The 72089-nt window shown below is 38.3% G+C and overlaps 1 protein-coding gene across 1 annotated transcript; it reads left to right on the top strand.

Annotated features, from left to right (window-relative positions):
* The first annotated feature begins 37170 nt into the window (after positions 1-37170).
* Positions 37171-38526, top strand: LOC127130197 (uncharacterized). Its single transcript, XM_051059254.1, has one exon. The coding sequence runs from the start codon at positions 37171-37173 to the stop codon at positions 38524-38526; it is 1356 nt and encodes a 451-aa protein (XP_050915211.1).
* Positions 38527-72089: the final 33563 nt, after the last annotated feature.

Genomic DNA, 72089 nt, shown 5'->3' with positions numbered 1-72089 from the left:
GCATTGTGGGGCACAGATGAATTAAGGTTTCTTTGGGGGACAAACCTCAAACCCTTTGACTTGCTTTGATCAAAATGATGAATTGAGATGCTAGGGAGGCATATTTGATGGATGAGATCTTTTGGAACCATTACCATGCTTGCTATCATCTTTTCTTAGTCATATCATTGTGTAGCACCTCAAATTTGCACCTATCATTGTACATACATTCTTATATTAGGTCATAACATTAACATGGTCCACTGCATAGCATTGCATTGTCCATTTGCCCCAAGTGCAAGATCATCAGAAGAATTAGGTCAAACTGGTCAGGAGATCAGTCAATCAAGCAAGTCAGTGCATTTTCTAAGGAGGCAAGGCCCTAGGGTTGGTCCAACATGTTCACATGACCTAGGGGTCCTTTTGAAGTGTTTTGGTCAAGGTTTGGATGCTCAGAAGTCATCAGTCAATGCACAGTACACCAGAAACCCTAAAAAGTCAACTGTGGTCAACTGTGCCTGATTTTATGGTTTTGATGGTGGGATTTGGTTTGAGAGGGCTCATTCATGTCCATATTTCCAAAAATAGAAAGTTGACCTGTAATTAGAATTTGCCAAAAATGGAAAGTCTTGATCCTCAAACTTACATCATGATACATGAATTCTTGCCCAACATGAAAGTTGAAGATCTTGTTCTCCCATTTCCAAAAAGTCCAAGAACACTCAATTCCCATGTATGGTTGGCAAGTTATGATCAAATCATTTTCAGAAATTTTTGAACTTCAAAAGGCCATATCTCTCAAACCATTTGGCCAAATTGGGTGGGGTTTTTTGCTACAAGTCACATTTGATGCCATCTTTCCAAATATGTCATCACCATTTACCAAAAACTCACCAATCAAAATGGCACTTTTTGAAGTAATTTGAATTATTTCAAGTGAAGTGAAAAATTGAGATTTCAAAATAAACATTTCTAAAGATTGGTACCACTTGGAATAGTTCAGATATGATGTTCAGAAGTTGTCCAAGGCCCAATTCGAGCATATTCATACACCCTTTGTAAATTGGCATGGTTTTAGCAAAATGGTCCAAACACACTCATTAACCAAATTCCAATTACCACATCACTTAATCATGTTTAGTTTCCTTAAACAGCACATATATACATCTTTTCCTCTCTGAAAAGCCCTAGCACACAATTGAAAACAGACCAAAAATCATTCTTCTCAAAAAAACTCTCTCACTTTTCCATTGAATTTTTTTCTGAAAAATTGCAAAGAGCACGAGCTAGCCTTGGTTTGTCCATCATTTACCAACCCTTTTGAAGCATTTTCAAGGATCAAATCTCAACTGTAAAGCCTTTCAACCACTGTTACATCAAAGAGCTCTCCAATGGCAGATCTCGATTTGAGCAAAACCAAAGGTTGCTGAGCCAAAAGCACTCCTCCATTCATCTTTTGGAAGTTGGTAGAACATCTGTTTCGAGCAAACATGGCCAAACAACATCAGAATCTCAACTGTACTTCAAATTAGGTGATTTTTCGACTTTAACCTGTTCCAAAACTATGATATGCATTAGCTAGGTCTCACTTTGCTGGTTTCAATGAGCTTTGAGTTGATGAAAATGGTTGAGTATTTACAAAGTTATGTTGACATGAAGATTGGTGTTCAAATATGTTTTGGTTTGTTTCTTTCTTATTAGCTTGAATTGATGTTAATGGTTGTTGAAATGTTGATGTGCATTGTATGTTGGTTCGAATGCCATGTCTGTTTTCCATTTCTGGGCGAAAATGTTCATCATGATTTGTTGAAGATGATGGTATACTGTAGCTAAACCCTAGATGCCCAAAAATCGTGTTTCTGTATTTTGGAAATGTTACTTTGCATGGATGTCCTGTTACATTGCCCATAACCAATGCCTGGCAGCGTTTCATTAAAGTTCCCACATATTTACTGAAATGCCACTCCGTGCCCAATTAAACCATTAATTCATGTTATTATTTCAATTATTATTTCATTTCGTTACCCAACTTACAAAATTCATAAGTCATCCAATTTTAATCCAAAATTAATGAGATTTTTTGCTAATTGTTCATCATGATATCTAGTTATTTATCATATTTTTTCCAGAATTTTTGGATGAATGGTTTTTTAATTATGCTAGGGTTTGTGACATGTGCTCATTTTTTCTACACTTTGCCAATTCATTTGTGAAATGATGATGCTTTGTCCATTTCCTTTGAAATTTTTTGTGCTCAAACTAGACACATTCATGGTGATTTTGGTGTAGAGTTTGTGAATTTATCATTTCTGGTTTGTGAGTTATGATTTTTTGAATTAGGGTGTGACAATTTGTGTCACACCATTGATGTCCAACTTCATGATTTTCATTACCATGCTTCTTGAACTCAAATTGGTTTGATTTTTTGCATGAACATACTTATGGATTCCTAGTTTGCATGTGAATTTTCTTGGAATTATTGATGGCATTTCTTAATTGTTAGGGATTTTCTCCCCTGTTTGACCAAAATGTTGACTTTTGTGACACTTGTTCCCATTTGTTTTGTGAAATTCTCATACATTATTGGATGGACATGAAATTTTACATGTGATTAGTAGACATCTTAAGGTTTGTCGTGGTGTTAGTCCCATTCATTTATCATTTGCTATCACTGATTTATGATTTATTCAAGTTGGTGCATGTTTGGTTGACTTCTTTGAGCATGCTTGAACTTGCCTTGCCTTTCTGATTTTCTTTGACCAACTTCCCTTGATTAAAATGAGCTGAAATTTGATATGCTTACCATGCTATGGGTTATGTTTGATCATGATTTATTTGATGATTTTTTGGAATGTTTATGATTGGTTTTGAATTGAGTCTTGCTGTTGACTTCTATGAGCTTCCATATGCCATGCTTTGACCTAATTTGTTCATGAAATGATGATGATGATTGATACGATTGTGGAACCAATTGAGTTTGTTTCTTGATTGTTTGAACTTGATTTTGGACACTTGCCATTTGCTGTTTTGACTTTCTCATCTCCTTTTGACCCTAGGCTTGTCCTAGTGGTCCTGTTACTCATGTTTGAGTTCATTTCTCAGGTCAAGAAGCAATTGCCTTAGAGAGATCAATACAAATTGATTAATGCTTGATTGATTATCATGACTAACTTGTTTGTTTTGTAGGGTGCTTGGCTCACATGCCTTGAGCCTTGTGCATTGGACATTTATCTGCTTGTGTTGACTGTTGACTTCTGTTTCATTTTGATTTAACTTTGACTTGTATACTGATGTTGTCTGACTGGTTTCAGGTACTTTAGTTGCTTTGAGTTCCTTGTGAACTTTGCTTTGCTTTGCTTGATAAGCAATTTGCATTGAGGTATACCTTCTTATCTTCATGTAGTCTGGAAGACCTGGCCTGTTACTTGGCCAGGCACCTGTCTGAAGTCCTCCTTAAGAGGCAATGTTTGTGAGTGTTTAAAATTGTCCTTGTACATATGCAAAGACCTCCTAAGTGAAGAGGAAATTGGTAGAATCCAAGAGATAAGCAACCTATCTCCTACTATTCTGTGTGTCATTCACCTTGCTCACACTACCTGTGTTGATGCATAGTGAGTAAAAACCCAAGATCTATAGAGTCTAACTTGTGGATAGAGTTCCTACTTTCTGAACTCCCACACCTTCCGATATTCAAATGCTCTCCCTGACCAGGGATAAGAGCAATGAGGCACACCCCTCATCTCTTTTCATCTGCTTCACCTTGGCTCTCAATGTCAAGGTTAAGAGCACCATTAACCCTATCCCAGTTGGCTTCAATGCCTAACCTTTGTGTGAGCCCATTGCTTGTGTATAGTGTGTGCTACTTGTGCTTGTGTGTTTGCTTTAGCTTGCTTCCTGTGCAAGTTAGGTTTAGTTTAGCTTGCTTCCTGTGCAAGTCATGTTTAGGATAGGCTGGTTCCCTGTGCCAGTTAGCTAGAAACCTTAACTTAGGGACGATTTTTGCATGACAACATCTAGGCTCGAGTCGTAGTCTCCCTAGTGTTGTGTCTCCCTCTGTTATCTGGTTAGGCTAGTCCTGTATCCCTGCGTAGGGGAACTACGTCGCCCTGATCCTCATACCAGATGAGGTACGTAGGCAGGAGATGAGCTGATCTCTCCGGGCGCCCTTTTTGTTTTCTTTTTCAACCCTTTTGTGTCTTCAACCCCTCTGTGTGTGTTGTTGTGTGCTTGGAAGCTGATGTAAGTCCATCGAGTGGCATTCGGGTTCCAGTGTGGGTGTGTTTTGGTTCGGATGCTGATGTAAGTCCAGTGATTGGCATTCGGGCTCCACGTTTGCCTCTTTGTGTGTGTTTTGGTTCGGATGCTGATGTAAGTCCAATGATTGGCAGTCGGGCTCCACGTTTGCCAGTGTGTGTCTTGTTTTGTTTGTGTGCGTGTCAGCCGAGCTACGAATGCTCTGATTCTTCTTCGTCCAAGAAGATACGTATGCATAGGATGCGATATCCTAGCGATCATGTGTCGTTTCCCCAGTCCGAACTATTTTGACTCTGATGTCTATGGCTGATAGACTAAGTAGGCCCAGGATGCAGTGTCCTGCCGAGTCAGTCTCGTCTGTTTCCTTGTGTCTCTTTCAGCCAGTGTGTGTGTGTGAGCAGTTTTTTTTAGCAACCATTTTCCTTTCTATTGTGCATGGATCCCGTCGAGTACGACGGATGCGTAGGGGTGCTAATACCTTCCCTTCGCATAACCGACTCCCGATCCCATTCTCTTTGTTCGCGAGACCATGTCTTTCCCAGGTTTACTTCGAGCGTTTCCTTTCCCTCTTTTGGGATAAATAACGCACAGTGGCGGCTCTGTTGTTCTTGTTTCCCCGCCGATTTTTCGCGTAATGCGACACATTGCACAAAATATCTCCTTGAAGCTCTTGACCTTGTGATTGCTCAAGCTACAAAGAAAAGATGTTAGTGACATATTTTTGTGCTTTTGGTTAGCAAACAAAAAAAGAAAACCAATAATATACTATTCAAGCATGCTTGGTGATCTCAAACCACTCACAAGAAGTCCTACCCAAAGGTAAAGGAAACCAAGATGCTAATGATCCTTGAGGCAATGCAAGTGCAATGTTATGATGCCATGAGGTATCTTAGGGACAAAATTAGGGTCTTACAGATGCCCCTATTTAAGGTCATTCTAGCCGGAGAAGTGAAGGTTAAAGTCTTCATCTCGACGGGGTAGAATGGGCTTAAATAACAACAATGAGACGAATTTTGGTCCTTAAGAGACCTCCTGATGCGAATGTATGCATGCAAAATGGTAAAACTCTGCGGGGATATGTGTCCACAAAGAAGAAAAGAAAACCGGAGAAACTAAAAATCCAAAGGAGTAATACACTCACTTGGGAGACAGAGACTCTAGGGGAGTAAAGGGGTAAAAATGTGTGAGCAGGTCACGACTTAAAACTTTCTGAGAGACACAGAGAGAATCCATGAAATAAATCAATGGAAGGACTCAAGTTGACTCGAAGATGCATGTATTGGGGAATATGCCAATACAACAGAAATTATCCGCAACGAATACTTCGGATAAAAATCCGGACTCAGGTGGGGAACGTCCACCAAGGACTCAGCTGAGGAAGATCCCAACAGAACTCTCCTGGGGAAGCAAGGGGATGAGGTATTACTGGTTACTGGGTAATAAGCTCAAAGAGATGTGTGATCTGAACACCGGTATAAGGGTGAGAGATACAACATGCTCGGGTAGAATGAATATCTAAGACCGGTATAAGGGTGAGAGATATCAATCAACCAAATCATCTGAGGAAGACCTAGAAAGGTATATCTCAACTCAGGAAAATCTGACTCCACAGGGGACAAAAGGTCATAATAGGGAGCAGAAGGAAGGAACACCAGGGATACCGGTTACTGGGCATATAATAGGTGACCGACCAAAGCGTGAATTGGGGAATTTTCCCAAGACACTCATCATCCAAAAAGAGGGCCAAAAAGCAAACTCGATTATGGGATGGACATTCGATTCCAAAACAGGGATACGAATCTTACTCAACTGGGGAAGAACAAAAGGCTTCGACCAAAGAGCGCATGAGATGTATTATCTATTACCGTCAGAACATAGATAATACACTCGCATGGAAGATTATCCACAACCGGTTACTGGGTTAATAAAGGATAAATCGACAGAGAAAGAAAGGCATCAGGATACCGAAACTAGGTACATAATGATGACCAATCAAGGGAAGCAACAAATGTAACACCCCGATTTAAATAAGAGGATTATTTAATTAAGTTAATAATAATATTAAATAAATTGAATTATTGGGTTATTATTATTTGGAATAATAATTAGTGGAAAATATATAAGTTGGAATATGGAAAAAGGGTTTCATTGTTGGTAAAGAGTTTTCACGTGAAAACAGAGAAGCGGCTCAGAAAGAGGGAAAGAGCAAAGAGACAGAGCAAGGGCTGAAGGTTGAAGAACGGAAAAGCTTGAAGCTTAGAGATTGCCGGATTATCTCAGGTAAGGGGGGTTTATCGTCGTTTAACGGGTATTATAGATTAACATGTCATGGGTAGTGATAAACCGTTGAATTGACCCTAATTGGGATTGTTGAATCTGAAGAATTATGTTGAATAAATTGTGTTTAGACTGTAATTGAATCTGTGTTTGGGTTAGTTGTAAATGTCTGAACGTATAGCTTTTTACGGATTTGGAATCGGAGGTACGGAAGTCCTCCAACGGAGGAAAATGCGGAGAACTCTGCATTCTGCCTTGTGTTAGCGCAGGAACTGCTGTTTTGTCTGCGTTAACCGGTTAACCCAGGGCGTTAACCGATTAACACTGTTATATTTTGTGAAAATGTGCTGTTTTGCCTGCGTTAACCGGTTAACCCAGGGTGTTAACCGGTTAACACTGTTGTGTTTTGCCAGAAAGTGTATTTTTGTCCTGCGTTAACCGGTTAACCCAGGGCGTTAACCGGTTAACACTGTTGGAAAGTGGAAAAAGTTGATATTTTAATGTTGCAAACATAATTGATGATTGGTCTATTTTAGTTAATTGTGAGGAATAATTTTGTTGGGTTTATGTTATGAAGTGTTGATACAAGTATGTTGCTGAGTTGTTCCGTTTACGGAAAGTTGTTGAAAATACTGAGTTGTAGGCTTGGCGAGCCAAAGTTGATTATAAGTTGATTTTTGTTGAAAACATTGTTGTGTTGCTATTATTATTATGTTGTTGAAAGTTTAAAGTCGTGTATGCCATGTACATTCATATGCATTAAGTCGGAGCGTTGCTCACACCACGTTGGCCTGGATTGGCAAAAAAAATTTGAAGTTGAAAGTTGAAGGCTTATGCCTTGATGCCCAATAAAATGGCAATGATTTTAAGTTGGGAGTTTTACTCCGAATGGTACCACATGCATGACGAGTCGAGTCTCATTGGAGTTGCATTTTGTTGGCTTGTTGTATGGATATTTAATTTAATTGAGGGGTGGAATTGTGTTGATATTAAGTATGATGTTTGAGTTGATGTGCCGTTACTGAATGTATGTTACGATTAGGGTGATGAAATGTGTAAATTTACTTACTTAGCATTACATGATGATTTATAATGCTTGTTATATCGACTGAGGAACTCACCCTTACAACTATTTTTCAGGTAACGAGCAATGAGTTGAGTAGAAGCTAATGCTTGGAGTCTAGTGTAGTCTCTGTAGTGGGTCATGCTCTGATAGATGTAACATCGGGACGGGATGTTTTAATTGTTTTGTTGTTGGTTGTGGACTATTTTCCATGTAAAACGTTATATGTTTTTGAACGGTTGGTTTGATTTCTATCCGCTGCGAATTATGCAAAAATGTTGTTTTGAGTTAATAAAAGAGCATGACAGTTATTATGGTGTGAAATGTTGTGTGACACCCTTGATTGTATAATTACTCTGATTTATATTTGTTGTTGTTATTAAATATTTGGGGTATTTTAGAAGGGTGTTACATTAGTGGTATCAGAGCCTGGTTGGTCTGTCCGGCCAGTTGTCGTGTCGTTACTGTCTAACAATTGTGTATTGTTGCCAATCTAACTTTAAGTTGTGTTGTATTGATAAGTTGAAATGGATGGAAGGAATGACGCTGGAATGGCTGCCGCAATGCAAGCGATGGCACAAGTTGTGCAGAACTTGCCAAATGCTGGTGGAGATGCTGGATCACGTAGCTTGGCGACTTTTCAAAGAGAGAATCCGTCGGTGTTTAAAGGGAAGCATGATCCAGATGCAGCTTTGGGATGGTTGAAAGAGATTGAGAGAATCTTTCGTGTTATGGATTGTACTCCAGCTCAGAAGGTTCGGTATGGTACTCACATGCTAGCAGTCGAAGCTGATACTGGTGGCTAGAGACTCACGAGAGGTTGACCGTGGCAGGTGAAGTCATTACTTGGGATGTATTCCGTAGGGAATTCCTGAGAAAGTATTATCCAGAAGATGTCCGTGGTAAGAAGGAAATTGAGTTCCTTGAGCTGAAGCAAGGAAACATGTCTGTCACTGATTATGCTGCGAAATTTGTGGAGCTGTCCAAATTTTATCCGCATTACACTAGTGCTGGTGCTGAATTTTCAAAGTGCATCAAGTTTGAAAACGGACTGCGCTCTGAAATTAAGAAGGCTGTTGGGTATCAGAAGATACGCATTTTTACTGAATTGGTTGATAGCTGCAGGATATTTGAAGAGGACAATAATGCTCATTACAAGATTGTCAGTGACCGCAGGGGCAAGCAACATCCAAACCGTGGCAAGCCGTATGATGCTCCAGTGGGAAAAGGGAAACAAGGAGCTGCTCCGGCTCAAAGGACTAGTAGGGGAGGTGCTCCTGCTGGTATAGTTTGCTTCAAATGTGGTCAAGTTGGTCATAAGAGTAATGTATGCACTGCTGAAGTAAAGAGGTGTTTTCGCTGTGGTAAGACTGGCCATGCAATAGCTGATTGCAAGCACAAGGAAATGATTTGTTTTAATTGTGGCGAAGAAGGGCATATTGGAAGTCAGTGTCAAAAGCCAAAGAAATCTCAGACTGGGAAGGTGTTCGCATTGACCGGAACTCAAACCTCCAGTGAGGACAGACTTATCCGAGGTACGTGTTATATTAATGGCTTTCCTCTTGTGGCTATTATTGACACAGGTGCGACTCATTCCTTTATATCTTTGGATTGTGCTGTGAAACTTAAGTTAGAGATATCTGATATGTTTGGTAGTATGGTGATTGATACTCCTGCGAAGGGTTCAGTGACTACTACTTTAGTTTGTTTAAAGTGTCCTTTGAGTATTTTTGGTAGAGACTTTGGGATGGACCTAGTGTGTCTTCCACTAGTGCAGATTGATGTTATTCTGGGTATGAACTGGTTGGTGTTTAACCGAGTTTCTATCAATTGTTTTGATAAGACTGTGGTCTTTCCTGAGACTGAGGAAGGAGAGAGTTTGTTGCTATCAGCAAGGCAAGTGGGTGAGGCAGTAGCTGATGGGGCAGAGTTGTTTATGCTGTTAGCGACTTTAGAGGCTAAAGATAAACCGGTGATTGGCGATCTAGCCGTGGTGTGTGATTTTCCGGATGTGTTTCCGGAAGAAGTGAATGAATTACCGCCAGAGCGCGAAGTGGAGTTCTCGATTGATTTGGTACCTGGTACTAGGCCGATATCGATGGCTCCGTATCGGATGTCTGCTGTTGAGTTAACTGAATTGAAGAGTCAGTTGGAAGATCTGTTGGATAAGAAATTTATTCGTCCGAGTGTGTCACCGTGGGGTGCACCAGTGCTATTGGTTAAGAAGAAAGAAGGTACTATGAGGTTGTGTGTGGACTACAGGCAACTGAATAAAGTGACGATCAAGAATCGGTATCCTTTGCCGAGGATTGATGATTTGATGGATCAGTTGGTTGGTGCAAGTGTGTTCCGCAAAATAGATTTGAGGTCGGGATATCATCAGATCCGTGTGAAAACCGAGGATATTCAGAAGACTGCTTTCAGAACAAGGTATGGACATTATGAGTATTCTGTAATGCCTTTTGGTGTGACTAATGCGCCTGGAGTATTTATGGAGTATATGAATAGAATTTTCCATCCGTACCTAGACAAGTTTGTATTGGTGTTTATTGATGATATTTTGGTGTATTCGAAATCTGAAGAAGAGCATGCTGAACATTTGAGAGTGGTTTTGGGAGTTTTACGAGAAAAGAAGTTATTTGCTAAATTGTCCAAGTGTGAATTTTGGTTAGGAGAGGTAAGTTTTCTTGGTCATGTGATTTCAAGAGGTGGTGTTGCTGTTGATCCTTCTAAGATAGAAGCGGTATCTAAGTGGGAAGCTCCTAAGTCTGTTGCTGAGATCCGAAGTTTCCTTGGTTTGGCTGGTTATTATAGGAAGTTCATTGAGGGATTTTCTAAGTTGGCGTTACCATTGACGATGTTGACTAGGAAGGGGCAAGCGTTTGTTTGGGACTCAAAGTGTGAAGAAGGTTTCCAAGAGTTAAAGAGAAGGCTGACTACTGCTCCTATTCTGATATTACCGAGTTCGTCAGAATCGTTTGAGGTTTATTGCGATGCTTCATTGTTGGGTTTGGGTGGTGTGTTGATGCAGAATAAGCAGGTTATAGCTTATGCTTCGAGACAGCTAAGGGTTCACGAGAGGAACTATCCGACGCACGATTTAGAGTTGGCGGCTGTGGTGTTTGTTCTGAAGTTATGGAGACATTACTTGTATGGGTCAAGATTTGAGGTTTTCAGTGACCATAAAAGTTTAAAGTATTTGTTTGATCAGAAAGAGCTGAATATGAGACAGAGAAGATGGTTAGAGTTTCTGAAGGATTATGACTTTGGTTTGAATTACCATCCGGGTAAAGCAAACGTAGTGGCTGATGCATTGAGTCGGAAATCATTACATATGTCTATGCTAGTAATTGGATAAAAGGCCCAAATTTATTTGATGGAATGGTAGTCTGCGAATGGCAAGACTCCATAGATCTTTACAAGTTTGAAATTGGTGATATATATTGGAAAAGGGCTACATTGAACATAATGACCATTTCTCCACCAATTCTGAATTCGATGTATTCGAAGCTTCGGTTGATGACGAATGGTCGAGAATCTCTGACGGATGACAGTTGTATAACAAAGTCTTGTCAGGATGCAGTTACTTGCCGAATCCCTAATTTTTGCCTAGATTGCCCCAGGGTGAGGTACTCAATCTAGCGGGATACATATATTCATTTTTTTATATGTCTCTAACTTTTGCCTGGACCGCCCTTTCGGGTTTTCAATCCATCGAGATGCTCATTTTTGCCTAAGCCGCCCTTTCGGGTTTTCAACTTAGCGAGCTATTCTGTTTTTATTTTAGGCGAAGTATTTCTTGACTGCATCTGAATTCACAGGACGAGTGAAATCCTCCCCATCCATAGTTGTTAGTATCAAAGCACCCCCTGAAAAGGCTCTCTTAACAACATATGGACCTTCGTAGTTTGGAGTCCACTTGCCCCTGGAATCGGGCGCGAAAGACAAGACTTTCTTGAGCACAAGGTCGCCTTCTCGGAACACACGAGGCTTGACCTTCTTATCAAAAGCTTTCTTCATTCTTTGTTGATATAAATGACCATGGCACATGGTAGTCAATCTCTTCTCTTCTATCAAATTCAGCTGGTCATAACGACTCTGAACCCATTCAGCATCAGTCAACTTGGCTTCCATCAAGACTCTCATTGATGGGATCTCCACCTCTACTGGGAGTACAGCCTCCATGCCATAAATGAGAGAAAAGAGGGTTGCCCCTGTTGAAGTGCGGACAGACGTACGATATCCGTGTAAAACAAATGGCAACATCTCATGCCAATCCTTATACGTGATAACCATCTTCTGGATGATCTTCTTGATATTCTTATTAGCAGCTTCAACAACCCCATTCATCTTGGGTCTATAAGGAGAAGAGTTATGATGCGCAATCTTGAACTCATTACACAGCTCTTTCATCATCTTGTTATTCAGGTTAGATCTATTATCAATAATGATCTTATCTGGCACACCATAACGGCATATGAGTTGATTCTTGATAAACTTTACGACCACCTGCCTGGTCACATTTGCATACGATGTCGCTTCAACTTACTTGGTGAAGTAACCAATTGCTACGAGAATAAATCTGTGTCCGTTAGACGCTTTTGGCTCTATCATGCAAATCATGTCAATTCCCCACATATAGAAAGGCCAAGGTGACGAAATCACATTCAGAAGTGTCGGAGGAATATGAATCTTATCCGCATAAATCTGAGACTTATGGCATTTCTTCACGTACTTACAGCAATCAGACTCCATTGTCAGCCAATAGTAGCCTGCTCTCAACATCTTTCTAGCCATGGCGTGTCCATTGGAATGAGTATCAAATGAACCGTCATGGACCTCGGTCATCAACAGGTCTGCTTCGTGTCTATCCACGCATCCAAGCAGAACCATGTCAAAATTTCTCTTATAAAGCACATCACTATTGAGGTAGAAACTTCCTGATAATCCCCTCAAAGTCTTCCTATCTTTCACAGATGCCCCAGGCGGGTAAACCTGGTTCTAAAGGAAACACTTGATATCATAATACCACGGCTTATCATCCTTCACTTCTTCTATTGCAAATACACGAGCTGGTCTATCCAAGCGCATTACAGTGATATTGGGAACTTCATTCCAAAGTTTAACCACAATCATCGAAGCAAGTGTAGCAAGAGCGTCTGCCATCCGATTCTCGTCTCGAGGAATATGATGGAAGTCAACCTCAATAAAGAACGGTGAAATCCTCCTCGCATAATCCCTATATGGAATGAGACCAGGCTGATTCGTCTCCCATTCACCCTTAATCTAATTGACAATGAGGGTCGAATCTCCATATACATCAAGATGCTTGATCCTTAGATCAATGGATTCCTCCAATCCCATAATACAGGCCTCATACTCAGCCATATTATTCGTGCATTTGAAAGTTAGTCTTGTTGTAAAAGGAATATGTGTGCCCTGAGGAGTAATAATCACTGCCCCAATACCATTTCCATACTGATTTACAGCGCCATCAAACACCATACTCCATCTGGAACCAGGCTCTAGCCCTTCGTCGAGTGTAGGCTCATCACAATATTTCATTTTCAAATACAGAATCTCCTTATCCGAGAAGTCATACTGAACTGACTGATAATCGTCAATCGGCTGATGTGCCAAGTGGTCAGCCAAAATACTACCTTTAATAGCCTTCTGAGCTCGATACTCGATATCATACTCAGATAGCAACATCTGCCAACGGGAAATCCTCGCTGTTAAAGCAGGCTTCTCGAAGATGTACTTGATTGGATCCATTCTGGATATCAGCCAAGTCGTATGATTTATCATATACTGGCGTAAGCGCTTAGCAGCCCAAGCCAAAGCACAACATGTCTTCTCAAGCATCGAGTATCGAGACTCACAATCAGTGAACTTCTTGCTCAGGTAGTAAATATCATATTCTTTCTTTCACGATTCATCTTGCTGACCAAGGACACAACCCATTGAGTCTTCAAGAACATTCAGATACATAATTAAAGGTCTTCCTTCCATGGGCGGAGACAGGATCGGAGGTTCAGACAGATACTCTTTAATAATGTCAAAGGCTTTCTGGCAATCCTCGGTCCAATCATGGGATTGATCTTTCCGGAGGAGCTTGAATATCGACGCACATGTGGCGGTCATGTGGGATATGAATCTGGAAATATAATTCAAGCGGCCAAGAAAACCTCGGACTTGCTTCTCAGTTTTGGGCGCAGGCATCTCTTGTATTGCTTCGACCTTTGCAGGATCAACCTCAATACCTCTTTCACTAACAATAAAACCCAATAACTTGCCGGAACGGAATCCAAATGTACACTTCTTGGGATTCAAATGAAGCTTATACTTCCTCAAACGCTGAAAAAGCTTCAACAGGTGCTCTACATGTTCAACTTCCGTTCTTGACTTTGCGATCATATCATCAACATATACCTCAATCTCCTTGTGCATCATATCATGAAACAAGGTGGCCATAGCTCGTTGATATGTGGCTCCGGCGTTCTTCAAACCGAAGGGCATAACTCAATAACAGAATGTTCCCCAAGGTGTGATGAATGTTGTCTTCTCCATATCCTCGGGTGCCATTTTGATCTGATTATATCCGGAAAATCCATCCATAAATGAGAAGACATTGAATTTAGCTGTATTTTCTACCAACATATCAATATGTGGTAGAGGGAAATCATCTTTTGGACTAGCTTTATTCAAGTCTCTATAGTCCACACACATCCGGACTTTTCCATCTTTCTTAGGCACGGACACAATATTGGCCACCCATTGAGGATATGTAGAAGTCACCAGAAACCCTGCATCAATTTTCTTCTGAACCTCCTCTTTGATCTTCACTGCCATATCAGGATGAGTTCTTCTGAGCTTCTGCTTCACAGGCACGCACTCAGGCTTCAAGGGTAAGAAATGTTGCACAATATCAGTATCTAGACCTGGCATGTCTTCATATGACCATGCAAAGACGTCGACGTATTCTCGTAGCAATTCAATCAACTCCTTCTTAATAGATTCTTCCAGGAGTGCCCCAATCTTTACTTCTCGCACACAGTCCTTAGACCCCAAGTTGACTGTTTCCAGATTCTCAAGATACGGCTGAATGATCTTCTCTTCATGCTCAAGTAGATGGGTAATCTCGTCAAGAATCTCTTCAACATCATCTTCTTCCGCCTCAAATACAGGGAATTCAAAATTGGGAGATGGTGTTGGATCATTATGTTCAATGGGTTTGATCAACCTGCATAATGATTTTGGATATGAAAAGCTTTAGAATTCAAACAAGGCAATCATTATGCAAATGAAGAGAATGATTTTATTTTTATTTTAGGTTTTATGTGATCACCAATTTCATGCAAAAAAGCAAAAAGGGAAAATAATTGGGAAAACAAACATTTAACATGAATATATTGAATGAAAATATCATTGTATTTATGTGCCAACAATGTCATCACTCCTCCCTTTGGCATGTGTTAGATGCCCAAAAGTGCTTATTTGAGCTATCATATGTGGGCATCTTTCACTCTATTTCCTTGCTAAATGGTCAAAAATACCTTTGTTTTAAGATGAAATGCATTACATTGATAAACGATCTTGGTGCCTTTGATTTGTGTGTTATTGTGCAGGAAGAAGGCATGAAATAATTGAAAATGAAGACACAAGAAAGTTGGCAAAGGAACCAAAGAAAACAAGCATTCATCAGCCTGTTCGCTAGGCGAAGGCTGTGGCGAAGCACTGGTTCGCTAGGCGAGCGCCAAGCGAAAAGCTCCAGTAAATTGTCAATAAATTCGCCAGGCGAGCTTAAGGCGAAGGTGGTAGCGAATTCGTTCTGTTTTGGTGAAAAGCGCAGCCAACACTCACTCGCTAGGCGAGGCTCTAGCGAGTCCCCAACGAGAATTCCAGTAGCAAAACCTCTCAACCTCGCTGGGGCGAAGGTTGGAGCGTGTCCTTCGCTAGGCGAACATGACAGTTCAGCAGACCCTGTTTTCTCTGGGCACAGGTGCCTCTTGTGCCTATATTAGACCCTCGCTAGGCGAGCCTTTCTGCTCGCCTAGCGAATATGACAGTCCAGCAAAGGTCTATAAGTAGCAGGTGCCACTTTTGAGCACCATACCTCATTTTTACCAACTTTTTCCACTTTTGTACTTTCTTCTAGATATTTTTGCAGCATTGTTCTTGGGATCTTTTATGCCCTAGTTTTCATTTCTCTTCATCTTAGAACCATCTTCTACAAAAAGAAGGTGGATTCCCATCCAACTTCGATTATCCGACTTGGATGTTGATCAACCTTCTTTCCTTACTTGCCGACCAAGCTACCATGAAAATGAGTAGCTAAGTCATCCATTTGTCAAGGTTAGATGTAGGTGATTACTAGCTTTGTGTGTAAATGTAAGGATCCTCATTTTGTAAACTCTTTAATGGTAAATATATGATGAAAACTTTGTTTCTATTTAAAACCCTTTGTGTTGGTTTATGATCGAGAGATGTTTACCGACTCTTGACCTAGGTTTTCATCCAAACTTGTTTGTTAGCTAGAGATAGTAATGAATGATTTTGTTCACCATAAGGTTGAACCAAAAAGTTGTCATTTTGATAGATTGTGTTCGAGAGAAACAATGGATCAAAATGGCAAAACTCACAATGTGTGTTTGAGAGAAACATATTGAGAGGACTTTGTGAAATGATTTATCATCTAAAGGAGTTTATAAGATTGTTGACCGAGCAAATACACGCAAAGTGATCATTGAAACCTAATTTTGGCAATATTTCTCATTTATTCAAACCAAAACTTTTACCGCAATTTATTACTTTGTATGCAGGATAACTTGATTAAAACCAAAACCCTATTGTTACATTGAGCTAAGATTAATACAACCATCGAACGACGGTGATATCTTACAATCCCTGTGGATACGATAACAAAAACCCGACACGAAACATACTTTCAACAACATGGGAGGAGGGTTTTTAAACACAATGAACATTACTTCGATTTATGGATAACTGTCGGAATATCAACAGCGACCCAATTATTGCAGATCCCTCCAGGGATGATGAAATTGCTAGAATCCTCTTCCTCTTCCTCCAGAATGGCAGCGGTCTCTTCATCTTGACCGGTGTGGATGAACCCTCCACTCTTGAACAGCCCTTGGATGTTGAAAACCCCAGATGAATAACATATGCCAGCCCGAGACTTGTTGTCTTCTAACTCAATCATTTTCCCTAAACCAGCAGTTGCACCACACTCAGTGGCCAACTTTGCATCTTTATAGGAAGCAAATGAAGGAGTTCTCTTCTCAATAGGCTCAGCAATGGATAAAGCTTGGAAAGGAGTTCCAACTTCATCCTCAGTATCTATATATGAGAAGGAAGACAAATGGCTAACCAGGAGAGCATTTTCTCCCCCTACCACCACCAGCTTCTTATTTTTCATAAATTTCAGTTTCTGGTGTAGGGTGGATGTCACGGTGCCTGCCTCGTGAATCCATGGTCTGCCTAAGAGACAGCTATACGATGTGTGGATATCCATAACCTGGAAAGTAATCTGGAAATCACTCGGTCCGATTTTGACTGGGAGATCAACTTCCCCAATCACAGTTTTGCGAGACCCATCGAAAGCCTTCACAACTACCCCACTCTGCCTCACCGGAGGCCCTTGATATAATAGTTTCGAGAGAGTGGTTTTCGGAAATACATTTAATGATGACCCAGTGTCCACCAGTACATTAGACATGGCGTCGTCTTTGCAACCCATAGATATGTGTAAGGCCAAGTTGTGGTCTCTTCCCTCCTCAGGGAGATCAGAGTCACAGAAACTCAAGTTGTTACACGCAGTAATGTTTGCAACAATACTATTGAATTGTTCTATCGTGACATCGTGATCCACATATGCCACATCCAAAACATTCTGCAGAGCCTCTCGGTGTGGTTCTGAATTCAAAAGCAAGGATAACACCGATATTTTGGATGGCGTTTGTAGAAGCTGGTCTACAACATTGTACTCGCTTATCTTGATGAGCCTCAACATCTCATCACAGTCTTCTTTTGCATTTCCTCTTGGGCCAACAGAAGCAGGAGTTATCAATGTAGATGAGGGCTTAACAACAGGTGCCAGATTCGGAGTGCTCACAGCATTCCCAATCGGGCGTCCAACAGAATCAGCAGTAGTCTGGGGCTTTGGTGGTGCTGAAAACACACGACCGCTGCGGGTTAGACCACTAACATCCACAATATTAACAACAGAGGAAGATGGCAAGGACACCTCTTTCCCATTTTCTACAGCGACAGCGTTGTAGCGAAAGGGAATTGCCTTTTTGGAAGAGTATGGTACTGGTCCGGCCGGCTTGATGATTAATGAAGGAGAAACCTTTTGCTTGCTTCCATCATATTTGATAATAACGAGATCGGGAATCCGAAACATGGGAGAAATCACATTGACCTCGGGCTCGTCTTCATCAACATTTCTGTTTTGAAGGATCTCAATAACTCCTTCATCTAGCATTTCTTGAACATCCTTGCGCACCTGGAGACAACCTCTCTGGTTGACAGAACAGACTCGACATCTATCGTGATCATGCTCGTAATGACTATAATCACATAGCAAACGATGCATCTCGACCAGAGATTATCGAATATGACTGACATATTTGACTTTGTATTTGCCAGGGCAGCCCTGGACCATGTTGACAGATTTCCCATGCTCGGGCAATGGGTTCTTCTTCACATTAGGACCTACGTCCTCGAATCACAGAATTCCACACCTCACAAGGTCTTGAACCTTGGTCTTCAAAGGGTAACAATTCTCCACGTCATGGCCCGGGAGCACCAGAATGGTAAACACAATGTAATTCGGGCTTATACCACCACTGGGGGTTAGCAGGTATAGACGGTAGGTCTCGTGGAGTAATCAACTTCCTCTCTATCAAAGAGGGATATAATTATGCATATGTCATCGGAATAGGATCGAAGGTGACCCTTTTCCTCTCGTAACTCGTGCTGGTTTGATTACTGTTTCGAGGCTGGTAGGCCTGTTGTTGCGGACGGTGCTGCTGATGTTGATATTGCGGATGTGGTTGCTGATTGTTGTTATGTTGTTGATACTGTTGATTGTCTCTGAAGACAGGTGCTATGTGAGCCACCTGATGCTGGTTACTGGCGGGACGCACAGTCTTCCTCCTCATAGAGGGTCTTCTTGGTTTTACATGGGAGGTCACAGCATGTGCCTCTCCATCTTTCTTCTTCGCAAACGCCCCATAACGTTTGGTAGAAGAGCCTTCTTCTCTGTTTAGACGTCCTTCTCTAACCCCTTCTTCTAGCCGCATCCCCATATTCACCATCTCAGTGAAGTCAGAAGGAGCGCTAGCAATCATACGCTCATAATAAAAATAACTTAAGGTCTACAAAAAGATCTTAGTCATCTCTTTCTCTTCTAGCGGAGGCACGATCTGTGCTGCTAACTCTCGCCACCTCTAGGTGTACTCTTTAAACATTTCCTTGTCCTTCTGGGACATGGCTCTCAATTGATCCCTATCGGGAGCCATATCCACGTCGTACTTGTATTGCTTGACGAAGGCCTCGCCAAGATCGTTGAAGGATCGGATGTTCACACTGTCTAAACCCATGTACCAACACAGAGCGGCACCGGACAGACTGTCCTGAAAGTAGTGGATGAGCAACTGGTCATTGTCGGTCTGAGTCGACATCTTCCTGGCATACATGACCAGGTGGCTGAGAGGACAAGTATTTTCCTTGTATTTTTCAAAGTCAGGGACCTTGAATTTTACAAGGATCTTCACATTGGGAACCAAGCAGAGTTCGGCAGCAGACTTGCCGAAAAGATCCTTTCCTCTAAGAGTTTTCAATTCCTTGCAAAGCTCAAGAAATTGATCATTCATAGCGTCCATCTTCTCATAGACATCTGGGCCTTCAGATGGCTCAGAATGATAGATGGTCTCGTATACCTTGGGCAGAGTATGCATGACAGGAGGAGGAACAACAAGGACCGGGCTAGATGCCGACTTAGAAGCAAAGGTGGGAGCAGGACCCTCAGGAATGAAATTAGGAGGCATCCCCCACGGGAATCCGGCTGGCATGGCCGTTAGAGCAAAGTGTGCACTGACTGCAGGCACAGTCGAGGAGACAATCTCAGAGATGACTGTCCTCTGGGAAGGAGTTGAAGGTGTCGGAGAAGACTGGCTCTGAGCAGCCAAGAATGATTCCATCAAGGCATTTAATCTAGCCACTTCCTTTTTCAGCTCGCGGTTCTCTTGTTCCAGATGATCCTTCAGTCTTGAAATGTTGGCTCTGGTGTAGTACCGGTGAGTTAGTTTGTCTTCAAAATAAATGAAGAACAACAGAGTTAGACCACAGGACAGGAAGCCGGGAACAAAACCTGCTTATGCACATGATGCATGCAATGCTTGTGCATATGATTTGTTTTTTATTTCAAAGGAACTTTAGGGTTCTATTTGCAAATTTTGGAAATATTAAACATTTACCTCATTTGGAAACATCTCGTCAAATAGTATCAGGGAAAAGAAGTACAACATTATCAATCATATACAAGAGAAAAGGAAAATAATCATCCTATGGATCCCTAGAAACAATCATCCAATGCTCGGGACACAGGAAGATAGGATGCACGAAGCCTCTTCACTTCCCTCTCGTAGGCTGCCTCCATATCGGCTTTCTCTTTGGCGAGTCGGTCGTACTTCCTCTTCAAAAACTTGGAAGACTGAGGCAGTAGAGAAGTCCATGCATTATTAGGATCATCAATAACTTGATGTTCAAGGAACTCTATCAAAGCATCCTTCTCCTTGATCTGCTTAAGCAACTCCTCCCTCTCACGGATCCAAGCACGTGATCGATCTTCGTCTCTCAACTCCTCTACTCCTTGGTCAGGGAGGGTTGAAGGCCCAGCCATAACCAAAGGTGTAGGTCTCGGATACTCGTAAGGCATGAGATACTCAGATGCTCTCTCCCTAACCCAAGCGGTGTAAGGCTCCATAGCAACACAATTCTTAGGACCCAACTCTTTCCTTCCTTTCCTATGAATCTTGCGCCAGGCGCGGACCATTCCGCCCTTCAAGCCTTGGGGATCTTTACCCTCCTTAAAGAACACACCCTCTAACAGAATGTTATTGGTTTTATCCTTTAGGGGTAACCCAAGATGACGACGTGCCAAAACAGGGTTGTAGTTAATCCCACCACATGTACCAAGAAGAGGTACATTGGAGAATTCGCCACAAGAGTCGATAATCTGCACACCATCATACACACGGTTATACCAAGAGATATCATCATTACTGAGAGACATAAGCCTCGTGGACCACCGTAGACATCCCTTGTTCTCCTTGAAGGCGATCGTCTGCGGTAAGTGAGAAATAAACCACTTATAAACAGAGGAAAACAACACACAATGACACCACCACCCTTTGCATTCCTCATATGCAAAGAAAAATAAGTGTCACCCAACAGAGTTGGAACAGGATTAAGAGTAGCAAAAATCCTAATAATGTTCACATCCACAAACTTGTCGATGTTGTTAACAATACCAATCCATAAATGAGAAGTACAAATATGGCTTCAAAGGCATCCTCACTCATGGCCTTCCCATATATACAGTAGCTTGAGCAATGAGGAACTCAGAAGGGAGACCTTGAATTCCACCTTTGGTAGTCATATGAGCACCAACCAGAGATTCACCTATGTGCAATATGTCAGCTATCTCTTGAGAAGTAGGAATACTCTCTAAGCCACTGAACGGCAACTGGTCTAGAATAGGTATATCCACAAGGTAGGTATACTCCTCAAGTGTAGGTAAGAGCTGGAAGTCCGGAAACGTGAAGCAGCGGTACAAGGGATCATAAAAATGCACCAATACACTCATCAACCCTTCATCCACCTGAGTAGTCAGAAGAGGAAGAAGCTTCCCAAAACGAGCCTTGAAACCCAAAGGATCTAATACATAGGATGTCAAATTCCTTAACTCTTTCAAATCTGGTTGTTTGAAACTGTACTTCTTTGTATTCCTTCTTTGTCTTTCCATGTCTGAAAATTTTGCAAATAAACCCCTTAAGTTCCTTGAAAAGTTTCTTCATTATTGATGATATGGATGCAAATGAGTGCATGAATGCATGGATGCAACAATCGCACTCAAGGATCAAGCAAAGCACACCAAACAAAGGTCATGGGATGGATCATATCATCCTTAATATCAATCATCCATTTTGGTGGATTATGGTTTACACCTTATCAACACCCAAGTTCCATTGATATTAAGGATACATGAACGGATCAACCATGAATCAAGGGTTTGTTGCAAGTCACGAGCATGAAGTTTAGGTTAAGAACCACCCAAAGGGAGTGTACTAGGGTTTAAACCTGCCAAACATGTTCTACAAGAGGTTCCCATAGTCATCATCCCATCTTTCGGACATTATCAAATAAACGACTACTCGTATTCCAAAAATATTCTCAAGAGACACTTATGAGTGTAGTATCGCGTAACAATCGTATCAAATCTTACACTTGAATGACTTTCGCACTACATCCTAAAAAATAGGCCAAGATGGGTTTGGTAAACTAAGGTCCTTGGCTTCTAAGGTCTATATTGGAAAGAGTAATGTCTAACCACAACTTACTTGTGTGACATTATTGGTCCTAACATGACCTCCACCAAGTGAATGGACTTGCAAGTTAACTTGCTAAGGAATAACTCCACACAAGCCAACAAGACTACGCCATTCTCCTATCCTAAGTGCACTCGAGTCCGGGTATAGAACTCATCTCACAAAGATCACCAAGCATACAAGGAATTAATATCAAGCAAATCAATCATTACATACAATACAGTAATCCCAAATTGCACAAAAATATGTCACAAGACAACACAATACAACAAGCATGAAAAGTTGGCAAAACCCACTAGGCAAATGAGTCCCCAGCAGAGTCGCCACTTTTCTATAGCGGGGTATTCGTTACCATTAGAGATATTGACTAAATCCAAGGTAAATCATACAAGTCGAGTCGCCACCGCACTTCTATTTATCCAAAGGAATGGTTAGAAAGCGAACAAAAACCTAATAGTTTTAACAAAAACTAGTAAAAGAGAACAGAGATCTGGGTAAGGGGGTTGGTTATGCAATGGAAAGGTGTTAGGCACCCAAAACATCCTAGGTACTCCTAGGGATCCCTTTTCATACTTGTTGTAAGGTTTTTGTCTTGTGAAAAATTTGTTTGTGCAAACATGATTGAAGAGATGAGAAGAGAATATACAAGTTTATTTACATTTTGTGTTTGGATGGATAAACCCATTGCCTACGTACCATCTTATAAAAATATTAGGATCAAAACCTCGTAGTTCGGGATAAAAATCTCAAAAATGAGTTGGTGAATTGATTGGTCCAAAAGCCTTAAGGTCTTTTGTTATCAAAGGGAGAAAACCCAACCAAACCACAAATCCACCATGTGAGGATAGCTTCAACATGCTAGTGAGGGGTTAACCCTATAATAAGCATGGAAGACTCATTGTCCATCACTAAGGATATAGGTGAGTATTACATCTACCACAAGGATAACTTAAACCTAATGGCTAAAGGTTATGAAAGATTTGATTAAGAAGGTGGCCATTGGAACCATAAAAAGACACTTGAATGGGTTATATTTACCAATTAGGAGTATATACAAAAATGGTCAAAGTTGTCTTAAAGATCCAATTCAAAATAAGTGTTATGAAAAGAAAGTTTGAAAATCAAAAGCATAAGACTTAGGTTTCTAATAGTTGAAAACAAAGGTTTAAATGTTTGCACAAAGAGTTTTGACTTGGGTTAGAGTGGAGAGAAGAAGAAGAATGGATAAGTCCTAAGTAAAAAAAGGTGAGGGATAAAGAAGCAAAACCACAATGGAGTTCCTCCCTTAAGATCATATTGATGATCCAAGTAGCTCCCATCCTTTGGAATAAGCAATACAATAATAGTAAGCTCAAGCAATCAAACAAGTCTCTTAAGAGATCCTCAATGTGTCTTGTATCTTTCACTTTGGATGAACATGGCAATGGTTCTTCAATTTGAGCTCTCAAAGGATTCCCTAGCACAAAAGCACACACATCAAAAGTTCCATGAAGTAAATCAAGAATGGACAAGAGTGAGTTTAGAGATTCAGTCCTTCTAATCCATCTTCATCATTAAGGTCCTTTTATTCCAATATTTTTGCATAAGGAAAGTCCTAGAATCTAAGTCCATTTATCCATTTCATTGCATAGGGAAAGTCCTAGAAACTAAGTCTATTTCTTTGCATTTGGTTCACAACAAACAAAACAAAACACAAACACAATAATATATACACAATTATGTGCTCAAGTGAGCAAAAGGCAAATGACATTAACATAAACATGTGCTCAAGTGAGCAAAGAAAAAAGCAAATGGATAATATGTGCAAGAATAGTAAATTGCATAAAAGTAAAGAGCAAAAAGTAAATGTTAATTGTCAATAGTTAGTGTTAGTGGTTAGTGTGCCATAAGGCAAATTTAGCGATATGTTAAGCAATCGTAATTGGACTTATGTAGAAGTCACAACTATCTGAGGCCGATCAATAATAATGTAGGCAACAACACAAGTTAGAAGTCTTGATTAGTGAATTAAGTTCCCACAACTTGCCATGCCAAAAGAAAAAGAGAATTGATCTTGTATTGGTTTAAGCCTTTTGCATGATTTAGAAAACAACCTATCCTTAATGCAAAGCCATTCACTTGATCAATTGATCAAGATGAATTAGATTTGAATCAAGGAAGATTAAGTCTCCCTAATCAATGCTAACTTATCAACCTTCAACTCATTGATCAAAGAGAAAGGAGAAGAAGAAGAAGGAGATGAAGATTGTATAAAGAAATGGAAAGATCCAAATGCATAAGATGAAATAAGATGTACCAATCCAAATGTATTGACCAAATGACATTGAAAGTCAAAGTCAAACAATGATAAATCAGAAATGAGATGAAGATTGGAGATCAAACAATAAGCAAAATATTTTAGGCATTTTTAATATTAAAATAAACTTGAATTAAAAATAATGGAAAGGTCAAACATCAAAATCACTTCAAATTAACCTTGAAAGGTCCAAGTAATTTATCCCAAGTTCAACAAGGTCAAACAAAGTTTGACAAAAAATTTCAGCATTTTTAAAAGTTAGAAACTATTTTTAATCAATTAAAAATGAATAAAAATAACCTAATTGAACTAAAATTTCAAATAAATCTCAAATCAATTAAAAAATTGATGAGAATATTTTTCATAGATCCATCATCATCCAAATAGGGTAGGAAAATATTTTTGTATTTTTTGAATATCAAAAACTATTTAAAATGAATTAAAAATAACTAGAAAAGAGAAAATTCACAAAAAATATCAAATGACAAAATAAAAAATATTAAAAATCAGAAATAGAAACTAGAAATTATTTTGGAGACTAATGCAATTGGTCCCATAATTTTTGGATTAAAAATGAGAGAGATATTGATTTTTGAAATAAAAGGGAATAAACAAAATAAAATCAGAAATTGAAATAATATGTAAAATCAGGGATCGTTGGATGTGTTTCATTAATTGACGTGGCACATCAAATGGTACAGAGGCGCGCACTCACCATGAGTCCAAGTCAATGCGTAACACACAACATTAAAATAAGTCATAACAATCTAAGGCCAAGATCAAATCTGGAAAATGAATCCAAGGGTCCACAATGCATCTGGCAATGGGACGGCCATCAGAGCCACCTTCTTCTCCGGTGAGCTTGGATTTTCCGGCCAAAATTGAAGAGATCCAAAAGGCAACCAAAATGCACGATCCATAAAGCTGGGATGATGTACACCATCCCTGTGCCACTCAATTCCAATCTGGATCTCTATATTGAGAGAAATCAAAGATGGAAGTTCTGTGGTGCTCATCATGAACTCAATGGATTTCAAAAATTAAATGCATAATCATGATGCCTCTATTGAGAGGACTTCAGCAGACACAAGATCCAAGCAAATAGGTCAATGGATGATGAGATTCGAAGAAAATACCAGTTGAAGAGTAAACTTGATTTCTGGACACTTGAGCTCGATTCCTTAGTTTCTTTGCCAAAACAGAAGATCAATAAACTGAATGGTGAAGGTTTAGAAGCTTTAGATCCAAGGATTCAACCAGATGTAGTTGAATTTTGGATCTAAAATTTTTGAAAGAAAGTGAGATAGCTTCTTTGGTATTGGTTATGGTTTCAGTTGTGCAGCATTTCTGGCGCCATTAGGTTGAATGAGAATTAAGCTGAACCCTTCTATTTATTGCAAAACAAACTGCAAGCAAGGTGAATTCTCATGTGCATGGAATTTGGACTCTTCATGCATGGGCCTGTACAAGCGCATGGAGGGCCCAAATCTAATTGATTTGGCAAGCTTAACATCAGCATATTGGTTTTGGACATGCAAATATGATGTAATTGGATTATGCATGAAGTTTGAATCAAGTTTCCATAAATGCACCAAAATATTCCCTTCTTCGAAAATGCCATTTGCCAAATCCAAACATTATCATGTGAGTAATGGTTGGAAAGGTATTGATTTAAGGAACAATTGTTATGTTGGGCAAAAATCCATTTGAAGTGTGGAAATTTATGAAATTTGAGTTTAAAGTGTAATGTGCAAAACATGTCAAGGCAAAGTTTCTAAATTTGGCCAATGTTCAAGCCCTTCTGTTTTGATGATGCAAGCCTCAAATGAAAAAACCTCCAACATTAAAGTTGTATATCGTTTCCAGAAAATCAAAATGGACTTATATTTTGCATCATTTGGATTTTTGATGAAGAAGTTATGGGTACTTGAAGTTGGACTTTTTTGCCTTTCAATGCATTTGGCCCAAAAGGACCTATAATGTCTTGCATTATCAAATGTATTTCCTTTGAGATTTTGAAATTTTGTTCAACATAAAATTTGAATTAGACATATTAAGCTTTCCAATTCATTTGATCCCACCTCAAAATCATAAAAAATGAAGGAGTTATGTCCTTGGGAAGTTGACCTAAAATTAGGGTTTCAGTCAAAATGACCTATAATGTATTGGAATGGGAGATGACCTTCCAAGCTTCAAATGAATTTTTTATGAACATTAAATTTGTTCATATTGTCCTTACGAACATTTTGTCTTTTTGAACCATCTCCATTTGAACAACACATAAAAAGTTAGGTCTCAGTGCATTTCAAAATAGTCAGATGAATTGACTGATCAACTTCTCAAGTCCATGACTCATATCTTGATGAATTGATGATTGATGACACTCAAATAAGTTCAAATATGCATTAAATGATGAGTTAAAGAACTTCCCTTGATTGTATTTGATCATGAGCTGAGGTTGCTTCAAGAGCAAGGCATTATGGGGCACAGATGAATTAAGGTTTCTTTGTGGGACAAACCTCAAACCCTTTGACTTGCTTTGATAAAAATGATGAATTGAGATGCTAGGGAGGCATATTTGATGGATGAGAGCTTTGGGAACCATTACCATGATTGCTATCATCTTTTCTTGGTCATATCATTGCACAAAAGATCTCCTTGAAGCTCTTGACCTTGTGATTGCTCAAGCTACAAACAAAAGATGTTAGTGACATATTTTTGTGCTTTTGGTTAGCAAACAAAATAACAAAAACAATAATATACAATTCAAGCATGCTTGGTGATCTCAAACCACTCACAAGAAGTCCTACCCAAAGGTAAAGGAAACCAAGATGCTAATGATCCTTGAGGCAATGCAAGTGCAATGTTATGATGCCATGAGGGATCTTAGGGACAAAATTAGGGTCTTACAGAAGGCCATATCAAATATTTGGTATTTGGATAGTGGGTGCTCCAAGCATATGACCGGTGATGTGCACAAATTTTTAGATCTAAAGCTTAAGGCCAAAGGTTATGTTACTTATGAAGATAACAACAAAGGAAGAATTCTTGGCATATGCAAAGTAGGTGCACCAAATTTCATATCCATCGAATATGTGCTATATGTCGAAGTACTAAAGTACAACCTCTTAAGCATAAGCCAACTTTGTGATAAAGGATTCAAAATAAGGTTCACAAAAGATGAATTCTTAATTGAAGACGAAGTCACATAAGAGGTAATGCTTATAGGTAAGCGATTTAATAATATTTTCATGATTTCCCTTAACGATGTTTCTTTGAAGGTTAAATGTCTTGTGGCAAATAACAACGACTCATGGTTATGGCATAAGAGATTTGCTCACATTCACATGGAGCACTTGAATAAGTTAGTAAAACATGACCTTGTCATTGGATTGACAAAAATAAAATTCATCAAAGATAGACTTTGCGACGCATGTCAAAAAGGGAAGCAAACCAAATCAACTTTCACATCCAAGAATGTGGTGTCCACTTCTAGGCCACTACAACTGTTACATATGGAATTATTTGGTCCATCAAGAACAAGAAGCTTCGGAGGTAACTTATATGCTTTAGTTATTATTGATGATTATTCTAGATATACTTGGACATTCTTTTTAGTGCAGAAAAGTGATGCATTCAAAGCATTCAAGAAGTATGCAAAGCAAATTCAAAATGAGAAATCATTAACAATTGCCTCCATAAGAAGCGATCATGGTGGAGAATTCCAGAATACCTCTTTTGAAGATTTTTGTGAAGATCAAGGAATATTCCACAACTTCTAGGCTCCAAGGACTCCTCAACAAAATGGAGTAGTTGAAAGAAAGAATAGATCATTGGTGGAACTGGCAAGAACAATGCTTAGCGACTCAAATCTTCCTAAGTATTTTTGGGCGGATGCGGTTAGCACGACATGTTTTGAACTTAGTCTTTGTACAAAGATTAAGTTCAAAACCAATAGAGTTAACATAAGACCTATCCTAAAGAAAACTCCATATGAACTCTTCAAAGGAAGGAAACCCAATATTGCTTTCTTTCATATCTTTGGATGCAAGTGCTTTGTCCTTAACAATGACAAAGACAACCTTGGTAAGTTCGACGAAAAATCGGATGAAGGTATTTTTCTTGGTTATTCTCTTACAAGTAAAGCATATATAATATATAATAAAAGAAATTTAAGTATAGAAGAATCCATTCATGTTAAGTTTGACGAATCTAATCCCTCGAAAGAGGAAATTGTTGTTTGTGATGATGATGATGATTTTGTAGAAATTCCTAAAGAAGATACTTCAAACAAGAATCAAGAAGAACCGATTCAACAAGAGTCAAATGAAAATGATCTACCTAAGGAATGGAGGAATCATAAAGATCATCCCATTGACAAAGTAATTGGTGACATTAGTCAAGGTGTTGCTACAAGATTGAATCTCAAGGATACATGCTTAAACATGGCGTTCGTTTCGCAAATAGAACCCTCTAAAATTGATGAAGCTCTAGAAGATGATCAATGGATTGTTGCTATGCAAGAATAATTAAACCAATTCGAGAGAAATCAAGTTTGGGAACTTGTTTCTAGACCAAGTGGTAAGCACATCATTGGAACAAGATAGGTGTTTAAGAACAAACTTGATGAGAATGGAATAATTGTTAGCAATAAAGCAAGATTGGTCACTCAAGGGTATAATCAAGAAGAAGGAATCGACTTTGAAGAAACTTTCGCTCCGGTTGCAAGGTTAGAAGCTATTCGTTTATTACTTGCTTACGCATGTTCAATGAATTTTCAGCTATTTCAAATGGACGTCAAAAGCGCCTTCTTAAACGGCTACATCAACGAAGAAGTCTATGTCAAACAACCCTCAGGATTTGAAGACTTCAAGCATCCTTCACATGTATACAAATTGAAGAAAGCGCTCTATGGATTAAAACAAGCACCAAGGGCGTGGTATGATCGTCTAAGTAATTTTCTATGTGAAAAAGGTTTTGAAAAAGGAAAAGTAGACAAGACTTTATTTATCAAGAAGATAAAAGGGAACACCTTACTTGTTCAAGTCTACGTAGACGACATAATCTTCGGTTCAACCAACAAAGAACTATGTGAAGAATTTGCGTTGATAATGCAAGGTGAATTTGAAATGTCTATGATGGGAAAGATGAATTACTTCCTTGGATTGCAAATCAAACAACTAAAAGACAGAATCTTTATCAACCAATCGAAGTATTGCAAAGAGTTGTTAAAGAGATTTGAAATGGATGGATGTAAAGCAATGTCAACACCAATGGGCTCCGGAACCTATGTTGATCAAGACGAATCGGGTGTGTCAATTGATATTACGAAGTATCGAGGTATGATTGGTTCTTTATTATATTTGACTGCAAGTCGTCCCGACATAATGTTTAGCGTGTGTTTATGTGCTCTCTTCCAAGCAAATCCAAAGAAGTCACATCTCACGGCGGTCAAAAGAATCATGAAGTATCTCAAAGGAACAACCAACGTTGGTTTATGGTATCCTAAAGGTAGTGTTTGTAAGTTAATTGGTTATTCTGTCGTGGATTATGCAGGTTGTAAAACAGATAGAAAAAGTACTAGTGGAACATGTCACATCCTTGGTAATGCATTAGTCTCATGGTCATGTAAGAAACAAGTGTGTGTTGCTCTTAGTACGACTGAAGCAAAATACATAGCAGCGGGCAGTTGTTGTGCACAGAATCTTTGGCTAAAGCAACAATTAAGTGACTATGGAATCGATCTTGGATGTATACCACTCCGATGCGACAACACAAGTGCGATTAATATCACAAAGAATCCGATCATGCACTCAAGGACCAAACACATAGACATTCGACACCATTTCCTTCGTGATCATGTGCTTAAAGGCGATGTCGAAGTTACCCTTGTCGATACTCATAATCAACTGACGAACATCTTGACAAAACCACTCGCAAGAGAACCATTTTATAAGATTCGAAGAGAACTTGGCATTTTGGATGAAAGTGACATATAACTATTTCACAATTATTCACTATACATTATTATGAGGCCAAGGTGCACAAGTTCTTAATCTTTCTTATTTTATGAAATTTCTCTTTAAAAAATTTGTATATGAACTTTTTGCATATGTGTAACCGATTACTCCTTATTGGGTAATCGATTACCCTTCATATTTTTGCCCTCTTTACAATTTTTCATTTTGTGTAACCGATTACTCCTTATTGGATAATCGATTACCCTTCATATTTTTTCCCTCCTCTTTACAAATTTTCATTCTGTGTAACCGATTACTCCTTATTGGATAATCGATTACCCTTCATATTTTTGCCCTCTTTACAAATTTTCATTCTGTGTAACTGATTACTCCTTATTGGATAATCGATTACCCTGTATGTTTTTACCTTACTCACAAATTTTGAAACTATGTAACCGATTACCCCCATTAGAGTAATCGATTACCCTGCACATTTTTGCTTTTCTCACGCGTTTTCATTCTGTGTAATCGATTACCCTGTTTAGAATAATCGATTACCACTGTTCCTTCCAGAATTTTTTTAATTTTTTAAATACGCGCGAGTTGTTGCATTATTTGTGTTAAGTGCTTATTTCTTGTCTTTTTACTTAAAGTTAATCACTTCAGCATTGGTACTCTCTCTTCAACCTTCACATTCATCTCACTCTTCCAAAACCCTCAATCTTCCTTATCCTCCATTAATTCCATTCAAAGTTATATTAAAACCCCACTCTCATTATCACTCTCACTATCACTCTCCATCAACTCAAAATATTCTCTCTCCAGCTAGAATCCAAAAAAACCTTTCCAAAACCCTAAATCTCAAAGCTTCCATGGCACCTCCAAGACAAGGGAAAGAAGAAATTGGATGAAGAGGCTTCTCAACATGCAAAAGAACAACATGCTGGCACTGTGAAATCCAGAAGGTTGAGCTATGCTGTCCGGATTCGAACTCTAATGCCGGTAAAATATGTTAACTTCCAAGCCTTTCCTTCTCATATCTTTAACTTTGAAACTTTGCTGAGAAATTCAGGGGTAGATAAGCTAGTTTCCGATATTGGTGATTATTACCCTGATATGATAAGAGATTTCTATACCTCTATAAAGTTTGGAACCAATGATTTTGGAGATTTGGTGTTTATTGTTAAGGTCAAAAATGTTGAAATCTATATGGATCTTAATCAATTGGGAACATGTCTGGAAATCCCTTCTGAAGGAGAAGCATTTCGTCAAGGAACTGAACCTGACAATGATGCATTGAGCAATTATAACAGTTTGGAGTATTTTGTTTCGATTTCTAGAGGCACTCAGGCTAGCCTCATGAGCCGACAAAGATCAAAATCCTCAAGGGTAGCCAAGTTTGCTAACCTCCTATCTGTGAGTGATAGGATGCTACATTGTGTTCTTGCCTATGTGTTGGTTCCAAAACATTCTAACCATGCCCAAGTTAGTGAACTTGAACTACAACTTATTAGAGCCTTGAAACTGAATATGAAGATTAATTGGGCTTATGTCATTTACCAACACATGAAGCATCAATTATCTGTAAGTGGCGGACTTCCCTATGGGAGAATTGTTTTAAGAATTCTGGAATTTCACAGTGTTCCACTTCAAAGAGAACCAAAGACTCCAACGACGGTTAGAAATTGTGAAATCAACGAGATTACCGCAACGAAGAACACCGAGATTAGTATTGGACCAAATGGAGTGTTTCGGTACAAAGATTCGCCCGCTTCTTCCGCAACTCCAACAATTCCGGAAGGTGAAATCATAAATGCTATGCTGTATAACAAGATGTGTTCTATTGAGACCACCATGCACCATAATCACAGGGTCACTCAACGTGGAATAAAATCTCTTCGGAAACTCTTCCTTTCCTTGAAGCGTTAACCTGTCCCAAGTGAAGAAGGTGCTGAGGAAAGTGATGAAGAAGGTGAAGAGGATGATGGATTCAACATGTCAGAAAGTGATTAAGTTTTGTCATATTTTTATTTTCTAGCTTATATTTTTAAGTTAGTATTTTTAGTTTATTTTAAGACTATGCTAAAACTGTTGGTTTATGATATGTTTGCATTATCTTGTGTGTTATGTAGGCATGGCAAGGGGGAGGGTCGGGGACGGTTTTTACCTCCCCCAAACCCAAACACATATCCCCAAACAATCCCCATTCCCCTCCCCAAACCCAAACGGGGATGGAGAATCAAAACCCAAACCCGTCCCAAACGGGTTCGGGTATCCCCGCCCCGTCACTATTCATTTAGTGAAATATATTTTTTTAATATAAATATTTATTTTTCCAAAATAAAATTACATTACAAATAATAAAATAAAAAAAATCTAAAAAAATTTCATACATACATTTCAAATATTTTAAATAATAAATTTAAATTAAAATATCAAAACATTAAACACATATTTAATATTCTAAATTATCAAAGATAAACAATAATATACATAATGAAATAAACGGGGGGGGGGGGGGGGGGGGGGGGGGGGGGGTTCGGGGATGGGTTCGGGGCGGGTACTAGTGTCCCCATTACCCGACCCGTCCTCATATTTTATAATCGGGGAAAACCCAAACCCAGTCAAAGCGGGTTTTCCCCGTCAACTTCGGGGCGGGTTCGGGTGAGTACCCACGGGTATGGGTTATGTTTCCATGCCTAGTGTTATGTGGTGCTTAGTATATATTGTTTGCATGATTGATACTTATTTCTCTATTTCACCCTTTTTGTTAATGACAAAGGGGGAGAAGAAATTGTTACTATGTTATTTCCTTGTTTTTTGTTTCTCTCTAACAAAATGCAGATTTCAAAAGACTCCTTAATTCATAAATTAAGGGGGAGCATCAATTAAGAGGGAGCATTTGCTAGAGAAACACGCTTGGATCAAACTTTCATTCTTTTGGGTTGTCATCATCAAAAAGGGGGAGATTGTGAAGACATAACTTCTCAGATGTTTTGATAACGACAAACCTCGCTACAAAGCTAAGATTGATTAACAAAAAGGATTGATCAAGATTCAAGCACATGAATGATGTTTTCAACCAATGATCAAGTCTCAATGAAACGCATGAAGATTCAACTTTCAAACGGATAAGGTATAACACTTGATCTCTAGATATTTATACAAGTGTTCAAAACATGTTTCATTCATGCCATAATAATTGAAAGTATTTTTATGCATCAAACAAATCATAACACTTCACTCTTTTAACTATATTTCAAATTTGTGACAAAGTAACCGATTATCCACTTTATGATAACCGATTACTCTGTGTTAATTTCAAATATTTTTGAATGTTGGAACCAACTAATCGATTATCCTTTTTGGGGTAACCGATTACTCTGAGAAAATTTCAAATCTTTTTAACGTTGAATGCAAGTAACCGATTACCCATATTAAGGTAATCGATTACCACCGATCCAGAGGCAAAAATCAATGCATCTCTTCATGGAAACTTTTCTGTTTTCTTTACCATGAACCATGACATCTTTTGGATTATTGCATTCATCTGAGGAGGTGTTTTAGACATTATATAAACATCATTTTTCAGATTTCAAAATCACCTCCTTGCAAAATTTCAAATCATTTACACACATTCTCTCAAACTTTTTAAGTGTTCTTCCAAGTTTTCTTTAGAGTGAAACCTTGCATAAACTTTCATTTTCAGCATCATAGTTTCATTTCATACAAAGAACACTTGTATAATTATTGTGAGAATTAAGTGTTACAAAGGAGAAGATCAATTGATAAATTGATATACTTCAAAATTCCAACTATTTCATCTTCTACAAAAATTCAAAATTATATTTCTTGCTTACAACTTATTTTTAGGATTGTTAAGAATAAGTTTGTAAGGTTTATCCTTGTTATCCGGTGTGTGGATACAAAAGGCCCTTTTGTGAGAAATTAAGTCTCGATTGGACTTTAAACATTATAAATCCAAGAGGATTGTTCTTGGTGTGTTAGCATTAGATAGAAAGACCTTAAGGTGTCTTTTCTAGGAATCTAACATTATAGTGAAACTCTCTTTCGTGTTGAAAGGGGAGTGGAGTACTCTCAATTTGTGAGGGGAACCACTATACATCATGGTGTTCTTTACTTTCCGCACTTTACCTCTTTTCATCACATAAGCATTTCAAGAAAGTAAAGTCATAAACCGTCAAAAATCTGGAAAATCGTCTAAGTGCCTCATTCACCCCCCTCAAAGGCACTCCTTAAACTTACATAAGTTCCTCCTCGGCAATGGGGTAAACTGCATTGACTTTCTCAACATATTCCGACTCAGAAACTTCCATTTCCACACCAGGGCTCTCAGTAGCCTCGGCCATTAAACATTTGAGTGGTTCAACATAGTTTTCATATTTGATTTGCAGAGGGTCAGAATCCATCTGCATTCGAGCTTTAACCTTATCAGCAAACTTTAGTGTTCCCTCATTCAACGCTCCTTGCATCAAATCTCTGAAAAAGGACACAATGAAAGGTCTTATGACTCATAAAGTTATGAAACTTACAAAACACTATTTTCTTTCGTTGCTTTAAAGGTGGAGTTTTTAGTCCCTTAGGGACTTTGATTTGGTCATCAGCGACTAAAAGGTCAAAAATTACATCGCACTTAGTTACTTCAAAGGTCTACGTTTTAGCGACAAATTTTCATTTTTTTGTTCGACTAGATTCTTTTCGTCGGACAATTTCAATCGTTTACAAACGATTGGAGGTCCTAGATTAAGTTCTGCCACGTTTACGTTGTTTTCTTCTACCTCTATGTATCCTACAACATATTCATGGCCTCTCTCATCTGCCTCTATATAGGAAACCTTCTCTTTTTATGAAATTTTCCTGTTCTGGCTTTCTCGACCTTCAGGCGTTCAACCTGTCAAACCCTATCAGCCAACTGAGCCATATCTCTCAGATATTGGGTATCTAGTTTCTTTCTAATAGAATAATCTATATCCCGATCGACCATTTCGACCAATTCATGTTCAGGCACTTGGGTAAAGCACATTGCCTTCAACAACCTGAACCTGTTTAAGTAGTCATCAATTGACTCAGGCGTTTTACGCCTTACACTAGCCAATTCTTTAAGACTAATCTTTGACTGTCGAATATATAATTGTTCATGAAACACTCACTCCAATTGGTTCTAATTATGTATTGAATGATAGGGAAGTGTCGTGAACCGTGTAAAGGCATTTTTCGTTAGAGAATTTGGGAAAACTATCATTTTCAAATTCTCATTATTTGCTATATCACCTGCTTCAGTTTGGTATCGAGCGATATGTTCGATAGTCAACTCACTTGTGTCTCCTGCAAACTTAGTGAATTTAGGGACTTTCCATCCCCTAAGGAGTTCTGCTTGCAGCACATAATCAGACAAAAGAGACACGAAGTTTGGCCTATGTAGTCCTACATTAAGGCCATTATGGGCAAGGATGTTTTCGACTATGTGGACTAGATTATTTTCCCCCTTAGGTTATCTTGTCAAACATTCCGGACTACCTCCTCAGCATCTTGGTTCCTACCCACCATAATTATCCCTGGGTTAACTTGACATATACGTTATTCTCCTCCCCCAAGCACATGAGGTACGACAAATCGAAGTTCCTGTTGGTGTTGTTTCCCTTTATTTATGGGGGCAACCCCATTGTCATGTATCCCTATTTGTCTGGATGGTACGCTTTGGTTAGTGTTCTTAATTAGGGGGTTGAACATTGTACCAATTTACTGAGTAAGCATATTAACCATATCTAGTTACTTTAATCTATTTGTTGTCTTATGGACAACATGGAATTTGTTGTTAGGGAAGACGTGTTTAGGAGGCCAAACCCAGCCCCTCCATGTTGTGTCACTTGACCAGGGTTGCTATTGGCAGAACCTGATGCAACATATGGATTTAAAGGAGACGATATTGTTGCATTATTATCTACATACGTTGATGTGTTATTGTGTAATCCTTCCATCATCGGAGTTGGTATATCACTACGGAAATCCCTAAAAACCAGTGAAATCGCAAAACCTGACATATAAGAAGGCATCGGATCTCTTATAGCAGTGTGCATGGGCCTGGGATTAGTTGGAATGCTTGTTGCCATAGACAATGCAACCACTATGGAATTTGTGTTCTCTGTCGTTCCAACCGTTGATGGGACATATTGTTCAACATCTGGGACGTTATTTTCGGAAAGTGATGTATTCCTAAGGTGAACCATTTCGACTAAAGTCCAAATATAAAAAAAAAAATATTATTCGATGCAAGAAAAACTCACTACAAAGAAACTAAATGCAACATTTATTTTAAATATAACAATTCAAAATTTTGCATAAAACATGTCAGAGTGGGCTTAATGTTTACAAATCTTCAAATTATTTAAAAATAGAATGCTGGACGTTTAACTTAAAGTATTTAAGTTTTAGATCGATAAGATACTTTTTAAGAAAAATTTGATTAGCATTTTAAAAATTTTTTATTTTTATTTTTAAGTTTGTTGCAATCAAATTAATGTGGGGTATAGGAATCAATGAGTAAATCTGTTATAACAACTCCTTAAAGTTTGGAAATCCGTTTATTATTCCTTTGTAACCTAATTTAATTCCTTCAACGTTAGTGTGATCGTCAATAAGAAGATACTTTTTCACACATTTTTTAGCACAGCAACCCTCCTCCTCACCATGACGACGACGAAGAAGAGAATTTGTGTCAAATCTTTTCAACAACAACAACAATCAGTTTCTTCTACAAATTCAATTATAATTGCGGAACCTGAATTTTACTTACCAGATGACTGCTGGGAGCATGTCTTCTCATTCCTCATCAATCCAGTCGACGGCACTCAAGACTTTAAATCCCTTTCTCTCGTCTCAAAACACTTTCTCTCCATCACCAACCGTCTCATATTCTCTATCAGAATTCATCATCCACACCTTTGTTTACTCTCTCGTTTCTTTCATAGATTCTCCAACCTTAATTCTCTCCATCTCTGGTTCGAATCCCGTGATCTCGATGCAGCCATTGCTTTGGCTCTCCGTGACAGACCAACATTGAAATCTTTATCTATTTTCAGGCTTGCGCTAAAGGATACAAACTGTGTTGCTTCACATTACATTGATTCCTTCCTGAGTTTGAAGGGTCTGAATTATCTGAAGTTTTGGTGTTCACAAATCTCTGATGATTTGCTTTACTCTATTGCAAGAGAAAGTCTTCCTTTGAAGACTTTTGTTCTTGAAAATTGTATCGGCTATAGTTACCCTGGAATTTATGATTTACTATCCAAGTTTCATGGGATACAATATTTGGGTCTTCAAGGTGTTGATTTTCTAAATAATCATCATGTTTCCCGCTTGTCTTTACTTCTTCCCGACTTGTTATCTATAAACCTTAGTGGATGTTCCAACCTCACCGAATCAGCTTTGTTTGCCCTCATTAAAAACTGTTATTCACTTGCTGAGATCAGAATGGGAGGCATATATGTTGAGAGAGATAGTGTAGAAAATTATGATACTTTGAAAGATTTTGATGTCCACCCTCAATTAAAGTTTCTACATTTTCCTGGAAATTCACTTATAAACGACGAGATCATCATATTATTTGCTTCCATTTTCCCCAATTTGGAGCTTCTTGATGTGAGTTATATAGATGGTGACATATCTGAAAAAAGTATTTGTCAAATTCTAAGTAAATGTTGTAAGGTTAGACATTTGAACTTGGCCACATGTAAAGAAGTGAGACGACTCAAAATGAACTTTGTACTTCACAAGTTAGAGGTGTTGAATTTGTCCGGTACAGAAGTTGATGATAAAACACTCTACGACATCTCAAAGAGTTGTTGTGGGCTTTTACAACTATTCCTAATGTGTTGTAAATATGTCACAACTACGGGTGTGGTGCGTGTGATTGAAAATTGCTTAGAGTTGGAGAAGATCTATTTGAGATGTTGTGATAAAGTGAATATTGATGTTGTTGTCTCAATGCTTTCATCAAGGCCATCATTAGCAGAAGTTCATTTCCCCACCATAATTTATCTTTAGTGACATAAAGAGAAAACTATCTTTGTTAGGGTTGTCTTATTTGGTAGTTATGGATGTCTTATTTGCTGAATTTTTGATTCTTAAATATGAGATGTTTTTTGTTTTAACATTTGTTTCTATGAGAAATGACTTCATTTTTCAAAATACCAACTTACAATATGTATTTAATAGTCATGAAGTTTTAAATTTTAATGTTTCTCTTTACTCTGACACAGTGATATGGTCCATCATAGTCTTCTCTCTATCAAATGATATAGTATTCATATAAAACAAGATAGATTGACTTAATTTTGGTGAATGAATGATACTTTCTAATTCTAATGAATGAAACTAGTATTTGCTATATAGGTTTGAGGGAGATTGGCAATGGTAGAAAGAGTTATCACATTCATTTCAAAGAGTCATCAAATAACTATAGTGTACTAAATAGTGGCATTAGTTGGTGCTACAAGCATATTAAAAAATTTGAACAGGAATAAGGTTGACAGAACTAATGGAATTATGATTCAAAATGTTTGGAACTTGTATTGAGTTTAATTTTGTATCCATGCATCTTGTGTAATGTTCATGTTTGCATATGTGATTCATAGGACTAAAATATTTGACAAAAAAAGAACGTCTGTAACAACAGCAAGAAACATACATGTAAATTAGAGAACACAGAAAATGGAAATTTTAATCCCAATTAAGATATGTTATGGAAGTCTCACATCTTAAGAACCAAAATGTTGTTCATAACTAACTAATTGTACATTCTCTGTCCTAGTTAAGATCCTTGGTTTTTTAATTAATTAGTCTCTAGATAGAAGGTAAATATCATATTCCCCTTATGCCCTAGGAAGGATAACAGTTACCCTGAACTTATCTGTTTTTGGAAGGTATATACGTTTGAGCGTGATATGCAGTGTTAAATTTCAGTTTGGTACATGCCATTCGAAAAAGTTCTGTCCAAAAGTGGCCAAAGAAGATTTTGTCTCTATTAGAGACTATAATAGCAGGGAATGAAGTCTAACAATCTCCTGAAGAAATAATTCAACAATGCCCTAACATATGTTGGACCGGAAGTGGTTGTAAAAGGCCCGCCGGAGATAAGGTTTGATATTTATTTTGTCGGCATACCTCACAAGAAGTTACAAAAGTCTTTGATGTCCTTTTTTAATATGCCTTCCAATCCTCTTGCATGATTTGAAAAATTCATAATGACCTTCTGTTTACTGTGAAAATTGATAAATAACCGCTAGTCTTTTAAATAAAAAATACTTTGATCACTCACAAGATCGATTAGATTGATCCTAGGACATGTGTTATTGTTGAAATTGTATTTGAAAACTGATGAACATTTCGACATCGTTCATGTTTGAAGATTGTTCGTTTAAAATGTTTTAAAGAGATAAATTGCAAAATGTAAAGGAATGTATAATAAAGGTGCTTGAAAATAACTTGTAATGAAAGATAAATTTTAGAAAAGTATAAATAAACTTCAATTGAAATGTAAAAAATGATGTTATTAAACATACATTCTCAATGACACTCTTTTCTCAATACACTAGATACTTTGAGTAATTTTGAGTATTTGTCCAACAATTGAACACACAGAAATCCTAACATTAAGACCCTTATATATATACTAAGTCGAAATAACCGCTACTAATAGCTTTTCTCCCAGACAATGACACGTCGTGCTCGGCATGTCTTCAATCCATCATAACATTCCACGCGTCTTTCTTGAAGCTGGATAAGGACAAAATACAGTTATCCTTCTTTTATTCAAATTCGAACATCTTTGTCTAACGTAACCTTAATGTTGCTTCCGTCAAATTACCACTTTAAACTTAGAAATATTTCTAAGTCTCATACAACATTTTTCTCTTCGACAAATCTTTTTCCATATTCTCTCTTATTCGTGTAGGCTGATGTTATATTAATGTTGTTTTTATGTATGTTGATAAACTTTTGTTGGATTACAATGTACTGCTAATTTATGTTAACATGTTTTTTTTTTCATGGTGTTTGTAGGATTACAATTGATTTGTGTTGTTGTGAAGAAAAAATACAAGAAAGGATGAAGCTGAAGTGAAAGATGCAAATTTGTGTGATAGACCTACAATGACATCCATTCAAATTTAACACAAGTTTGCATTTTTTCCTCAGTTTCATCCTCCTTTCATTTTACAAGTTTGTTTTAATTTTTCAGAAACGGTTAGTTATCATGTTCTACCTAATCTATGTTAATTAATTGATGTTTTTGTTGATAAATGTTGTTAGTGAGTTTGTTATATCATATGTGATTGCTTGTTTCACTAACCCCTCCTTGGACTTGCATTCATTTAAATATTTTAGATGATAATCAGAAACATAAAATTATTCTTGAAAAACAACTTAGACAATCCAATATTTGGCGAATTGCATGCATATTGTAATTCATGATTTCCTCTTTAGCCCACAGAATTTGATCAATGTCATAAATTCTTCAAAACAATTATGATAAATAGATGTCATTTTGGGTCTTTCACACAAAATTTGATCTTTGCGAAATAAACTAGAAAAAAAAAGAGAAAATCAAATTTTGTGTGAAAAACTTAGAAGACATATATTAATTATCATTACTTTGAAGAATTTTTGGAATTGAATTAAATTATATGGGTTAATGAGAAAATCATGAATTAAGATGCACACAACTCGAAAAATATTGGACCGTTTGAGTTGTTTTTCAAGAATAATTTAATTTTTCTTATTAGTATCTCAAAAATCTATTTGAATGGCTGTATATGGTTAATGAGGGGTAGAGACAAATAAATGTGGTGAAATGTTAACACAATAATGACGTTGCTGAGATTCGAATCTAGGACCTTTAAAATATTTCACAACGGTTGTTTTCTTTACCCGTTATTATAAGTAGTGTACTATCTAAGATACCACCTCAGTCAATCGTCTGTTGTAGAAATCCACATACATACAATTACACACTACCTAACAACGGGCGTGAAATGATCACTATGTGTTTCACAACGTCATTATATATATTTTCGTAGTAATGAAAATAACATAAAAATTTAAATACCTAAAAAAATATCATAAACTAAAAAATAATAAACAATGTAGTTCCCTTCAAAATTAAAATTCATATTTAACAAATTAAATCACGACTTCCACCATTATGAGTATTAGTTCTTCTTTACATCTTTGCTTCCAAGCTTTCTATGCGAAGTAGTTGAAACACTCTTATTTGACCTACAATTTCAACATAATTGAAAATGATTGAACATGTTTGTTTTCAATATATATATCTTTTACAACGAAAAAACTAATATATTAAAAAGCCACATCCAAGTACAAGATGTGCAAAGATTCACAAATCATCAAAACTCATAGTTATAAAAAGACACTTTTCAATTACTCTTAGAGTAATAATATTTTCCCAACCTTTTTCATAAAACACAATTAACATTTAAAGAACACATGATAACCGGTTAAAGTATTTGGTTAACCGGTTAACGCAGAACATAATACACTTTCTAACAATTTTCAACAGTGTTAACCGGTTAACGCCTTAGGTTAACCGGTTAACGCAAAACAGAATGTTGTTCCTGCGTTAACACAAAACAGAATGCAGAATTTCCTGCGTTTTTCATCGTTGGAGGACATTCGGACCTCCGATTTCAATTCCGTAAAAAGCTACACGTTCAGAAAATTATAACTCACACAATACTCTAGATATATAACGTTAATTTGTAGTTTTAACACAATCAATCACCACAATCAAGCATAATCATCAAAACCTAATAATTTCAAACAACCATACAAAATTAGGGATTTTTAACCTAACATACATCTACTCATTGACCCAATCATACTAACCCATAATAATAAGGATTCCCCCTTACCTCTTCAATTTTCTGAAAACCCTAGCTCCTCTCTTGTTCTTCCCCTCTTCTCCTCACTTCTCCTCTTCTCTTTCTCTATTGTTGTCAAATGATCAAGTGAATCCTAATTCTCACACTCCTCCCTTTTATATACTAGTATTCTATTTGGGCTTAAATCATGATACCTCTCATTTAATTAATAGGCCCAATAAGACCTAATATTTAAATATATCTAATTAGTTCAATTAAATTAAACTAACACCACATACACACTAAGTTAATTAATACAATTATTTAATTATATCTCATATCAACTAAATAATTAATTGACACACCAAATTAATTAATATAATCGATTATTATACTACCTAACAACCAATTAATTAATTAACACTCCAAATAAATAAATACTAAAATTGGATTGTTACACCATGCACCCATGCATCATCAATGACCAATTTTGGAAAGTGATTTCAAGTGTGAAAATATCAATGGTTTCAGCTATAAATAGAGCCTCATATGCTCAGCATTCATAAGACATTCGCGACAGCTTTGATCCCAAACCTCTAACCCTCTCATTCCAAAGGATAATCCTGATAAATTCATTTGAATTTGAGTTTGAATTTTCACTGTTTTGAAATTCAAAACTCCAGGGATCCGAGAACTCTTGTGTGTTCAATTCTTCTTTTGCAAGCATTTGGAGTGAGATCAAGTACGAGCCAAGGCAAGAACAATTGGATCCAGACCTACATTGAAGGTATTATCTTGAAATTTTAATCTCTTCGATTCTCTCTAAACCTTGCTCAATTCTATTGATTCTTTGGTTGTCTGAAGTCCTACCAATGTAGGCAAGAAGATTGAGTTGCTTTGAGGCCAAATCAAAGAAACTCAGTTCATATACCCCAAATTTCAACTCCATGTATCTCTCAATATACTTGGAGTTAGGATGAATTGAGGTCAGATTCGTGCTCAGTGCCATTTTTACTTTGAAATCATGTCCTTCTTTTTAATTTTGGTGATGGTTATGACTGAACCAGACCGGCCAGGGTCGCCAGAGAAGACGATCGACCTTTGGACGCCGGTGGTGAGCTGGATGGTTCTGAGCCACAGGATCCTTTTGAAATGAAATAATCTCGTGCGTTGGTTTGAATTACTAAGGTTATGGCGCGCTGACTAGAGTCCATCGTGGATAGCGCATTTGTGACCACTTGATCTGCCACCCTAATTAATGAGGGAGATCAAGTGGTCCACGTTTTTTCTTTTATTTTAATTTTCATTTTAATTGCATTGTTTTCATTAATTCATGTTAAATTTAATATTGATCCAAAAAATATGAGAGTTTCACCAAAAAAATTCAAAAATTTTCCTCTTTCATATTCTGAATTTAAATTATTTTTTCGATCATTATTAATATTTTTCATGATTTAATTGATTTTTTATTTGTTTTTATTTATTTAAAAATACTTTTAAATGTCCAAAAATTATGAATTTTTTTCTCCAAGGTCCTTTGACCTTGTTTGACCTATGATAAATCTCATGGACATTTCTTTTGTGTTTTGATGAGGTTTTAGGAATTGGACAAACCATATTTAATTTAAATGCTTTTTTTTAGTATTTTTAACTTGATTAAATACCAAATAAATTTGTTGACCACTTGTGATGACTTGTTTGAGTTTGATTATTGTTGTTTGGTCTTGGTAAAGGTTGATTTGACTTTGTCAAATTAATATCATTGGATTTGGGGGATTGATGGAATGTACATTTCATCTTCCAAATGAATGGATGATATTAATTTGGTAAAAGTACTCATTTGCTCAATTTGTATTTTGATCCATTCCCCTCCCACTTCATCTCATTCCCCTTCTTCATTCATTCATTTCATTTGGCCTATGATGTCTTAAGATCCTAAGGTTAGTTGATTGAAAAATTAACATAAGTATGGATGAGATTAGGCCACCCCTTTTGCATATTTTTTGTGTGTGTGGTATGTTTCATGAGCATGGTCCATTATACTATGTCTCTAACATGCATTAACACCAAATTTCTATTGCCCGACCTCAAATAGTTGTGACTTCTACATAAGTCCAATTAGGATTGCTTAACATATCGCTAAATTTGTGACATAAAAGGCATAAACATTCTAGTTAGTGAGATTGTAAGTCTCCCCTCTTTCATGGTATTATGTGGAAACTTGGCCTTTTTTCCTTCCTTTGGAAGATGTCTTGGTTCAAGGATCCATGCTTGTGATAAGTGGGTTGAGTGTTCTCCAAAGAATGTCTTAAAATGAAAAGCAAAACAATACTAACTTCTAACCTATTAACTACTAACTTTTAATTTCAAGCCCTTTACTTTAATGTTATTTAATTCTAGCTTTTTATACACTTGCCATTGTTCATATCATTCTAATTGTTTATGTTAATGCAATTTTCACTTTGTCCACTTGGACCATATTGTGTGATATATTTTGTTTGTGCTTTGCTTGTTTGTGTGGTCTTTGACCATTAATGTACATAATAACAACAAAAACCCTAAAAAACTTTTGTGTGGACTGTTGGCTTAATCTTGGACAAATGGACTTAGAACTTAGGCAACCTTCCTATGCGAAAGGACTTCGCCAATGCCAACTTATTGAGAAACCAAGTGCTTTCAATTTGAAACTTCATCTGATACATCATTCAAGATCTCTCTAAGTTCATCTGCAACATGATCATTGTGAAGTTGTTATTTTGAACCAGTGACTTGTGGAATTCATCTGTTACATGGGCTACTTTGAAGAAGATCATGGAATGGATAAGCTTGGATGTGGCCATCTTTATTTGATGCCTTGCTCTTCAAGATAATATAATTGTGCATTTGTGTGTTGCTTGATTCTAAAGTCCAAGGTAATTCTGGGTTTTTATTGACATTCTTGTCTATTGGATTGCTACCCATTTGGTTAGATCTTTTCAACGCTTAACTTTTAATTTTGTGCATAGGATTAGTCTCTTAATCTTCTCCCCATTTCTTTAATTTCAAAGTCTCTCCCTCCCTTTTCAAAATCTTCTTTGTTTGAACTTGTTTTGTTCTAAACTTTGACCACTTTGCAAAAAGATAGAAACTTTGGCCTTATGCCAGTGCATTTTCAAACTTATTTTCTTAAATCAAACTTGTAAATAGAGTTAACTATACTAGACTTAAACTTTCAAAAAGTCAAAAAGAATTAAATCATTCAAACCATTTTTAGGCCTTTGTGCCTTTCAAACTTAATTTTTGTTAAAAGCAATGCATCCACTTTGAAATTTGTATCACGAGCTACGAGATTTTGATCCATCATTTTTATGTTGGTACGTAGGCACAAGTCCGAAGGTCTTGTCAAACACAAAAATATAATTAATGAAGTCTTTTCTCATCTCCCATTCTATTTGTTTGTAAACATCACTTTATACCAAGTACATATGCACACAAGAAGGGCTCCCTAGGAGTACCTAGGATACTTTGGGTGCTAACACCTTCCCTCTATGTAACCAACCCCCTTACCTGTAATCTATGAATTTTTATTAGTTTTGATTTGAAAACTTCTTACTTTTGGGTTTTGTTCGTACTTTTTCCCTTTTCCCTTGGAAACAATAAAAGCGCGGTGGCGACTCTTGTTATTTGATCTCTAGCTTATCCATAGCTTGATGATCATGAATTTACCGCTACACTCCTAACTATATCTAATTAACAACCAACAAACAAGATAATTGATCAATGAGATTAGGCCTAGTGGAAAGGAGACCAAGGCCCACTCACAGGGGTGCACTAAGCCATGTGAGTGTGTTAATAGAAAATTACGCTTAGGCCTAAATTGGAGGCCCAAGGTACAAACAGCAAAACAATGGATCACCTCCTCCCTCTTCACGCTCTGCAGAAAATGACACCAAAAACCATGTCTCGTACGGAGACCCTAGCCGGGTTGGTTTCTTCACCGGCAGTGGCGCTCCAGGTGGCGAAGAAAATTGTGTCGCCTCCTCCGCCTTAATCTCCCCTAAATGGAATCGAGGACATACTCCCTCACTCGATAAAAATGCGACACCAACGTGCGACTTCTACACTGAACGTATCGCACGCCGGACGAAAGTGGATTAGGATTCGATCGCGATTCATGACTGCGCCTCAGCAATGGCAATGAAACACAACTCAATCGGCCAACGTGAAGAGAAGGAAAACCTATCGGCGATGGAGAAATTGGATCCGCCGGTGAATGTCAGATTATGAGCTCAGGTGCCTCACTCTCGTTCAATCCTCTTCCTCCTTCTTTTGTTTTTATTACCTTCGTTAGGGAGTTTTCTTCGTGATCTCGTGGCGCAAGTGATTATAGAATTGAAGCGAGACGATTAACGGTGCTTGTGAAGCTTTCGTAATGGATGCGCGAGTTCTTTGCGATTTAACTTAGAAGGGAAATAAATGGTTGGTTATGCAGAAACGGTTTCTGGTCCGGAAAAAAAGCTTCACTTGTTAATCATCTATTTATAGACTCTAAAGGATTTGGATGAACGTCATTTATACCATTATTGTCGCGTTTTTGATGTCGTTTTCAATTAATCAATTTTTACTCAAGTCGGTTTGGTCGCAGCGTTGGCTTTGCAGCTTTGCAATGCACACTGCATTTTCGCTTTGCTCGTGTCGTTTGGATAGCTCTTGGATGATGCGCTTGCACGTCATTCGGCTAGATTTGCCTTTGCGTTTAGAGAGTTGTGTTGCCGTTTACTGCAACTTGTATCGTTTTGGTATGTGTTTAGCTTTTTAACTCTTGCGTTTTGTTTCGACTTTTGGCTTTTACCATGCGTTTCACTTTGGCTGTGTTTGAGTTGGTGATATGGTGCGACCTCGGGTGTATCACGTAGGTGATATGGTGTTGAAAAGGATCCTTCCTCCTCAAAACGATCGAAGGGGCAAATGGACACCGAATTATGAAGGTCCATTCGTGGTCAAGAAGGTTTTCTCTGGTGGAGCCTTGTTGTTGACGACCATGGATGGCGAAGATTTTCCATCCCCTATGAATGCAGACGCAGTTAAAAAATACCTCGTATAAATTGACCCGCTGGACGAAAAGAGCAAAATAGTCCAGGCAAAAATGGGCATCCCGGCGAACCAAAAATAGAAAAAAAGGTTCGGGCAAAAATTAGGGATAAGATGAGAAATGTACACCCGGCAAGTCGAAAACCTGAAAAGGCGACTTGGGCAAAAAAGGGTATCCCGGTGGACTGAAAACCCGAAAGGGCGGTCCAGGCAAAAGAGGGATCGAAACGAACAACTGCGTCTAGCATGATCGTTTGCGCTTTGGTTAAAGCATCATGGATAATACCCGGTAGGGATCAGTCAGAATCGTCTTGTTCAGAAGGCAGAAAGCATGGAGAGTCTGAGGACATATGGGGCGTAACCGAGTTGGAACTCGATGAGATCACGGGTTCCACATTTGCCATTAGGATAGATTTTTCCTTTTGAGCGCAACTACCTCTTTTCAGGAATTGCTTCCTTTTGTATTGCTCAATTTGAGCCACACTTTCCAATCAATAAAATGCACATTCAGTCAAATAATTTTGTTTTTGTTTTTCATTACCGCTTTGATTGCAAGAACATCTGATTATTTTGACGAAGAGCTTTGCATTTTAATACATACAGGTTCCTTCCAATGCATGTTTATAAGATTGTAAACTTGAAACCTTATTTGGAAGGTTGAGTGACCCAAGTGTTGAAATCTTGACACACCTGGGGCACGGTTTTATCTGACGATCTGTTTTGCAGGAACTGTTAGATACTTTTCACTCACTTGCAGGTTGTGATGTGGAAGCTTTGTAATAGATCCCCAGAGAGTTCACTCAGGAACGAAGGAATGAAAGAGATGACGAAGACGTTGAGGCGTACGACGATCCTTGATGGTAATCAAGAAGACTCTTCAAAATCGGAAGATTTGAAGTATGTAATTCCCCACAGAGTCCAATCAGGGATGAGTGTGAGTAAAGAACGGAGTGCGTTCTCGTCGAGCGCGGAGCGATTCGGAATACAAGATGATGGAGCAGAAAAGGTCCAGATGAGTCTGGGAGTTCTCAAAAGTGGAAAGTTGATATGAGTATTGGAGGTATATACCGTGGTTCGACGAGTCGATGGGTGTTCTGTACCAACTTTTCTCATTTCCCAGCTAGTTCCCCAAGCAGAATTTAGGGGACCAACTCCCAGCAGATTCCAGATCTGTACTTCCCCAGCCGAGTCAGTATGGTTATACCTGGCAGGTTTACAATGGTGTTTCCTCAGCAGCCAGGTCTGAAGGTTGTTTCTCCCCGAGTGGAGCGGGTCTTTTTCAAAGAAATATATCTCCAACAGTGTTCATCCTACTAATGGATTGGACAAGTTCCCGTAGCGGATGGATGTTTGCATCCCTAGCTGAGTTGATTCTACCTATGGATTGCATGGGCAATCCCCAGCGAAGTGGTATGCGTTTCCCTAGCAGGATCAGGGTAGTTATTTCCAGCAGGTGATGTACGGATGCATCCCCAGTTGAGCCTGGAAATTGCTATTCCCCTAGCAGAGTTTCTGTGAGTATTTCCCCAGTGAAGTCAGCAGGTATCTGTGAGGGTTTTTCTGAAGCGGAGTCAGGATTGATATCCTCAGCAAGTCAAGACTGTTGTATCCCCACAGAGTGTTGGTGGTGCTTATCCCCAGCAGTTTCTCGAGTGGATTAGGTGCAAAGGAGGTTCTTCCCCAGCAAGGGTTGCCTTTTTCCCAGCAGCAGTGTTATTCCCCAGCCGGGCGGAATTGGAGCGGTGACGAGTTCCTCAGCAGAGTGTCTCGTATTCCCCAGAAGAGTCCCTTGAGGGGGATATTTCTTTTATGCATTCATCATGAAAAAAATAACATGGCATATTGCATAGAAAAATAAATAATAGCGTAGCATTTCCATGGTTATGGAGCATTACGCAGAAAAAACGATCATGCATCATTACGAGCATAGGCTAGTCTCAAGCCGTGGTTACCGTTTGAGAAGTGGTTCTTGCCCGATAATGAAGGTGTTGCTCCGAGGAGTTTAGCCTCATGTCTTGATCAAAGGTTTTTCCCCAGTAGTGCGATGCTGGAGGAGGTTTCTGTCGTGCGAGACAGATGGTGAAGATGTCACTCTGAGGAGTTTAGCATCATGACGTCAGATCAGCGATGTTCCCCGGTAGTGCGATATTGGAGGAAATGTTTCCGTCGAACGGAGATGGAAATGAAATCAAAGGACGTTACGCGATCGGCGCAATTTCGGGGTTCAAATGGAGAAAAGGAAGTGTTGCGGCATTTTCTGGGGTTCAAATGGAGATGGAGTTGAAGATTTTATCCGGGATGAGGTCCTTAGGATTATCTTCTGTTCATGTGTCATCTTAGACTCGGGCTGAGGCCAGTGGAGGTCGTTATAGGTGTCTTCTGAGGAAGAGATACACATGCTACCTTCTTTGTGAAGGTTTACCCTCTGACATGTCGCCCTCAGAGTGGTTTGGTGTTATTTCCGACGTTGCCAGCGGAATTATCACGAGAGAATGGAGAAAAGGATATGCTGAGGCATTTTCCTGGGGTTCGAATGGAGAAAAGGATATGCTGAGGCATTTTCCTGGGGTTCAAACGGAGAGAAGAAATGCTGAGGCATTTTCTGGGGTTCATATTGGCGATCGCGAGTTATCGTCAGGCGACTGGGGTTCAAACTGGAAATAGGGGTTCATTTATTTTGGCAAAAAGGAGTGTTGAGGCATTTTCTGGGGTTCAAATGCAGAGATCCGAGGATCGTTTGCGCAAAGAAATTTCGGGGTTCAAGAAAAGCAAAAAAAAAAGAAGAGAGAATAACAATCCCGCGTGGATGTGTGGTGTTCAGACCATGGTTATCCCTGTGTTACCATTTATTTTGGTATCCAGGTCGACAGTTCTGTTTCGGTATTCAGGCCGACTTTCTCCGTACCGGACGGATTCTTGTTTCGAGATTGTTTCTTCGCCGATGCTGACAGGCGTTGTTAATTATTATCCCATCAGAGTGCAAATTGTTCGTCTGTTCTTGGTATTCAATCACTCTTCATCCTGATCATCCGAAAGCCGAGGCTATTTCGTATCGACAGGTTCACAGTGGATTGAATAGGGGCAGCTGTAACACCTCAAAATTTGCCCTCCTCTCTTGGGATTAGCATTAACATATTTGCATTTCATTTTAGGGCATTAGGCATTTCACATTGCATAACATGTGGTTACATAGTGCAAGCCATCTTCCCAAGTCTTGATCAGAAGATGAGGAGTCAAAGGTGCAAGCCTAGGGTTTTATTGATTGATCATGGCCATCTGAGGATTGGGCTGTGAATTAGGGTTTCATGATTCTCAAGGGTATTGGTATTCATATTGATTGAATTGATACATCATCATCATCATGTGTGGATGTCATCAGAAGATTGAAGAAGATTCCTTGAGATTAGGGTTTTGACCACTGGTCGACCCTAATCAATTGTATTGGGCCAGTCAGGGTTTGATCAGGAGATGGGGTTCATGATGGTTTTGAGGATCATTCTATGGTTAAATGGTGATTATTGAGGCTAGGGTTTCACCCTTGAGCCATTTCAGTTGGAGATTGGAGCTTAAATTGATCTATGCATTGTCAAATTCATCTATCAGATGAAAAGTCAACTGTGGTCAACTGTACATGATCTGGTGAGTTGGGAGGTGGAAACAAGTTAGACACACTTCATTCATGTTGGAACAAGTGTTGAATGACATCTCAAAGCTTAAAAATGAAGAAAATCAAGTCAGAATCAAAAACTGCCAAAATAGAAAGTGACCTGTAACTGAAGTTTCCAAAAATGGAAAGTTTTTGACCTCAAAATAAGATGTCCAAGGAAGCTTCAAATGAAAAATTGTTCAACATGAAAGTTGTAGATCTTGTTCTCACCTTTCCAAAAAGTCCAAGAACTTGAAAATCCAATGTATGGTTTGAAAATTAGGGCTCAGTGAATTTCAAGAATGACCTGTAATCAGGAGGCCATAATTTCCACATACTTTGTCCAAATTGCAAGTTCTTTATATGCACAAACTCCATTTGATATGTACTTCAAGGGTGCATAATTGGATTTTCCCAAAAATGGCCAAGGCAAAAAGTCACTTTTCAACTGGACAGCTGAATTGGACCAGGGGCAAAATTGTCCAACTCTCAAAATAATTGGAATTTGGAGATGGGACTTTTTTCTACACCTCATAAATGGTATTTGGAGTGTGTTTGAATAATCATTTCATGCATAGGCCTTGTAAATTGGGATTTGGCTTGAAAAATGCAATGGATAAAAATCGACAAATGGTGTCACATGGTGATTTTGAGATTTAAGCAACCAATGAGCATGAGGCAAGTTTCTACAGCTCACATATGATGATTGGAAGGTGTATGTGCTGTCAAAACAGGTGGCATGAGCTGTCATGTGGAGATTACAATTTTACCCTTCATTTGAAAATGACATTTACACTAACAATGCATTTGGTTGATTAAACTTGATTAAGGGATAATTAAGCATTCATATATAAGTCTAAACACTTGTTAATCATGACAGAAACACACATTTCCCAAGATTGGATCTGAAACCATTGCAATTCTCAAGTTTTCTCTCAAGAACAAAAATCTTCAAATCCAAGTTTCTTCATCAAATCTTAACCAATTTACACGATTCTTGTTGCATTCAACCACAATCATCATCCTCAGCATCTGTTTGGATAGTTTGGAAGGAAAGGAAGGTGGAATCGTAGCTGTTCAACTTTGAAGCATTAATGGCAAAACAAGATTGCAAGCCATAGAGGCAACTTGGAACCGAAGCAACCATTGGATTCATTTTCCCTATCTCTCTCCTGCATCTGTTTGAGGCCATACATGCGAAGAACAGCACGAGCAAGCACTGCCATAGCAGGTATGTTGGATTTTCGATTCTCATGATAGGCTTAATGATCATATGCGTTAGAAAGAGCATACTACGTAGAGCATCCTGATGTAGTTAGATTTACAAATGATTGCCTGTAGCGCGCGAAATCCAGTTTTGAAGTTGTGAGTTCAAACCCTAACTTGCACGATTCGGTTGATTTAGGAACTTTTAGGATGTAATAAGTGCATATTCGTGTTCTACATAATCATACGGTTAAAACGGTTATAAGCTTGCTAATTTTCATGATGTTTGGTTGTTCTTCGAATTTTTCAAATTCTGGAATTGTTGTGTGATGAAGATGATGAAGCAAGAGCATTTGATCCGAAAAACAGTTTAAAAATTTGAAAAAGGTGTTTCCCTCCCGCGCCAAATTAATTACAGAATTGCCACTGTGTAATTAAATTAATTTTGTTTAATTCTTAAAAATTCATGTGATCTTAAATAATTCACCAAAAATAGGAAAAAAATCAGAAAATTGTAGAAATTTTTTCCTTGACTTTGTTGACTTGTGTAGGATTTCTTTGACCTATTGGTCAAAGTTGTGCTTGGTAGGAATATTATTTGGCATAGGCTTTTCTCACACATGTTCATTTTTGATACATTTTGGCAATTTGATCATGAAATGCACATATTGTAAAAGAAATTCTTGCCAATTTTTGTGATGATTCTTGACTGGATGATGTTTATTTCCATATAAATTTTGTGAATTTTTGATGCCTGGCCATTGAGATATGATTTTTGTAACTTAGGTGTGACAATTTGTGTCACACCTCTTGATGTCAATTTTCTGGAATTTTTTACATGACCTACACTTGTTAGAATTGATTGAAATTTTGCATGATGATTGGTTGGCATGTTGAGATGTTGTATGAATTTTTGTGGAATTTTACATTGCATTTTCAATTTGATCATGATTTTTCACTTCTGGTGGTCATTTGTGCAAGCTTGTATGGCATAGGTTGGTAGAATCAATGTGAAATGCTCATGTGGTATTGTATGGTCATGAAATTTGGTATGCATGTAGTAGACACATGTTAGGACCTCCCTGTTTTGGTCCCATCCATTTCTTTTTAGTTTTCAATGAGATATGAATTTTTGAAGTGGATGTATGCATTGATGTTGTGAATTGAAGCATGTAATTGTGTCTGTTTTTGTTGATTTTCATTGACATGGTTCCATTTGTCTAAATGAGCTCAAATTTGACATGGTAGACCTTGAATATCCCCTGTTTAGGTGTAATTAATTTGAGAATTTTTGGATTTATTTTGATGTGGATTTGAGTGCAATACTTCTGTTGGTATGTTTGATGCTTCCTTTGAACCAATATGGCTTGTTTTGTGCATAATATGAACATGATGGATGATATAAACATGAGACCAATGATGTTTGCTCTTGTTTGATGTTAATTTGAGATTGGTTGGTGAATGCCTTGCTGTTTTAAATTTTTTCTTGCTTTTGGACCCTAGGCTTGGCCTAGTGGTCTTGTTGCTAATATTTGCTTGATTTTTCAGGATCAAAAGCATAATGCACATGGATGATGGTCCAAATCAATTTTGATTGATGTTATTGATGTTTGTACACTAACATAACATTGTTTTTGTAGGTTGTGGAGCTTGGGCTTGAGCCTTGAGCTTGCTTTGTGTTGTGCATAGTTTGTTTAAACTGTCTGATTGAACACTTGTTGTTTATGGTTTGTCTGCATGAATACTGACTGTGTTTGATTGTTTCCAGGTACTTTAGTTGCTCAGTTCCTTGTGAACTTTTGCTTTGCTTTGCTTAAGCAACTTGCATTGAGGTATAGTTTCTTAACTTCATGTAGTCTGGGAGACCGGGCCTGTTACCGGGCCGGGCAATTGTCTGAAGTCCTCCTTAAGAGGCAATGATTGTGATTGTTTATTTTCAAGCCCAAGCAGGTAAAGACCTCAATGAGGCAATTGGTGGAAGGTAGGGATATGCAATCTATCCCCCACTATTCTTGTTGTGTCATCCCTCTGCTCACACTGCTGTGTGTTGATGCATTGGGATACAAACCCAAGATCTTGTACAAAGTGTACAGTGTCAGAGTCTTCGAGTATAGAAGGGTTCCCACTTTCTGGACCCATGCTCATTTGTCTATTAGCTCTCCCTGGCCAGGGATAAGAGCCGTGAGGTCTCATCCTCACTTCATCCTTTCATCTGCTTCACCTTAGCCCCTCAATGGCAAGGTTAAGAGCACCATTCACCTGTACAGTTGGCCTCAGTGCCCAACCCTTGTGTGAGCCTCTTGTATGTGTATAGTGTGTGCTATCTGTTATCATGATTGTTTGCTTTGCCTCTTAGGTTTAGCTTAGACTTGCCCTTGTGCAAGATAGGCCGTGCTTGATTTGCTTCCTGTGCAAGTCAGGTATGTGTGGCTTGCTTCCGGTGTGAGCCATGCTTAGGATAGGTTGGCCCTTGTGCCATTTAGCTAGAAACCATAACTTAGGGATGATTTTGCATGACAACATCTAGGCTCGAGTCGTAGTCTCCCTAGAGTTGTGTCTCCCTCTGTTATCTGGTTAGGCTAGTCCTTTATCCCTGCGTAGGGGAACTACGTCGCCCTGATCCTCATACCAGATGAGGTACGTAGGCAGGAGGTCGTGCGAGACCTCTCCGGGCGCCTTTTTCTTTTTTGCGTGTGTTTGTTTGTATGTTTGTTGTATGCTATTGATTGTTTTGGGTTCGGATGCTGACATAAGCCCAGGATTGGCTGTCGGGCTCCATGTTTGCCCTTTTGAGTGTGTTTTGGTTCGGATGCTGACGTAATTCCATCAAGTGGTTGTCGGGCTCCATGTTTGCCACCCTTGTGTGTTTGTGTGATTGTTTTGTGTTGTTTGGCGTGCGTAAGCCGAACTACAGTGGCTCTGATTCTTGTTCCAGACAAGATATGTAGGCATAAGGTGCGATGCCTTATCGAGCTCCCTCTTCTTAACCCCACCTGCGTTCCCCGTGTGTGTGTGTGATGTTTAGCAACCTATTCTTTGTTTTAGAACGTGGATCCCTAGGAGTACCTAGGACGTGAGGGGTGCTAATACCTTCCCCTTGCGTAACCGACTCCCGAACCCATTCTCTTTGGTCGCAAGACCATGTTCTTTCCAGGTTTCTCTGAGCGTTTCCTTTCCCTATCTTGGGATAAATAACGTTTAGTGGCGGCTCTGTGTGTTTTATTTCTTTTTAGCTCGCCGGTTTTTTTCGCAGGATGCGACACTAAGGAACATCATAAGGTACGGTGCACTTAAGTGAATTGTAGAACATCGTAAGGTACATTGTACTTAAGTAGAATATGAAATATGGTAAGGTACCACGCGCTTAAGTGATTTTGGCATATTATAAGATATGGGCCACATACACTTAAGTGGGCTTTTTAGCTTGCAGACCACACAAGTGGTTCTATAAATAGAACCCTTGTGCAGAAGCATTTGTAGGGTTGCAATTTTCATTTCTCTCTCTCTCTCACTTAAAGCCTTCATTCATAGCAGCTAGCACTGAGATTGAATTAATTTGTTCGTGTGGATTGAGTAAAGGCGTTGTCATCGTTCAACGTTCGTGATCGCTCCGTAGGTCTGCATCAAAGGTTTCAATCGTCACAAGAGGTAACGATTCTATCACTGATCATGCCCATTCGTAAGGATCACTAAAGGAGAAAATTTTAAATTCCGCTGAGTTTTGGATCGCTATTCTCCTTCAGTGGTATCAGAGCCACTTACGAAACCATGCATTTGATAGCTGTTTATTTTCTGTATTAATATGATTAAAAGACAGAATGAATCAAAGAATAAACGAGTAATTAAATTTGGAATCATGTGTGTACGATTTGGATGATTGATGTTGACTATGCTTCGGAATCCGACATTAGTATGGTGAAGCAGCGATATATCGATCGTTCATAGGTTACGCAATTAAGATCGATCAAGTTATATATATGATATAAGTAATCCTAATGCAAAATACGGTATATATGATATACTGTTTCTGATTCATTCATTCAAACACTTAATGGTTATTTTCCTTTGAGCGAGCAATGGTCGTTTGCTTCTTGATCCGACATTAGTATGGTGAAGCAATGACCTGTTGATCAATCATACTGAATCAACAATCGAGGTGTGTTTGACGGTATGAAATTGGTGCATTAGGGTTAGTGTCAGCACAAGGGTTGTGCTGTCAAAGAGTTATGAATTGAGGGCTTGTTGGATCACGTCTGTTGACTGTTTCAAAGCGCTGATTTTGGCCGCGTGACGTTCGTTATGGGTCTGTGATGGTCGTAACTAGATGGACGTGACGGTCGTGACATGCTTTGTGACGATCGTCACATTCACAAAGTCTGTATTCTCCGTTTTTCTGTTTTGTGACCGGACAACGGACCCCGACTAACTCTGTGTAGTATGATCGGTCACCGAAATTTAATTTGGTTTTAATTAATTAAAAGAATTAAAATTAATAATAATAATGTGTTTATTATTATTGTCTTGTGGTGATCGGTTATGGCCTTAGTTTTCCTTTATTTTCTTTTGGGATTTTAAAATACGACTTGCATATCGTGCCTCTCTTTTAATCTCTTAATGTAACTTCTTTTCTCATCTCACTCCCTCGTATGTAAAACGAGTTTCTTTTATGTAATGTAATGTTATGAAGAAAGAGAAGAATTCAATATCAAAGGAGGACAGCCTTGAAGATCTTTCTTGGAGATGCTTAGATCGTTATTAGGTTAGCTTAGGTTCTCTCATTGGCTTGGGAGAACAATTGCGCTAGGGGGCTATAACTGTTTCATTATATATGTTGATGCATGTGAATGAATGTTGATGCATGTGAGAGACGATTTATATGATAAATAAGCCGGTGAGATCAGAATAATTGCAAATTCCCTCAAATTAAATATTAAGTTTATGCTTTCCAAGTTTTAGCACTTATCAAGACTAGTATCGGATAATGTAGGTTTCGCCTACGCGAGGTGCATGTTCTATATTAGTAAGGTGTGATGAGATAATTGTAATATCCAATTGCTAAAACAATGGGTCAAACTTAACTAAACAAATTATAATAAGATTATATGTGTTTAGAAGCAAGAGATGGAAATTATTCATGTGATGGATTGAAATAAGGAGTTATTTACCCAACAAAAATATTCGAGAGTTGTATTAGATACAATTGGAAGGAGTTCCTACCTAAATAACCTAGTTTTGTGTAATCCGCCTACGCGGACTTAAAACAAAGTGAAATGTGGATCTCGACCCACTAGAAAATCTTCCAACGGGATTTTTCGAATCAAATGGTGATGGTCATTTGTTTTGAGTAAAATAGTGGGAGCATATTTAATTAAAGGCCTAATTAAATATGTTATTGATACTTATATTTTCATTAATTTCATGTAGATTACCATGACAACAAACACCTCTAACAACATTTTGCGATCAATCCTTGACAAGGAAAAATTGTCTGGGACAAATTTTCTGGATTGGCACCGAAATCTAAGGATTGTCCTCAAACATGATAGAAAGTTGTATGTCTTGGAGAAACCTGTTCCTGAAGAGGATCCTTCTAGTTCTGCACCTAAGACATAAAGAGATGCTTATAAGAAGCATGTCGATGATGCCAATGAAACTACTTGTTTCATGCTAGCTACCATGAACTTAGAGTTGCAAAAGCAACATGAGAACATGGCAGCGTTCGATATGATCGAACACCTGAAGATGCTCTATCAAGAGCAAGCAAGGCATGAAAGGTTTGAAGTTTCAAAAGCCATTTTTCAAGGCAAGTTAGCTGAAGGAGCCCCTGTAGGTCCCCATGTGCTCAAGATGATTGGGTATGTGGAAAACCTTGAGAGGTTGGGTTTTCCCCTCGGAAAGAAACTTGCGACTGATTTGATCTTGCAATCGTTGCCAGATAGATTCAGTCAATTTGTCCTAAATTTCAATATGAATGATATGGACAAATCTCTTCCTGAACTGCTAGCCATGTTAAGAATTGCTGAGCAGAATCTGAAGTCAAAAGGGAAGTCCATTCTGATGATCGGAAATGGAAAGAGACCGAACAAAAGACCCACCAAGCAGGGTGATAAAGGGAAACGCAAGAAAGTTGCCAAACCCAGACCCATTGTTGCTGCTTTGAAGCCTAGTGGAGGCATAGAAAGGAAGGCACCTGCTTCCATTGCGGTAAGACCGGACACTGGAAGAGAAACTGCCCAAAGTACCTGGAAGATAAGAAGAATGGAGTAGAGACTTCAACTTCGGGTATTTTTGTTAATGAAATTAATTTATCTACTTCTGCATCATGGGTATTAGATACTGGATGCGGTTCTCACATTTGTACAAATGTGCAGGGGCTAAAAAGGAGTAGAGATTTGGCAAAACGTGAAGTTGACCTACGAAATAAGTTGGGTATTAGATACTGGATGCGGTTCTTTTGCCGTAAAAAGTTAAGAGCATTCACTTAGGGTGTGGAAGAAATAAGTTGGGGAGAACGAAAAAGAATTGGTAAGTACCACAACTCTTGAAAAAGAATAGAAAAACCGAGCAAGCATAGAAAAATATATGTATAGAAAATATAGAAAAGAAACATCTGTTTTGTACATTTGATGTAAAAGAAAAGAACAAAAATAGAAAGAATGAAAACGAATGCTTACTCGGAAGAAAAATAGTGAAAAATAAAAATTGAGTTGTGGAATATGTGTTGTGAAGGTTTCAAATAAGAAACAAATGAAACAAAGTCGAGTAGTGTGAATAATACTGTGAATGTCTCTTTTGCATCGGCACTTTCGTTTCAATGGCCTTAGAAATGTCCCTTGTTTGTTAACCTAACCAAGCTTCAACCGAAAAGCCCTTAGTGATCTTTATGCTTCCACAGTACCATTTTTAATTGTTAGACATTGTATGAATCTATTTGATTTCTTCATTATTTGTTAGAGAGTGAGATTAGTCCCGCGGTTGCAAACGCGCAAAATCTTCATTCCTTATTCGAAGAGGAGAGATAGGATGATTCATTCAGAATAGCATTGTTGTAGATAGATAAATATTTTGCATTGCTATTTAAGTTTTAGTTCTTATGTATTATTTTATTCGAACCGTTGGGAACTTGTATTAGCTGATTTCGCTTGTGTTTGAGCCGTTTATCCAACTTCGAAGAAACCATTTTCTTTAAGCAAATCCTCTTGTCCTCCAAGAGGCATACTTTGCTTGAGGACAAGCAAGAATCTAGTTGGGGAGAGTTGTTAGATGCCCAAAAGTGCTTATTTGAGCTATCATATGTGGGCATCTTTCACTCTTTTTCCTTGCTAAAATTGTCAAAACCACATTTGTTTCACATGGAATGCATTACATTGATAAACAAGCTTGGTGCCTTTGATTTGTGTGTTATTGTGCAGGAAAGACATGAACTAATTGAAAATAAAGACACAAGAAAATTGGCAAAGGAACCAAAGAGTATAAGCATTTCATCAGCCTGCTCGCTAGGCGAGGCTGTGGCGAAGCATGGGTTCGCTAGGCGAGCTCCTGGCGAAAAGCTCCAGTAAATTGTCAAATTAATTCGCTAGGCGAGCTGAAGGCGAAGGTGGCAGCGAATTCATTCTGTTTTGGTGAAAAGTGCAGCCAACACTCACTCGCTAGGCGAAGCTCTAGCGAGTCCCCAGCGAGCATTCCAGTAGCAAAACCTCTCAACCTCGTTGGGGCGATGCTGAAGCGTGTCCTTCGCTAGGCGAAGGAATGTTCGCTAGGCGAACATGACAGTTCAGCAGACACTGTTTTCTCTGGGCGCAGGGGCCTTTTGTGCCCATACTAGACCTTCGCTAGGCGAGCCATTCTGCTCGCCTAGCGAACATGACAGTCCATCACATGTCTATAAGTAGCAGGTGCCACTTTTGAGCACCATACCTCATTTTTACCAACTTTTCCACTCTTGTACTTTTTAGAGAGATATTTCTACAACATTGTTTTGGGAGCTTTATGCCCTAGTTTTTCATTTCTCTTCATCTAGCAACCATCTTCCACAAAAAGAAGGTGGATTCCCATCCAACTTCGATTATCCGACTTGGATGTTGATCAACCTTCTTTCCTTACTTACCGACCAAGCTACCATGAAAATGAGTAGCTAAGTCATCCATTTGTCAAGGTTAGATGTAGGTGATTACTAGCTTTGTGTGTAAATGTAAGGATCCTCATATGTAAACTCTTTAACGATAAATATATGATGAAAACTTTGTTTCTATTTAAAACTCTTTGTGTTGGTTTATGATCGAGAGATGTTTACCGACTCTTGACCTAGGTTTTCATCCAAACTTGTTTGTTAGCTAGAGATAGTAACGAATGCTTTTGTTCACCATAAGGTTGAACCAAAACGTTGTCATTTTGATAGATTGTGTTCGAGAGAAACAATGGATCAAAATGGCAAAACTCACAATGTGTGTTCGAGAGAAACATATTGAGAGGACTTTGTGAAATGATTTATCATCTAAAGGAGTTTATAAGATTGTTGACCGAGCAAATACATGCAAAGTGATCATTGAAACCTAACTTTGGCAATATTTCCCATTTATTCAAACCAAAACTTTTACCGCAATTTATTACTTTTTATGCAAGATAACGTGACAACAAACCAAAACCCTATTGTTACATTAAGTTAAGATTAATACAACCATCGAACGGAGGTGATATCTTACAATCCCTGTGGATACGATAACAAAAACCCGACACGAAATATACTTTTCAACACATTGTAAGTTAGAATATTTGACTGTACTCTGATATCTTGGCTGATGTCATAACATACTTGAGTAGTATACTGCAGGTTTAGCTAATACAGGTTTTATTGAATGTCAAACTGGATGTTATGACATTCATCCCTGTCAGCAGATACTGAGGAATAGAACAGTTGGTGTTCTGCTATAACTCAGTATTTATTTTCAGTCTGTTTATCAAGGAAATAACAGACCTGGCATAAGGCCTACTGTCTGAATGTCAAACTGGATGTTATGACATTCATCATTGACAGCATATGCTGAATAATAGGCAAGTTGGTTGTCTGCTACAGTTCAGTATGTATCTCATTCTGCTTATCAAGAGGATAACAGACCTGACATAAGGCTCAATGTGTAAATGTCAAATTGGATGCTTTGACATTTATTAATGTACGCTGTTACTGAAGAATGGACAGATTGGTCCTGTACAGTTCAGCAAATTTGTACTGTCTGTTTTCTGGAAAAACAGACTTAGCATATGGTCTTTGATTTGGACGTCAAACTGAATGTTGTGACTTTCATTCCTGACAGCGTATGCTAAATTGTAGGTTGTTTAGTTTTTCTGTTTCAGCACTTTTCTCAGGCTATTCTTCAGGGATTCAACAGCTGAGCGAAAATCCAGGAAACCAACAACCAAGCTACAATTAATGAACCTAACAAATAGCCTATTTGTTAGTAACCTAGATATGGAATTTAGGGGAACTCGCATGACCTTAATTTTAGGAAAATACAAGTACAAGGCCCAAGTGCTGCAATATAAAAGGATGGCAATCCTTCATTCAGAACTAGGGATTTTAGGCGTGAAGATTTTGTGTGTCCATCATACTTCACTACTGTATTTTTGTGTGTCTTGTATTAGGTGTATCTTGTGAGCCAAGCTATTATCACGTAGATGATTGCATTGGTATAGGGTGTTCATTGAGTTATAAGTGTTGTGTCACTCTAAGCTTTTAAGCGTGAGTGCTGTGTATCTTGATTAAAGCTGTTAAGCACAATCAAGAGTTGTTTGAAGTGTGACTTCACAATTGTCTTTAATTTTAATTAAAGGTAGTAATCACTGAGGTGATTGAGGGGAGTGAGTAGGAACTCTGATCTTAGTGTAAGATTGAAATTGCATTGGGTAGGTATTAAGTGGTAGGGTTAAACAGTTGGTTTAAGGTCTGAATTAATACTACTAATAGTGGATTTCCTCCCTGGCTTGGTAGCCCCCATACGTAGGTCATGTTGGACCGAACTGGGTAAACAATTACTTGTGTTACTTACTGCACTTACATTTTAAGTTCTGCATAATTCTTGTCTGCGCAGAATTGGATGTCATAACAACCCTTGTGACATCGAAAGTCTGTTAACTAGAATTTCACGCCTTACACTAGCCAATTCTTTAAGACTAATCTTTGACTGCCGAATATAAAATTGTTCGTGAAACACTCACTCCAATTGGTTCTAATTATGTACGAAATGATAGGGAAGTTTCGTGAACCGTGTAAAGGCGTTTTTCATTAGAGAATTTGGGAAAAATATCATTTTCAAATTCTCATTATTCGCTATATCACCTGCTTCAGTTTGGTATCCAGCGACAGTCAACTCACTTGTGTCTCCTGCAAACTTAGTGAATTTAGGGACATTCCATCCCCTAAGAAGTTCTGCTTGCAGCACATAATCAGACCAAAGAGACACGAAGTTTGGCCTATGTAGTCCTACATTAAGGCCATTATGGGCAAGGATGTTTTCGACTATGTGGACTAGATTATTTTTCCCCTTAGGTTATCTTGTCAAACATTTTGGACTACCTCCTCAGCATCTTGATTCCTACCCACCACAACTATCCCTGGGTTAACTTGACATATACGTTATTCTCCTCCCCAAAGCATAGGAGGTACGGCAGATCGAAGTTCCTGTTGGTGTTGTTTCCCTTTATTTATGGGGGCAACCCCATTATCATGTATCCCTATTTGTCTGGATGGTACGCTTTGGTTAGTGTTCTTAATTAGGGGGTTGAACATTGTACCAATTTGCTGAGTAAGCATATTAACCATCTCTGGTTACTTTAATCTATTTGTTGTCTTATGGACAACATGGAATTCGTTGTTAGGGAAGACGTGTTTAGGAGGGCAAACTCAGTCCCTCCATGTTGTGTCACTTGACCAGGGTTGCTAATGGCAGACCCTGATGCAACATATGGATTTAAAGGAGACGATATTATTGCATTATTATCTGCATACGTTGATGTGTTAGTGTGTAATCCTTCCATCATCGGAGTTGGTATATCACTACGGAAATCCCTAAAAACCAGTGAAATCGCAAAACCTGACATCTAAGAAGGCCTTGGATCTCTTATAGCAGTGTGCATGGGCCTGGGATTAGTTGGAATGCTTGTTGCCATAGACAATGCAACCACTATGGAATTTGTGTTCTCTGTCGTTCCAACCGTTGATGGGACATGTTGTTCAACATCTGGGACGTTATTTTCGGAAAGTGATGTATTCCTAAGGTGAACCATTTCGACTAAAGTTCAAATATAAAATAAATATTATTCGATGCAAGAAAAATTCACTACAAAGAAACTAAATGCAACATTTATTTTAAAGGCGATGTTTCATTTGATTAAAGGCGATGTCGAAGTTACCCTTGTCGATACTCATAATCAACTGACGAACATCTTGACAAAACCACTCGCAAGAGAACCATTTTATAAGATTCGAAGAGAACTTGGCATTTTGGATGAAGGTGACATATAACTATTTCACAATTATTCACTATACATTATTATGAGGCCAAGGTGCACAAGTTCTTAATCTTTCTTATTTTATGAAATTTCTCTTTAAAAAATTTGTATATGAACTTTTTGCATATGTGTAACCGATTACTCCTTATTGGGTAATCGATTACCCTTCATATTTTTGCCCTCTTTACAATTTTTCATTTTGTGTAACCGATTACTCCTTATTGGATAATCGATTACCCTTCATATTTTTTCCCTCCTCTTTACAAATTTTCATTCTGTGTAACCGATTACTCCTTATTGGATAATCGATTACCCTTCATATTTTTGCCCTCTTTACAAATTTTCATTCTGTGTAACTGATTACTCCTTATTGGATAATCGATTACCCTGTATGTTTTTACCTTACTCACAAATTTTGAAACTATGTAACCGATTACCCCCATTAGAGTAATCGATTACCCTGCACATTTTTGCTTTTCTCACGCGTTTTCATTCTGTGTAATCGATTACCCTGTTTAGAATAATCGATTACCACTGTTCCTTCCAGAATTTTTTTAATTTTTTAAATACGCGCGAGTTGTTGCATTATTTGTGTTAAGTGCTTATTTCTTGTCTTTTTACTTAAAGTTAATCACTTCAGCATTGGTACTCTCTCTTCAACCTTCACATTCATCTCACTCTTCCAAAACCCTCAATCTTCCTTATCCTCCATTAATTCCATTCAAAGTTATATTAAAACCCCACTCTCATTATCACTCTCACTATCACTCTCCATCAACTCAAAATATTCTCTCTCCAGCTAGAATCCAAAAAAACCTTTCCAAAACCCTAAATCTCAAAGCTTCCATGGCACCTCCAAGACAAGGGAAAGAAGAAATTGGATGAAGAGGCTTCTCAACATGCAAAAGAACAACATGCTGGCACTGTGAAATCCAGAAGGTTGAGCTATGCTGTCCGGATTCGAACTCTAATGCCGGTAAAATATGTTAACTTCCAAGCCTTTCCTTCTCATATCTTTAACTTTGAAACTTTGCTGAGAAATTCAGGGGTAGATAAGCTAGTTTCCGATATTGGTGATTATTACCCTGATATGATAAGAGATTTCTATACCTCTATAAAGTTTGGACCAATGATTTTGGAGATTTGGTGTTTATTGTTAAGGTCAAAAATGTTGAAATCTATATGGATCTTAATCAATTGGGAACATGTCTGGAAATCCCTTCTGAAGGAGAAGCATTTCGTCAAGGAACTGAACCTGACAATGATGCATTGAGCAATTATAACAGTTTGGAGTATTTTGTTTCGATTTCTAGAGGCACTCAGGCTAGCCTCATGAGCCGACAAAGATCAAAATCCTCAAGGGTAGCCAAGTTTGCTAACCTCCTATCTGTGAGTGATAGGATGCTACATTGTGTTCTTGCCTATGTGTTGGTTCCAAAACATTCTAACCATGCCCAAGTTAGTGAACTTGAACTACAACTTATTAGAGCCTTGAAACTGAATATGAAGATTAATTGGGCTTATGTCATTTACCAACACATGAAGCATCAATTATCTGTAAGTGGCGGACTTCCCTATGGGAGAATTGTTTTAAGAATTCTGGAATTTCACAGTGTTCCACTTCAAAGAGAACCAAAGACTCCAACGACGGTTAGAAATTGTGAAATCAACGAGATTACCGCAACGAAGAACACCGAGATTAGTATTGGACCAAATGGAGTGTTTCGGTACAAAGATTCGCCTGCTTCTTCCGCAACTCCAACAATTCCGGAAGGTGAAATCATAAATGCTATGCTGTATAACAAGATGTGTTCTATTGAGACCACCATGCACCATAATCACAGGGTCACTCAACGTGGAATAAAATCTCTTCGGAAACTCTTCCTTTCCTTGAAGCGTTAACCTGTCCCAAGTGAAGAAGGTGCTGAGGAAAGTGATGAAGAAGGTGAAGAGGATGATGGATTCAACATGTCAGAAAGTGATTAAGTTTTGTCATATTTTTATTTTCTAGCTTATATTTTTAAGTTAGTATTTTTAGTTTATTTTAAGACTATGCTAAAACTGTTGGTTTATGATATGTTTGCATTATCTTGTGTGTTATGTAGGCATGGCAAGGGGGAGGGTCGGGGACGGTTTTTACCTCCCCCAAACCCAAACACATATCCCCAAACAATCCCCATTCCCCTCCCCAAACCCAAACGGGGATGGAGAATCAAAACCCAAACCCGTCCCAAACGGGTTCGGGTATCCCCGCCCCGTCACTATTCATTTAGTGAAATATATTTTTTTAATATAAATATTTATTTTTTCCAAAATAAAATTACATTACAAATAATAAAATAAAAAAAATCTAAAAAAATTTCATACATACATTTCAAATATTTTAAATAATAAATTTAAATTAAAATATCAAAACATTAAACACATATTTAATATTCTAAATTATCAAAGATAAACAATAATATACATAATGAAATAAACGGGGGGGGGGGGGGGGGGGGGGGGGGGGGGTTTCGGGGATGGGTTCGGGGCGGGTACTAGTGTCCCCATTACCCGACCCATCCTCATATTTTATAATCGGGGAAAACCCAAACCCAGTCAAAGCGGGTTTCCCCGTCAACTTCGGGGCGGGTTCGGGTGAGTACCCACGGGTATGGGTTATGTTTCCATGCCTAGTGTTATGTGGTGCTTAGTATATATTGTTTGCATGATTGATACTTATTTCTCTATTTCACCCTTTTTTGTTAATGACAAAGGGGGAGAAGAAATTGTTACTATGTTATTTCCTTGTTTTTTGTTTCTCTCTAACAAAATGCAGATTTCAAAAGACTCCTTAATTCATAAATTAAGGGGGAGCATCAATTAAGAGGGAGCATTTGCTAGAGAAACACGCTTGGATCAAACTTTCATTCTTTTGGGTTGTCATCATCAAAAAGGGGGAGATTGTGAAGACATAACTTCTCAGATGTTTTGATAACGACAAACCTCGCTACAAAGCTAAGATTGATTAACAAAAAGGATTGATCAAGATTCAAGCACATGAATGATGTTTTCAACCAATGATCAAGTCTCAATGAAACGCATGAAGATTCAACTTTCAAACGGATAAGGTATAACACTTGATCTCTAGATATTTATACAAGTGTTCAAAACATGTTTCATTCATGCCATAATAATTGAAAGTATTTTTATGCATCAAACAAATCATAACACTTCACTCTTTTAACTATATTTAAAATTTGTGACAAAGTAACCGATTATCCACTTTATGATAACCGATTACTCTGTGTTAATTTCAAATATTTTTGAATGTTGGAACCAACTAATCGATTATCCTTTTTGGGGTAACCGATTACTCTGAGAAAATTTCAAATCTTTTTAACGTTGAATGCAAGTAACCGATTACCCATATTAAGGTAATCGATTACCACCGATCCAGAGGCAAAAATCAATGCATCTCTTCATGGAAACTTTTCTGTTTTCTTTACCATGAACCATGACATCTTTTGGATTATTGATCGCTCGACTGTGTGAGTCGAGAATGGGATACAAACTGCAAGTGCACAGTTCTATCGCGTAGTTTTAAAAGATATCGATCCCACAGGGACTTATGAATCGATATACCGTTATCTAAAGTTACTACGTAAATCTAAGGTGAAGATGTTTGATTGTTTGGGGAAAAACTAAGAGCTAAACTAATGTCTAGATTAAATATTAATAAAACGGATATCGGTATGTAATTCGTCAAAACTAGGGAATCAAGTCTTTGTCGGTTTCTTGGTTTTAAAATGAATCGTTTCGGTTAACTTTATTGGTTAAAGGTTTTATCTCAAACTCTCGCTCTGTTGAATAAACCATGATTTTATATTAACGTAGCTGTCACTTATAATTAAGTCAAAAACCATATTTTGAAAACAATAAAGTTGCAGAAACTCCTTTTAAGAAAATACTAACCGTTTTAAACACCCTTATCTCAAACTCTCGCTCTGTTGACTTAGGTTATATAATTAAATCCAAATGCTTAACTCTCGTCCTCACATTCAATCTTTAAAAATACTTTTTGGAAAAGGTCAGAATTTAATTAACTCTAAAACTTGCTCTCGCCCTGATCTAGAATTAATGCCTAACTTACACTGTCCAGTTAAAATCTCAAACTCTCGCTCTATTGATTTTAACTTCTTTATGTCTTTTACTTTGGTAAAAAATCTTGTTATTAAACCTGTAAGTTGAGACCATAAAAAGATTGATTTTGATTTTAAGTTTAGATAGACCGACTCAATCTCGACCCCTTATTCTGCTTACTTTACATACCGATACCTAGGCAAATTAGCCAGACATGCTAAATAAATAAGAATTTATATCATGCATAAACAGACTCATTCCAGGCAGGCAATATGAATAAACAATAGAATAAAACATTAAAAATTAAATAACAATTAAAGAACCTGAATGCGTATTACAATGGTCTTGAACACTCCACCACAAGCCGGTAGGATTTGTTCTTCGATTCTTCAATTAAGCAGTAAAATAAATCAAGGAAATAAAACTCGAATATAACGTAAGGTTAAATCCGGTATAAAGTTGCACAATAGTTTCCGGTGTAGAAACTATTACGCGAAAAATATCTAAAAGCTAAAAACGGGGAAGATAAATTGCAAGGGGAAAGAGAAAGTAAAGCTTGCAAAAGAAATAAAATAAAATGAACAATGCTAAGTGCTGGAAAGGAAAAAATAAATAAGCGAAGGCGTAAAAGGAAAATTTGGCAGAGCTTCCGCAAAACTGAGCGTGCAAAAACTCCCCCCTTTGAAACTTCCCAATTAGCTGCTATTTATACAGCTGCTGGTGTAACTATTTTTCAAGGGTTTCCGTGTGCGTGGTCTCGTTCCGAGGATTAAGCGTGCGTGGAAGTAGGCTTCAACGTGGTCAGTTGAGTTCCTTGCGCCAAAAATATAGAGGATTGGTGTGACGTTCGTCACACCATGTGTGACGTCCGTCACAAGAGTGCTTTTAGTGTGACGCTCGTCACGCTCCTTGTGACGCCCGTCACAGGGGCAACGTGCGCTTTCTTTTGGGCTGGGCTTGGTCTTGGTTATTTGTTTCCTTTTTATTGCTTTTTACACCTCCTTTTCTTCCTTTTTCACTTTTGCTCCAAAATGGGTACCTGATGTAAATAGAAAAGAAATACTGCATAATATCTGATAAAATGGGATAAATTAAAGTAAATGATAATATAATCTAATTAAATTAAGTCTTAAAATGTGATATAATTTCATGTTATCAAACTCCCCCATACTTAAATCTTTGCTTGTCCTCAAGCAACATTCAGTATAGAACTTGTTAAAAAGTTTTAGCCAGATGAAATTTTAAAGCACACATCAATTCGTACTAGGTTGCCAATGGATTTTTGTTTAGGAGGACTTGAGTTTAATCTTGACATCAACAACCACCGTTACAACTTAGATAACCCTACTTTATGCAAATCAGTTCCAAGTACACTATGATAGCTATCCTGGTTCCTTTAGTCTTATTTTACCCGTTTTCATTCTAGCGAAATCACATTAAGCCCTTTATCTTTTCGCGCACATAGTGGAGTAACCGGTTAGTGATTATGATCCGCTTTTAGCTAGAAGTTCTGGTACATAAGTCGGATAACTTCATTATTCAGTCCATTGCAAATTGCGGGGGATCGAACCGTAGTCCGCCCTACCAAGTTCAGTACCAGATTCCTACTGAACCAACTCATAATGGATCTTTCATATTGTTTTTGCATGATCTGCAACCTTTAGATTAAATGATCTGGTAAGGATCACCTAATTTAATTAGTGCATTTCTTGATATATTCGTATATTTTATGTTACTTTGGGGATCATTCACTTATATTCATCGGCTCTCCACGTAGTTTGCTATTAAGATGGTGCTGACTTCTGTATAAACTACTTGGGGTTGCCATAGAACTAAAAGTTCAAGGAATCGGTATAATAGGTACTTATCCTGCTTAACATATTGAGGTTCTCAGAGCGTTGTTATGGTAATGATTTTGTTTTGATCTCACTCAAGTTTTATAAAGTAAGCAACCTTTATACTTATTGGGTGTGTTTAGAATTTGTTTTGTTATGGCTCAAGAAAATTGAGGGGAATAGATAATAGAAAATTTTCACACTTAGGAACTTAACTTAAAGTTATAAATTTTTTTTTTTTTTTTTTTTTAAACATTAATAAAACAACAAAGGGAAATAACGATGAAAAGGGAAAAATGACATACTTGAAAGAGGAAAGGTTGAAAGGACAAGGTTTCCCCCCCATACTTAAACTAAACATTGTCCCCAATGTTTGTAAGGGAAAGAAATACAAGATGGAAAGGAAAAAGAAAAAGGGAATATAACTAAGGCTGCCTTCCGCCTCTGGTTCTTGGACCTGGTGATCTTTGACGTATGTCTAAGTTGTCGAACCTGCTGAACAACTCAGTAAACCGCTGGTCGGTTATGGCATTCCGAGCATCCTGTTGCTGTTGCATTTGACGCATCATCTGCATCATCTCTGCATTCTGTGCCTGTATACCATCGATAGCATCCATAATGTCGTCGTTGGTCGCAGGTCGTCTTCGTCGACGACGTTGGGAGGATGGGCCGGCTGCATTACTGGAAGGGTTGAGCGGGACTGATTGTTGTGTTGGCGGATGATCACCTTGTTCCATTTCTTCAAACTCATCTGTTTGCTGGTTTGTTTGTGAAGGCTCGGTGGTTTCAGGAGCGCTAAGATCGTAGAGGTGGCGGTCGGGGTTTGTGACATCAGTTAGGGTGGTATTGGGTAGCACAACACTCGGGACTGCTTGGTTGTTTACCATAAGATAATAGCCTCCGCCTACTCTGTTTTTAATCAGGCGGCTGGAGCGGCAATAGCTGATATCCATAGACAGGGGAGGTAGGGATTCTAAAGTTTGGAGTTTATCCCCTAGGTTCAGGCCAAGTGCTATGGAGGTTATTAATCCACCAATTATAAATGGTTGCCGGCCTCTAGCACATAAGGTGCGGATATGATGAAAGAGGAAAGAGGCGGCGTTTACCTTAGTATCCGGTTCGAAAACGCACTGGAGGAAAAATAACTCCTTCGAGTTGACCTTACTGTTGTTTGGTCTTCCAAAAAGTGTGTTTTGCAGGATACGGAGAAAATAACGGATGGTGGGGTTATGGATGTGGGAGAGAAGGAGTTCTTCCCAGCTGTAGGTATTTATACCAGAAATTTTCTTAAAAAGATCGAAAACTAGAACTGTGTTCCAGTTTGAGGTTGGAGGGATTCTGGCATGGAGCAGACCTTCTGTGGGAAATTGTAGCATGTCACTCAATTGGCGATGGGTTAGGGAGTACTCGGTGTTAAACATACGGAAGGTTGCCGTACCGGTTAGAAATTCACCTTCACCGGCGGGAGTGGTGTAGTCGTAAGAACTTAGGAATTCTAAGGTTAGGGAAGGGTAAGTGGGTTGGTTATGGGTGCAAAGGAAGGTTAAATCGGCTTTACGGGGTACCTGGTGGAGGCGACGCCTCGCTGTTGGAAGCGCTCGAATTGCTCTTGCTGATAGTTGTCATCTCCGGATCGGAAGATGATATTTCCGAAATTCTGATTTCCCGCCATTGTGATGAATTTTGAAGGAGTGATTTGGAGTGGAAAAGAATTGTATTTGATATAAGAGAATTGTTTTGTGGTGAATGAAGGAAGTTTTGGTAGGTATTTATAGGAGAAGGATTGGAAGGTAGAAAGAAAAAGTGGTTGAAAAGTAATTAAGTGTGGTAAATGAAAAATGAATGGGGAATGTAAAAATTAAAGTGTAACGTTCGTCTCTAACGGCTCCTTAACGTTCACTTGTCTGAAGGGTGTTACGCTCGTCACAAGGATGTGACGTTCGTAACAGGCGTTTTGCGTGCCGTTCGTCATGGAGTATGTGACGCTCGTCACACCTCCTTTTTGGCAAGGCTTCAGTGGCGCTTCACAGAATTACTTTGGTAGCGTATTTTAATGTTTCATTTTGCTTATGATCATTTTTAGTCTGTAGTTTTAATGTATTGTGCACGCTTACTTGCTTGGCATAATAATAATAATAAGTAGCAACAGTAGAGCATAATAGCCATTGCATAATAAAATTAATTAAACAGCTTCAATAAAAATGATCATAATGTATTACAGGGAAGGAAAATAATGAAATGAAATAGAAATAAACATGAATTCAAACAACATTAATGAAAAAAAAAATCTAGCCTAAAACTAAATAACTTAGAAAGAAATATAACTAAATTCCATCTATCTTCGGA

The sequence above is a fragment of the Lathyrus oleraceus genome, chromosome 3, assembly GCF_024323335.1.
Source record: "Lathyrus oleraceus cultivar Zhongwan6 chromosome 3, CAAS_Psat_ZW6_1.0, whole genome shotgun sequence".
NCBI lineage: Eukaryota > Viridiplantae > Streptophyta > Magnoliopsida > Fabales > Fabaceae > Lathyrus > Lathyrus oleraceus.
The sequence above is the reverse complement of the archived record's forward strand: the minus strand, read 5'-3'. Positions and strand labels throughout refer to the sequence as shown.

Coding starts and splice junctions, on each gene's coding strand:
- LOC127130197 (XM_051059254.1), top strand. CDS start 37,171: ATGACGACGACGAAGAAGAGAATTTGTGTCAAATCTTTTCAACAACAA.